The sequence below is a fragment of the Elephas maximus genome, chromosome 1, assembly GCF_024166365.1.
Source record: "Elephas maximus indicus isolate mEleMax1 chromosome 1, mEleMax1 primary haplotype, whole genome shotgun sequence".
Classification (NCBI taxonomy): Eukaryota; Metazoa; Chordata; class Mammalia; order Proboscidea; family Elephantidae; genus Elephas; species Elephas maximus.
In genome coordinates, this window is record NC_064819.1 from 156,607,438 (window position 1) to 156,679,526 (window position 72,089).

At 36.6% G+C, this 72,089-nt stretch overlaps 1 pseudogene; it reads left to right on the forward strand.

Moving 5' to 3' along the window:
• The first annotated feature begins 6,466 nt into the window (after positions 1–6,466).
• On the forward strand, positions 6,467–51,053 carry LOC126070091 (ceramide synthase 6-like; annotated as a pseudogene).
• Positions 51,054–72,089: the final 21,036 nt, after the last annotated feature.

Here is a 72,089-nt window from a genome sequence, read left to right on the forward strand (position 1 = left end):
CAGTTGAATTCCTCTACAACAACAAAGACAACTTTGAAGGGGAAATTACCGAATCAATGCCATTTACAATAGCCTCCAAGAAGGTAAAACACTTAGTAATAAATCTAACCAGAGATGTAAAAGACTTAAGCAAAGAATACTATAAGACACTACTGCAAGAGACCAGAAGAGAGCAACATAAGTGGAAAAACATACCTTGCTCATGGATAGGAAGACTCAACATTGTGAAAATGTCATTTCTACCCAAAGCAATCTACAGATACAATGCAATCCCAATCCAAATTCAAACAATATTTTTTAACAAGATGGAGAAACAAATCACCAACTTGATATGGAAAGGAAGAGGTCCAGGATAAGTAAAGCATTACTGAAGAAGAACAAAGTGGGAGGCCTCACACTATCTGATTTTAGAACATATTATACAGCCATAGTAGTCAAAACAGCCTGGTACTGGTACAACAACAGATACACAGACCAATGGAACAGAATTGAGAATCCAGATGTAAATTCATCCACCTATAAGCAGCTGATATTTGATAAAGGCACTAAGTCCGTTAAATGGGGAAAAGACAGTCTCTTTAACAAATGGTGCCGGCATAGCTGTATATCCACCTGCAAAAAATGAAGAAAGACCCATTCCTCACACCATGGACAAAAACTAAATCAAAATGGCTCAAAGACCTAAATATAAAATCTAAAACGATAAAGATCATGGAAGAAAAAATAGGGACAATGCTAGAACCCTAACGAATGGCATAAATAGAATTCAAATCATAACTAACAATGCACAAACACCAGAAGAGGAACTAGATAACTGAAAAAACTGAGAGCTCCTAAAAAACCGAACACTTATGTTCATCCAAAGACTTCACCAAAAGAGTAAAAAGACAACATACAGGCTGGGAAAAAATTTTGGGTAGGACATGTCTGATCAGAGTCTAATCTCTAATATCTACAAGATACTGTAAAACACCAACCACAAAAAGACCAATGGGTTATTTACTCAATTAAAAAACAGGCAAAGGATATGAACAGGCGCTTCAGCAAAGAAGACATTCAGGCAGCTCACAGATACATGAGGAAATGCTCATGATCATTAGCCATTAGAGAAATGCAAATCAAAACAAAAATGAGATACCATCTCACCGCAACAAAGCTAGCATTAACCCAAAAAACACAAAATAATAAATGCTGGAGAGGTTGTGGAGAGACTGGAACACTTACCCACTGCTGGCGGGAATGTAAAATGGTACAGCCACTTCGGAAATCGATTTGGTGCTTCCCTAAAAAGCTAAAAATAGAAGTAGTATATGAACCAGCAATCCCACTCCTTAGAATACATCTTAGAGACATGAGAGCCATCACATGAATACATATATGCGCACCCATGTTCATTGCAGCACTGTTCACAAAAAGATGAAAACAACCTAGCTGCCCGTCAACAGTCAAATGGATAAATTATGGTATATTTATACAATGAAATACTATGCAACGATAAAGAACAATAATGAATTTGTAAAACATATTACAACACGGATGAATCTGGAAGGCGTTATGCTGAGTGAGATTAGTCAGTCACAAAAGGACAAATATTACATGAGACTTCTATTATAAGAACTCAAGAAAAGGTTTAAACGCAGAAGAAAACATTCTTTAATGGTTATGAGAATGGGGAGGGAGGAGAGGTGTATTCACTAACGAGAGAGCAGATAAGAATTACCGTGGGTGAAGGGAAGAACAACACACAGTACAGGGGAACTCAGCACAACTGGACCAAGCCAAAAGCTAAATAGTTTCCTGAACACAACCCAACATTTTGAGGGACAGAGTAGCAGGGGATGGGGCCTGGGTACCATGGTTTCAGGGGACATCTAGGTCAACTGGTATAACAAAGTTTATTAAGAAAACATTCTGTATCCCACTTTGGTGAGTGGTGTCTGGGATCTTAAAAGCTTATGAATGGCCATCAAAGATGCATCAATTGTCCCCAATTCACCTAGAGCAAAACACCAAAAACAGAAGGCAAATATTAGTCAAAGGAACAAAAGGACAACATAAACCAGAGACTCCATCAGCCTAAGACTAGAAGAACTAGATAGTGCCCAGCTACCACCAATGACCACTCTGACAGGGAACACAACAGAGAGTCCTTGATGGAGCAGGAGAAAAGTGGGGTGCAGAACTCAAGTTCATGTAAAAAGATCAGACTTAATGGTCTGACTGAGACTAGAAGGCATGCCCCAGAAGGCATGGCCCCTAGACCATCTGTTAACCCAGAACTGAAATTGTTCTTGAAGCCAACAATTCAGACAAAGATTAGATTGGACTACAAACATCAACTAATACTCATGAAGAGTGTGCTTCTTAGTTCGAGTAGATAAACAGGAGATTAAATGGGCAGTTCCTGTCCGGAGGCAGGATGAGGAGGCAGAAAGGAATAGGAGCTGGTTGAATGGACACGGGAAACCCAGGGTAGAAAGGGGGAGTATGCTGTCATATTATAGGGATTGCAACTAGGGTCACATAATAACGTGTGTAAATTTTTGCATGAGAAATTAACTTGAGCTGTAAACTTTCACCTAAAGCACAAATAAGTAAATAAATAATTGACAGTATTATTTTCACAGATGAATGTGGCAAACACCTCAGTGAGACAGTATCTGCTTATACCATCCCAAATCTTTATTTAGCCATTAAATCTCTCTTTCTTTCTGAAGAGTATGTTTATGTAATTCAGCCCCATTTTGCAAAGAAGGCAATTGAAACAGAGATGAAGGGATTTGTCAAATGAGCCCCACTGTTTCTCTTGGCTTCCCTGTGAAGTCTGGAATGTGAAGAGTTTGTATGTGCTTGAGGGGGATGCTAGGGCAGTGGAGCAAGATAATCCATTGCCGCATGGAGCAGCCCGGGATTAAAGAGACAGCACCTTTGGAGTAGGCCCCAAACTGACAGTGGCAACACACATTTTGTAAAGCAGATTACAGAACTGCACATCCTATTTACGTTTACTTCCTTTTATATATCTGAAGTTTTAAATACTCCAGTTTTATTTAAACTATGAAATAGGAAATGAAGGGAAAAACCACAAGTGCACGTTTGGGTAAGGACTGTACCCACATGAGGTCAACACTTGTGGAACAGTATTGGTTATCAAAAAGTGTCGACAGAAGTTGAACCTTTATGGGATGAGAGCTGGCACTCAGATACCACTCTTCTTGTGAGGAGAGTGTCTCCTAAGTAGGAAAATATTTGAATCTTGTTATTATTAAGAGAAACAGCTGTAGTGATCCACAGTCAGACTTTTTGTATGCTCAGTGAAACAGCAGAAGATAGGACCCAGAAATCTCCAGTCTCAGGGGAGGAAGAATTTCCTTATGTGGTACTGAGGTAGCCCCTGAGTGCTAGCGTTACCTTCTCCAGCCCAGCGGCAGCAAGTCTCATATCTCTTTGCTCTTCCCAGCTGTAGATTGAGAGCTGAATCTAAGACACTCCTTCATAAGAAAGATGAGGGCATCAAGAAAGGTGACTATTTTTCAATCCTCAATTTGGGGTTTATGCCTTGAACAAGCAAATGGAGAAGTTGAGAGAAATTAACCTAAAAATGAGTTCTTGCTAATAGTTGAACCAGTGGCTAGACTTTGTAGTCTGTTTTACCTTATCAGCAATTTCCCTTTAAATCATATTTAAGCAATCTGGATTACATCCAAGTTCAGTATTTTATTATCTCACCACTATTTTGGCACTAATCTCTTGGCTTCTGATTTGGCGATAAATCAATTTAGTTCACACCTGATTCTCATTCAAAAAAAAATTTTTTTTTCACTTGGGTATTATGAAGAAACATAACTAAACAAACCTTACTCTGGAGGAAGAGAGGCAGTATTTTCTCTATTCATTAAAGCATCGTTAATTCATACTCAGTCTTTCTTACAAAGCTATCGTTTATTATCAGTACTTGAAGCCTCTGTGATCCAATCCATATACACCCCATTAATAACTTCCCTAAGTCCAAGAGTGCCTCATACTTAAGGCTTCTCTGCCACAGCTTTCCATAGTTTCAGACCAGCTGGCATGTTACTTTTCTAATTACATCAGAGGCAGAAGAATTACATATTTAGGAAGATATTTTGTCATTTGCTTTTCTAGCAGAACTAAATTCTCAAGTTATTGAAGGAATAAATAAATTTTATTTTCTGTTACTATAGTCATATCATGAAAAATAAAAAATTGTATCAATTTAACACTTAATGGCAAACACAGAGAAAAAGCAGACTTGCTCTTAGGTGAGGCAACTGTTACTTATATTAGGGCAATCTTTGAGAGCAATTAAGCATTTCATAAATTCCTACCTTAAGTCCCAGTGAAGTTTTAATTCTTTGATTTAATACTAAAATGGGTGTCTTCCTCTCAAACCGAAGTTTACTCAGCATTGGGTTTAGATCAAGAAATGAAAAGTATGTTTTACTGCTGGTATCCAGTTTGGGGATTTATAAAGAATCTGCTAATAATGTAGCTTAAAAACACATTTGGGTAAGATGTTATACTTATTAATTTTCATCTACATTTTCAAGTCTAAACTTTTCCCTGGTTACTTATTTTGTTTGATGTAGTACTGTCATTGTTGTCAGTTGCCATTGAGTCAATTCTGACTCATGTCAACCCCATGTATGCAGAGTAGAATTGCTCCACAGGTTTCCCAAGGTGTGTTTGGGTAGGCTTGGACTGCCATCCTTTTGGCTAGTAGTTCAGTGCTTAACGATTTGTGCTGCCCAGAGACTCCTAAGTCGAAATTTTAATGTGTACTCTAGATAAGGAAACCCTGGTGGCTTAGCGGTTAAGTACTATTGCTGCTAGCCAAAAGGTCAGCAGTTCGAATCCACCAGGCGCTCCTTGGAAACTCTATGGGGCAGTTCTACTCTAACCTATAGGGTCGCTATGAGTCGGAATCAACTCGATGGCAATGGGTTTGGTTTGGTTTTTACTCTAGATAAAGAAACAAAGACCACATAGTTCTTAATTTTCATCCTCAATAGCAGGTAAATCATTTTTAGATTAATTGCAACAGTACATGGTCACATGATGCAAGCTTTTCTTTGCATAAAAAAATAAATAAATAACACTTAAATTCATTCTTCAATCATATTGTAAAACATTTCATTTTGAACTTAAGAGAAAATTTTTAAAATGTTATATCTTGTGGAAAATGAACAAAAACTTATCCACACCAGTTTCTCAGTTGGAAGTCTGCTATCTGGTTAGTGAAAGCCTTCACCCAGACCTTTAATTGCTACTTAAGTGTCTAACATGATTTTTAGCTTTAGTTACCTATCATTGCTCCTTCGTTCCCCTATTGTAACCTTGTTGTTGTTAGTTGCTAAAGAGTTGGCTCTGGCTCATGGAGGCCTTATGTATAAAAGAACGAAATGTCGTCCAGGACTGCCCCATCGTCACTGTGGTTGGTATGCTCAAGTCCATTGTCACTGCTATTGTGCAGTGCCTTCCAACCTAGGAGGCTCACCTTCCAACACTATATGAGGCAATGTTCTATTGTGATCCACAGAGTTTTCATTGGCTAATTTTTGGAAGTGAAACACCTGGCCTTCCGTTTCAATCTGTCATAGTCTGGAAGCTCTGTTGAAACGTGTCCATTACAGGTGACCTTAAATGGCATACTGGTGGCATAGCTTCCAACACCATAGCAATATGCAAGCCATCACAGTATGACAAACTGATAGATGGGTGGTGGTATTGTAACCTAAACTTTGGCAAAGTAGTGGTAAAATAATAAAGAGTTCAGGACTGAATTGTCTGATGTGACGCTGGCTTTCAAGGGGTAGACAGTGAAGAGGAGGTAGAAGTCAGCTTGAAGTTAGGCTCAGCATAGTTATTTATTTTTTTTCTCTTCGAAAATAATAAGAGAAGGAAGTACAGATTTTATTCCAAATCTATCATCCTCGTATGAGTTGGCAGAACAGTATTGATAATTCATTGTGACTTAAGGAATCAGCAGAATCCAACATCTACAGAAGACACTTGGTAACTGTGTTCAAGAACCAAAAACGGAAAAGCAAGCATTTTTCCTCACCTAAATTTTTTTTTTTTTTTTTTTTAATCAGTCCGCAGGGAAAATGAGAAGAGAAAAGATAAGGTGAAAGTGGCATAATCTGCTTGCTTTTCTATCAGAAGGAGCAGGGAGGGAATTAAATGGTTTTTGTCTTTTTTTTTTTCTTGCTATAGAGGCCACAAGAAATGATGAAAAGGTAATTTTACCTCCCACACACATAAAGGGCAATTAGGGCTTTTTTGGTTTTGAATTACCAGATCCCTGATCTTTGGTAGAGTAGGCTTCACCTGAATTTGAAGGATTCGACGTGTGGGAGAGGCCAGAAGTCTACCCAAAAGCCGACTCAAGAGAAGGCAGGAAGTCAGAGGTGATAGTTGTCCCATAAGGCAGGTGGGCAGCAGCATGGATCTTTGCAGCAGTGTGAATCAGCTGCACAGCACTGCAGGGAATGGCTGCACCATTTCAAAGAAAGAACGGGAGCCATGCCAACCATTTTGGATGGCCAAGGTGGGCGGGGGGTGCACAGGGCAGGATGTGGTGGGAAAGAAGGGTCAAACAGGACTGATACCAGACTTCTCACTAACTCTCATAAGCAGAAGCTCAGAGCCAGGTTTAATTAGATTCTAAAAAAGAAAACAAAGGGCATTTCTTAAACCAAGTGTCCTGGAGCAATTCATACAGTTATACTGTTAACACCTCATTAAGCTGAGTCAGCTCTAATAACTAATTCAGAAAGCAGATCTACGTCCACCTTAGTTCCATGTGCTCCCCAAAAGTTACCACGGTTTTTTTTTTTTTTTTTAGAATGTTTTGTTAAGAGCTTCAAATACCTCAGGAATAGTTTCCAGACACCAGGGCTTCTAGTGACATACATGTCTCTAAGTTATGTTTGACGTTATAGAACACAAAGAGCCTGTTGCCATAAGAACCAAAACAACATACATGTTCTGTAACCAGCTCTTTCCTTATTATTTCATCTGTGGATCATTGCTTCATTGTTCCAGGAGTCTTTTAAGATTGTAATTGTTTTATTTTTAACTGTGAAAACTTTTATTTTAAATACATAATGTGTATATTCTCCAGCAATTGAAATGATAGTCCCTTCAAAATTAAAATAAATCGAATAAAAGACTTAAAAGAAGGACTTTTATACTTGTTAAAACGACAGATGAGGACACAGAACAAAATAACCGACCCAGTGAAAACAAAATCCTGCTTCACACTAGACAACAAAAATTTTCCTAATAATATTAATTCTTCTAAAGATCTATAACTACATAATGCTGTCAAGGAAATGCCTAAGCCGTGCACACAGTTTTTTTCTTAGTGTACCCATTTATATGTAGACCTATTAAAATATGTGAATTGACAACAAATCTTCTCTTGATATATTTGTGAGCTACATAAAAAAAAAAAATAGTAGTGGTACAAGGTGGCAAATGAGCAAGATTAAAAGCACACTTTTCACTACACCAATAGAAATAAGGCAATCGTTGCTCCATGAAAGTTTAGAGAAAATAAGCGATTTTTCATTTTATTTATTCCTCTCTGTCCTTTGAAAAACATACTCACAATTTATTATCATAAAATAATTGCAGGTTCCTATGCACTAAACACGGGGTCATCATGACTTGGAATTGACTCGATGGCAATTTTGTTATTTTTTTTTATGCGTCACATACGTGACTATTAAAGTGTGTTAATTTGTTTAAGGAGCACCGGTGGTGCTTGTCTGCCAACTGAAAGTTTGGTGGTTCAAATGCACCAACCGCTCCGCAAAAGATGTGGCAGTCTGCTTCTGTAAAGATTTATAGCCTTAGAAACCCTGTGGGGCAGTTTTACTCTGTCCTATAGGGTCGCTATGAGTCGGAATCAACTCGATGGCACTGGGTGGGTTGGGATAGGATCATTGGAGACCTGGTGGCATAGTGGTTAAGTGCTAAGGCTGTTAACCAAAAGGCTGGCAGTTCAAACCTACCCTGGTGCTCCTTGGAAACTCGCTGGGGCAGTTCTACTCTGTCCTATAGGGTCACTGTAAGTCAGAATCAACTGGAAGGTAGTTTTTGTTTTTGTTTTTGTTTTTTTAATAGGGTCACTATGAGTCAGAATGGGTTCGAAGGCAATTTGTTTGGTTTTGGTTTGGTATATTCTGTATTTGGATATTAAAACAAAAATACATATATATAAGGTATATGAGTAACTTTTTACCAATATCTTTGAATATATTTAAAAATTAATTCTAACATAATCATCTTTTCAACACAAGTCATTAGATAATTAATCAGAGAATTAATAAAATAAAGACAATCAAATAAATGTTTGTTTTTTTCTAAAATTACAATAACAAATATTCCCTCAGTCTCATTTGTCAGAATGAAATAATTTATAAAAGGACATTTCTTTATGTATAACATTTATCTGCATGAAATGCTGAGCTCATGTCTGACTTTTAATAATTATTTATAAATTAATTTACTCTATTCACAGAGAAGTTGTGCACACCTGGTGAATTAGGAAGTAAATTGTTCGCTTTGCCCCCTTATGGAGTGGTACACGGCATTCTGAGCAAGCAATTCAATTATGCTTTGGGGCTTCAGGTGAAAATAAAGATCCATTTGAGATGGTTTTCAAGTTTTGGCCCTGTGACAAAAAATAATCAAGATCTGCTATTCAACCTTTTTTCACTCAAACCGTATTTTTGAATCGAAATTGAATGCACAGAATGTGAAATCGTGTTGCCTTTTAAACTTTAAGAAAAGTATCATATTGCTGCCTATACAAACATGATATTGCCTGCTGGGTGGTGTTATGTTGGGATTCTATATGTGAAGTGACAAGCAAAGAAACATGACTCCATTGCACGTTATTACGTCCTATAAAATGCTACATACCGATTGAAAGAAAAACAGTTACTTTCAATCTTTATTCAGGTAACCACTGAAAGAAATTATTACTCACCTTCTGTTTTTCTGAAATAAGCTTGACGATCTTGGGTAACTTATACACAATTAAGGCATATTTTAACTTTATATAAATCATAGGTTAAAATTTAATATGCCCAAGTAGACAGATTCACATGTTGCCTCTAGTGTGTGTAATCATATACAGATACACATACACATATGATCTTGATTATTGTCAGAGAAAAGGAAAATTAAGGTAAAACTTTCCAGGTAAATAGTTTCAATATTGCCTAAGACAGAAATCACTGGTTTTTATTCTCTTGAGAAATGAATATTTGTAATCTCCCTAAAACTTTCACATCTTTGTTAATTGGTGTGTTCATGAACAAGGGAGGAGCAATAATCCAGTGCTAATTCTAGTAGATAGGTTCCTAAAGTGAAAACAAGTTTCAACTGAGAAAACGCCTACCCTTCCGGCTAGAGACCCTGGAAAAGGCAGCAAAAGCAGTTATGAGAATGGCATTAACGCCCAACAAATGTTCTTCTTCGAGAAACTAAATAACCTCCTAGCTATTCTTTAGGAAGCCCAGGTCTAAGGATATTCATATATACAAGAAGTATAATATAAACATTTTTAATTATTAATTTTTTACCTAAAACTTTTATGCTATAATCTATTTCCCGATATAAAAAAAAAAAAGATAATGATATAAAATAAAAACATGTTTCTTATGACAATACCATATCCAATTTTCCAACTCACAGATTCACTCCTATTATTATTGTTGCTGTTGTTAGGTGACGTCGAGTCATTTCTGACTCATAGCGGCCCTATGCACAACAGAAAGAAACACTGCCCGGTCCTCAGCCATCTTTACAATCATTGTTATGCTTGAGCTCATTGTTGCAGCCACTGTGTCAATCCACCTCGTTGAGGGTCTTCCTCTTTTCCACTGACCCTGTACTCTGCCAAGCATGATGTCCTTCTCCTGGGACTGATCCCTCCTGACAACATGTCCAAAGTATGTAAGATGCAATCTCGCCATCCTTGCCTCTAAGGAGCATTCTGGCCGCACTTCGTCCAAGACAGATTTGTTCGTTCTTTTGGCAGTCCATGGTGTATGCAATATTCTTCGCCAACACCACAATTCAAAGGCGTCAACTCTTCTTTGGTCTTCATATTCACTGTCCAGCATTCAAATGCATATGATGTGACTGAAAATACCATGGCTTGGGTCAGGCACACCTTAGTCTTCAGGGCGACATCTTTGCTCTTCAACACTTTGAAGAGGTCCTTTGCAGCAGATTTACCCAATGCAATGTGTCTTTTGAATTCTTGACTGCTGCTTCCATGGCTGTTGATTGTGGATCCAAGTGAAATGAAATCCTTGACAACTTCAATCTTTTCTCCGTTTATCATGATGTTGCTCATTGGCCCAGTTGTGAGGATTTTTGTTTTCTTTATATGGAGATGCAATCTATACCGAAGGCTGTGGTCTAGCATCTTTGAGAAGTCCAAAATATCCACTAATATTCCAAAAAGCTCCACAGTTTTAGATCTCCTATTAATACAGAACTGCCCATTGGGTCACTTCATGCAGTTGTCCCAAGGTCACCTCAAACTTGCTGGTCCCAAAGTGAATTTGTATTCTTTTATATGATATCTCCTTTTTCTCCTGAGTCCCTCTTTTTATTATTAGAATTCTTAGTCTCCTGGGAGTTCATCCTTATTCTTTCACCCAACTTGCCTCCCTCCCAGGCCCCAGCCTATTAACCATAGTTTTCTACTTTTTTCTTCAATGAGATCTTTCAAATTCATCTTTTTTCTCCATTATCATTATACTTATACTACTTTCCACTCTCTTATGAAAAATAAATTATATTCTTTTTTAAAATGATTAGAAAATTAGTGGATACTCCTCGTGAACACTTGGACCAAACAGAAATTCATAGGAATAAAAATTTTAAGAATTATGACAATCTTACCACTGGTAACAATCATTGTTAAATATACACATTAGTTTTTCAATGTTTTTACCACCTACTGCCCAATAGAGTTTCCAAGGAGCAGCTGGTGGATTCAAACTGCCAACCTTTTGTTTAGCAGCCATAGCCCTTAACCACGGCTCTACCCAGGCTCCTTTGGATAGTTTAGATCATGTGAAATACAGTTCTGAATCCTACATTTTAGCATAATATTTTCCCATATCATTGAAATTATTCATAAACATCACTTAATAGCTGGGTAATACCCTATTTTGGTGATGCACCATTATCTTGTAAACTATTACCTTCTTTTATCTATCAAACTTGTTCTAGTTAATTTTTTAATAATAATTTTATGATAAACAGTTTGTACAAAAACATGTCTCTTAATTTCTGATCAGTTCTTTAAAATAGCATCCTAGAAATGGAAACACCAGGCTGAACACTATGAATATGGCCAAGTTATAAAACCTAAAAATAACAACAATGTAATTAATATAGTAGTATGTTTCTTTAAAATTGCTAATGTTAGTGGGGAGACTGATTATAAGAACAATAGCAAGGAAAAACTTACAACCGTATGAATATGAATATTCACAGTTTTCATAAGATTAAGATAAAGAAAACAATTGCTCAGCAAATACATAATTTTTCAGCTAGTAAGTACTAAGTGGAGTCATCATTCTAATCTTCAAATTGGTAGCACTGGAATCTAGAGCCTGATGTCCCCGAAAAATATTCTTACAGTAAACAAAATTGTGAAGGGTCGTTTCTTAGAACTTTCATCAATGTAGTAAAATTAAGACCTCAGGGCACATGAAAAAAAGCAAAAGAAGTCTTCAGTTCCGTATTGGCTTGTGTAATCCAAAGAGTGATACCAGACTAAAGCATGTCCTCAAACCATTCTCCATCAATGTCAGTTTTATAACCAGGCTTTCTACCGGATCAGCACAGCAGAGAAATATGGTTGTAATAATATGGAATGAAGATTGTTGTTGTTGTTAGGTGCTGGCATGTTGGTTCCCACTCATAGCAAGGTTATGTACAACAGAAGGAACCACTGCCTGGCCCTGCTCCATCTTCACAATATTGGCTATATTTGAGTCCATTGTTGCAGCCACTGTATCAATCCATCTCCTTGAGGTTCTTCCTCTTTTTCACTGACCCTCTACTTTACCAAGCATAATAGCTTTCTCCAGGGACTGGTCACTCTTGATAACATGTCCAGTCTCACGAAGTCTCACCATCCTCCCTTCTAAGGAGCATTCAGGCTGTATATCTTCCAAGACAGACTTGTTCCTTCTGGCAGTCCATAATATATTCAATTTTCTTCACCAATACCATAATTCAAAAGCATCAATTCTTCTTTGGTCTTCCTTATTCATTGTCCAGCTTTCGTATGCATATGAGGTCACTCACTTTGAGGACAAAGGCGCCCCTTTGTCCTCAAAGTGAGTGACATTTTTGATTTTTAACACTTTAAAGAGGTCTTTTGCAGCAGATTTGCCCAACGCAATGTGTCATTTGATTTCCTGACTGCTGCTTCCATGGGCATTGATTGTGCATCCAAGTAAAATGAAATCCTTGATAATGTCAATCTTTTCTGTTTATCATGATGTTGCTTATTGGTCCAATTGTAAGGACTTCTGTTTCCCTTATGTTGAGGTATAATCCATACTGAAGGCTGTTGTCTTTGATTTTCATCAGTAAGTGCTTCAAGTTCTTTTCACTGTCAGAAAGCAAGGTTGTGTCATCTGCATAATGTAGGTTGTTAATGAGTCTTCTTCCAGTCCTGATGCCACATTCTTCTTCATATAGTACAGCTTCTCAGATTATTTGCTCAGCATACAGATTGAATATGTCTAAAGAAAGGTGATCCTACAGAATGCAGAAATTATCAAACAATATTATTAGTATCACTTGTAAGTAACATTTTGCTGAAGGTAATTCAAAGATGGTTGCAGCAATACATTGACAGGGAACTGCTAGAAATTCAGGCTGGATTCAGAAGAGGACCAGAAATGAGGATATCATTGCAGGCATCAAATTAATCTTGGCTGAAAGCAGGAAATACCAAAAAGGTGTTAACCTGTGTTTTATTGACTATACAAAGGCATTCAACTGTGTGGATCATAACAAATTATCGACAACATGCTGAAGAATGGGAATTCCAGAACACTTAATTGTGCATACATGGAACCTGTACATAGACCAAGAGGAAGTTGTTCTAACAGAACAAGGGGATACTGCATGGTTTAAAATCAGGAAAGGTGTCCATCAGGGTTGTATCCTCTCACCGTACTTATTCAATCTGTATGTATGGAATGAAGATAGCCTGTGCCATAGATTAAGAGCTAAATGGAGGTCAAAGTTAAGAGTTTTCCTTTGAAAATCACAGTATTTAACCACACAATGTACCTGAAAGGGCGATCACCCCACTTGTACAGAGAGTCAAACCAAATTGGTACATACATGCAGGAATTAAGTTTCCACAGAATCTGTTAGAGCTACAGTAACCATTAGTATAGGGAAGAACAAAGCTCTAAAGTTGTGTTATTGGAAAATCCATAATAGTTCTAATCTAAAACATTATGCAATTATGTTAACTACAGTCATAGAAAAATCTCAATTTGGCACTTACTCCATTTTTTATTTAATCACTGCAGCTTTTCTTAAACTCTGTAAGATTGTTCTCTAGGAAACTGAATTACTGAATCAGTTGAATAGCTTCCATTAAATATAATTTTGTATTAAGAGTAGTTGGTCTGAAGCCAATATGACAGAGTTCAATTCAGTAAAAGTGATTCAATAAGGGACATCACCCTTGGAAAAAAACTTCTGAGGCTCTTTGATGATTCAGGTTTGACTTTAGTGAGAATGGATTTAAGGATTCTCCTTGTGCCCCACAACAAAGCCATATCCCCTGTACAAAGGAGAATTTTTTTTTTTTTTTTTTTATCTTAAAGTCAGGAAGGAGAGTCCCCATGCTTATCAAGAGTAGTATTGAGGGGATAAACCTTGTCTCTCATGTTCTCCACTGTGTCCCGTATAACTTGACTAGTCCAGAAACATAACTCTTTTTTAAGTAACATTTTAACACAAAACTCAGGTTGAAAAAACTAGGGAATCTAAATATTTCTATGACATTGTTACGTGGCCACTCCTACTAATCTTGACCCACACATTGATATTTAACTTTAATTCACTTAAAACCATCAACAGCCACAGGTTAGAACTGAGGTAATGCTCATCACCAATTCCTGGCCACAGTGTTAAAGTTCCAGAAAGTTCACCAAGTTCATTAAATCTTTAATGATTCCTACACAAGGTTTGGAGAGCTTGGGGATTATAAAATAAGAACATACCATGGTTTAATTTTGCCTGTTCCTCAAGAAAAATATTGACCCAGAATGTGATTAAAAATTTATCAAGAAGCTATAGGCTCAGATATATAAGTAAAATAAATTGATAGGACTTTTATAACCTATAAATAAAATTTTACCCATTAAATAACTCACACAGGCAGGATTATATACTCCCTAATAACGGGTGTAATGACTACCTTGTTCACCATTATATCCTCAGTACATGGGGCAGTTCCTGAAACTTAGTAGGCACTCAAAAAAATATTTGTTGAATAAATGACAAAATAAGTGTTTCTATTATAAAGTTTACAAAGGATGAGTATCAAAAGGAATCTAAGCATTTAGAATTGCCTTGAGCAAATTGGTTTACAACATTTATTCTCTGAGTTTTAGAAGCATTGTGTTATCTTGAGTTTTCTTTGCATGCCTTTGACCACTTGTGGGGATAAATTTTATGTGTCTTAGCCATTTATGTTTCCTTTAGTTGGGAATTACTGTTCATAATCTTTGTCAATTTTCCTTACGAAGTTTTTGGTAGTTTTTTAAATCTATTTGTATGGCATCTTCATACAATTAAATTTTTATATTAATTAACATTTGTTTTTAGTTTATAGCACTTTTTTCTCAGTTTTGGTTTTGATATTAATTTGGTTTAAAAATTTTCACATGAGTACAATCTTTTGTCAGATATAGCTCTCTTCCATTTAAAATTTCTTTAAAAAAAATGACTACCCAAGGCAAAACAAGAGGTCTTATTCTCCCGGAGCAATGGAGGAAGGAGAGTCAGGAATAGAGGAGGATATGGAATATGTGGCTAATTGCCTCCATGAACAACTTCCTCCTTTGCCATGAGACCAGAATAACTGGATGGTGCCTCGGTATCATTACTGAAAATTTTGATCAAAGATTCTCTAGAAGAATCTTGATTAAAAGGAGGAAAATGTAGAACAGAATTTCAAATTGTTATGGATTCCAGACACCTTGGAGCAATGCAGGTTGGGATGGACCCCTGAAACTATTACCCTGAGATAATTTTTAAAACTTAAACCAAAAATATTCCCTAAGTCTTCTTAAAGCTAAACAATAGTTTAGCTTAACTAGTAAAAAATGTCTGTCTTTAGCATTATGCTCTTTTCAGAACTATCTATATGGGATCAAACTGACAACAGCAATTCAAAAGATTAGATACGAACCTTAGGGGGTAGTGAATTTATGTTAATGAAGGTGGAACAGCTCAGAAAAGGAAGATGAGAATGGTTGCACAACTCAAAAAATGTAATCAATGTCACTGAATGGTACATGTAGAAACTGTTGAACTGGTGTGTGTTTTGCTGTGTACACTCTCAACAACAACAAAAATAAATAAATTCTTTAAATGCACACATGTTTAGAAAGTCAATTTCAGATAAAAAAATATTGCAAATATTTAACTTATATTATTTTTAGTTTCATTTATTTGGTTTTAAATATTTAATCCATCCTGAATTGATTTTGGTTTTTATTCATCATCACTTGCCTGGGCTATTAAAATAGCAACTCAACGAGTATTTCTGCTTCTCTTCTCCCTTTAAATTTATCCCCTGCCTTGATAGCAAAGTGAACTTTCTAGAGTATAGTACTGATCATTTCTCCCCATTCTATAACACAATTCTTAAAGGTTGAAGTTCAGGTGTCTTAAGATGTAAGGCAAGCCCTTTCCTGAGCTGTTCCCTCCTAACTGCCAATCACATTTCTCTTAGTCCCCTTCTCAAAAATATCTTTTGATAACATCGAGGGGTATTATTAAACATATCTTGCTGTTCTAAACTCTCATGTTTTCTCTACTTGTAAAAAATGCAATGTTTCAATGTTTTTTGAATTTTTATCTAGCCTTGGCTAAAATTTGGGAAGAAAATACAGAGAGATAAAAATAGATTTGTCATTTTTAAAAATTTTGAACATTTAGGATGCACTTAGAGTAGAATCCACATTACCACATCTTAAAACCACAATCTTATATTTGATCATAGTTTTATTTGCTTTTAACCTGGATAAATCAGCTTTTACTAGAAAAATTAAGTTAACTTGCGAGGCTAAAACACAAAATTTTAGGCCTAAGTAAAGAAACAAAGTCAATGCCACATTTCATTACTGTTGATTTGCAGAATGAATTTAAATTAACCTGGATCTGAGCACGGTCACATGGATAGCGAGCTGGCTAAACAAGTATAAACTGAGATAATGATACATGGCAATATATCAAGATAGAAAGAACTACATATTGGACTACCATAGAGATCAGCTTTAGAGAGCCCTTAAATGAATTTGGATTTGGGCTGCTTAATGATATTCAAAGTGGCTAGATATTTTGATAAACAAATGATACCAAATTTCACAGGTTGGTTGCTATAAATTAGAATAAAGATGTTAAAAGAAAGAGCTCCATGGAGTGGAGATATATATATATACACACATATATACATATATATATGTGTGTGTGTGTGTATATATATATATCCTGGTGGCATAGTGGTTAAGTGCTAAGGCTGCTAACCAAAAGGTCAGCAGTTCAAATCCACCAGGCACTCCTTGGAAACTCTATGGGGCAGTTCTACTCTATCCTATATGGTTGCTATGAGTCGGAATCGACTCTGCGGCACTGGAACTGGGATATAGCCAGTTGTTGGATATAATAAAGGTGATTTGTTCCTAATTAAAAAAAAAAAAAAAGTGACAAAATTCTTAAAAGGATGGCACCTAAATAAGACTGATATAATAATTCACCTTGACAGTGCTTTACATAGCCCACTGAAAGCACATTGTTGTAATTGCTAGGTGTTGTTGAGTTGGTTCCCATTCATACCAACGCTACGTACAACTGAACAAAACACTGCCCAGTCCTGTGCCATCCGCACAATCATTATGCTTGAACCCATTGTTGCAGCCACTGTGTCAATCCATCTAATTGAGGGTCTTCCTCTTTTTCACTGACCCTCTACTTTACCAAACATGATGTCCTTCTCCAAGTACTGACCCCTCCTGATAACATGTTCAAAGTGTATGAGATGAAATTTCACTATTCTTGGTTCCAAGGAGAATTCTGGCTGTATTTCTTTCAAGACAGGTTTGTTTGTTTTTCTGGCAGTCCGTGGTATATTCAATATATTTTGCCAGCGCCATAAATCAAAAACATCAACTCTTCTTTGGTCTTCTTTATTCACTGTCCAGCTTTCACACGCATGTTAGATGATTGAAAATACCATGGCTTCAGTCAGGTACACCTTAGTCCTCAAAGGGACATCTCTACTTTTTAACATTTGTCTTTTGCAGCAGATCTGTCCAATGCAATACATCGTCTGATATCTTGGCATCATGGGCATTGATTGTGGATCCAACTTAAAGCACAAGTAGAGAATAAATTCATGAGTTGCCGGGTCCAGAAAAGTGGCAGAAGACTTTAATCTGAGACTTCTGACCACAGAAGCTCTCAAGTTAAAAAGAAAGTCAGATCTTTATAGGTATCACGTAGATGAATTTACCACATTTCCTCTTCCTTAATGATCATTTCTCCCCAATCTATAATGCGTTTTCTAAAGGTTGAAGTACAGATTCCTTAAGATAAGGCAAGCCCATTCTTGAATCTGTCTCTCCTAAATACCCAATCATATTGTCTTCACTTATTTTCTTAGTTAACCTATTTGTTTTACGGCTGAATCTTTATTTTTTATGGATTACATATGGACTGAATAAAACAGAAAAAGGTAACCGATATAAACCAGATGCATTCCTTTTAATCTTGTCTAGAGTTTATCCTTATAAACCAGAAGTCATCATTTCTGAGTTGCCGAAGTTCTGAAACTAAATTTCACAAGTTTATTTTTGTTTTTACTAAGAAAAAGACTATGCTAATGTGCATTAAAAATGGGCACTAAAATGTACGTAATTACTACCTTTGTACTCATTACATTTCATCTCACCAATATATCTAAACTTCTAAACTTTCATATTTTGAAATCAACAATCTTATTTATAATGTGTAATATGAGTCAGAATCGACTCGACGGCACTGGGTTAATATTTCTGTTAGGTCAGTTTTTCTAACAAATAAACATTCTAAGTTTGTCTTTTTTTTTTTTTTTTTTTTTTACCCAGGATGCTTTTTCAGTGTAAATCTCTCAGATTTCAACCATCCACTTCACCTTTTCTACACAGTCACAGTCAGTTGAATATAACTTGGTTCTTACAAATTAGTGCATATGAAGATAAAGTAACAGTATTTTAAAACTTTTACAAAATAATGAACAAATCACTAGATGTGTCTCATTTTCACTATCAAACTCAATGAGTAGCACAATGAGAGAATGTGTTAAATGATAAAAAAAAAAATGGAACATATTTGTAATAATAACAGCTAGAATTTGTTTGGTCTTACCATCCTTAAAACCAAAACCAAACCCACTGTCTTCAAGTCAATTCTGACTCATAGCAACCCCTATAGGACAGAGTAGAACTGCCCCATAGGGTTTCCAAGGAGTGCCTGGTGGATTCGAACTGCCAACATTTTAGTTAGCAGCCATAGTACATAACCACTACACCACCAGTGTTTCCTTACTATCCATAAAAAAATATATATAGAATCTCTTTATTTGCTATGCATATATATTATAACATTTGACACTTCCAGGAGACCCAGTGGATTGTTGACATCTTTTTTTTGTATCATCTCAGGATCACACAGCTCCCAGATAGGGCACCCTACATTTGCACGCATATCTACTTCATTTTAAAACTTATGCTGTGTCTAATACATGCCATTCATTAATTCTGTTAAGTTGTCTATCCAGGTGAAACATTGCTGAAAAAAAACGAGACCAGACTCTCAGGTATATAATAAGCGAACAGCACATATTCCATCGGAAATTCTGGCTCAGAGAGGAGTGTGTGGACCAGTGCTAGTTATGGCAAAGTATTATTTATATTCCTCCTTCACGTAAGGATGCATCCTGACTTCAGACAGAGCTCTCTCAGAGATGGTGAGTAAAGTTGCCAAGTGGAGAAGGCACTATCCTGATTATTCTTCTAAAAGGTAACCTTTTCAGATTAGCTCACTGTAAGTACAAAGACGCAGGTAAAAATCTAAAGCCGCGGCCTAATGTGACTTCGCCAGAGACTGTTGGTCAAGGGCAGCCCACAATCGCTTTGCCTGCATTGAGTAGAACCCGAGCATGTGCTGTTTTTACTGTCAAAGAGTGACCGCATTTTCAACATTTCCATTGTATTCTCCTTTCTTCAACAGTGAGAGGCTATCAATTTGATAGTGTTCATTGAGATTTCAGTGGATTTAATCTCACAGTAAGGTTCAAAGAAAAACAAGCTGTTAAATATAATGAATGACATTCCTCAAGCTAGTATTCTAATTACTAATCAAAATATCCAGCCATACTATCTGAAATGCAGAAATGATACATGAGTCATTGATATATGAACATTAAGATTAAAAAAAAAAAAAACTGTATCCAGAGCAGCAAAAGATGTTGTTTCTTAAAAATACAGAACAGCAGAAAACCAGCAGTCAAATATCTAAATAAAATTTAAAACTTAACAGTCAATACTAAATAAAGTCATTCTAGCTCTGCAATGTTATTAACACCTTTACACCGAACCACAATTTAAAATTTATAGGAATTGATTTTAACAAAGTGTTTTAACTGAATAACTAGAGATAACTTTTCCTTTTTTTTTTTTTTTTTTAAGTATGGATGTTACGGAAAATACTAAGTACCCTTCAGTGAAAGGCAGTTAAAGGAAAGCAAATAAAAAATTCAAATATAGATTATGTTGTGTATATTTACATAACCAGAGAGGATGATAAAGTCATTTGATCTAAGCATGTTTGTAAAGTTAAGAGAAAATCTAGTTACACATTGTATTATGAGTAGTGCTGCCAATTATAAATACCCAAACTATTATTAAGTTTGGGAAACTATTAGGATCCCAATGCTGTTTTACAAAATCAAATAATCTAGAAAAGAAAAATTACTACTGCCTAGTATCCTTAAAGGCTATTTGTTTATGAAATAGAATCTTTAATAAACCACTAAGTCACTGACAACAACAAATCTTATTTATGAGTAATACTTTTAGGACACACTTGATTCATTTTGTAAATACAGGCTCTTCAAAACAGAATCCAATAATGATTAACTGTATAAGAACATGGAGCCCTGGTGGTTCAGTGATTAAGAGCTACAGCTGCTAACTAAAAGGTCAGAAGTTCGAATCCACCAGCCACTCCCTGGAAACTCTGTGGGGCAGTTCTACTCTGTCCTATAGGTTTGCTATGAGTCAGAAGCGGCTTGAAAGCAACAGGTTTATATAAGAACACAAATAGTAGATCAATCCAATTCTAAAGCATTGATATTTTTCTATGTTTTCAATGAGCATTTTTTTCCAATTGAGAAATGTGAATTTAATATCACCTCTCACTTGTTCTCAGTAAAAATTGTAAATGATTTACAGCTATTACAATCTGAGTTTTCTTTCTAACAGGTGAAATTCTTGCCCTTCATGGGAAATATACACATTTTTGTTATTTATACATTTAGGAGTCCTGGTGGCACAGTGGTTAAGTGTTTGGTTGCTAACAGAAAGGTTGGTGGTTCAAATCTACCAGCCTCTTTGTGGGAGAAAGATGTGGCAATCTACTTCTGTAAAGATTCTCATTGGTGTCAAGTCAATTCTGACCCATAGAGACCCTATAGGACGAGTAGAACTGCCCAGTAGGGTTTCCAAGGAGTGGCTGGTGAATTGAGCTGCCAACCTTTTGGTTAGCAGCTGTATTGCTTGACCACTGCACAACCAGGGCCTTGGAAACCCTATGGTGCAGTTCTACTCTGTCTTACAAAGTCACTATATATGAATCAGCATCGATTCAATGGCAATGGGTGAAGGGGATACATTTTAGCATTGTTCTAGTAAATATATATATTACGCACACACACATATTAGCACATATACACTTTTTGTTATAATAAAATAATTCATTTCAGTTTTACAGAAATCAAGGGGTTCAGAAAGACATCTAAAGACCATAGCTACAATGTTCAAGAAAAGTAGTTGGTTTTAGTGTGCAGCTTTTTATTTTTCTCCATCAATAATAAATAATCAATTCCTGAACTGATTTTCTTATTTTCCAATGCATTTATTTTGCAGTGATTTATGTGTTCATTCCAAACAATTCGACCAAAGCAACTTTCACCCCGTGCATTAAACATTTGATCGATATAAGAATTTCATTGTAGAAAGTAGTGTTAAAAGTTTATTCATTCAGTGCACTCTTTAGAGATGATTAACTGTCTTTATTATATTAAAGCAAACCCAAAGCCATCTGCCAAAGGCGATTGTGTCCAAGCACTGAAACCATTTCATGTGAAAACTCATTTTCAGGCTCCTAATTATTTTTCATTATAGTGGCAGTGTGGAATAGATTGGAATTGGACAGTAATTGCCAGGTCTGAGCAGTGTGGACCATTGCAATGTATCAGTTTAGATGAAGTGTGACAAGGATACATCTAGCTACTATATAACTTCCATTAACCAACTTCCATGTCCCTGATCATGTAACACTTCATAGAATGTGGTCAGCACAAGGTCATAATAATGGCTCTTTGACTAACTTCAAGTATTTTGTACAAGTGAAGGTGTTAACCCCCTGTTTTAGCATTGTTCTAGTAATGCCCAGTTATTACAGTTGTCAAAAACATCTATCTCTTCAAGAGGGACAAATAAACTTTTTTTTAAAAAGTACAAGTTTCAAATTCAAGTTTGATTTCTTTCATATGTGACATTCCAAAAACAAAAACATGCCTACAATTAAAACAATGATTTTATATAAGATGTATTTTAAATGATAATTACTCAATATTATCCAATCAACCTAATATACTGATCCTAAAAGTTCTATCCAAGCAGAAAGCAGTCTCAACTTACTTCTACATGTGCAACCAGATAGATCATTTTTAAGCAAGCTTACCAGGAAAATAATACAGCCATACCTACAGATCAATCCTCTCCACGAAAAAGCCTTCTCTACAGTGGTAACAACAGTGGAATATATGAGTGGTTTTCAAGGTGATCTTGCCCTCCAGGAAACATTTGACAGTGTCTGGAGATATTTTTGGCTGACGCAGCTGGAGGATGCTACTGGCATCTAATGAGTAGAGTCTTACATTGCACAGGATAGTCCCCCACAACAAAGACAAAGAATTATCTGGCCCAATATGTCAACAGTGTCAAGACTGAGAAACTCTGGAGTATACTTACTAACTTACTGTCAATTTGTTTCCCTAATCCTTAAAATGTAAAAAAAAAAAAAAGTGTTATTTTTTTGACTGAAATATCTTGAAAATTTGCCCTCTGTGGAACATTAAACTTTCAACATCATTTATTGGTTAATTTTCCCATATATTATATTCTACTTTAATGCATTTAGAAAACTTTGACGTAACTTCATAAACATCACAGATTGTGAATTTTGACTCTTCTCATAGTCCAATTGCCTTTCTAAAGTAATCATTTCATATGATCCTACACTATATGTGCACTGGCAAAAGCCCCCTAATAAAATGCTTTCTTTTCAAGGAAAAGCTAAATCAAACCTACCTGAAAGAGACAGGCATTCTAATTTGACCTGGATCTTTAAGAAGCTTTAGAAGTGATGGGGTGGAATAATCTCCATTCAAAATCTGGATGTGGTCATGGAAAGAGTCACCTAACTCGGATTTTATTTTTAAAATTTTCCATTTTATGTATTCCTGTAATAGTCATATAGCCAAGATCACAATTAGCCAGCATTATAAGAGTTTCTTCAATATGTAAATGCTTGATATCCTAGTATACTTATTTACTTTTTAAGTGGACAAAAAATTTATCTATTTTTCTTTTGAATGATTAAGCAGTCTCCACTATACTTCAAATAATTATAAAACATTAAAGGCATCTATATGTTGTTCTCTGAAAATTCATGGAAAAAAGCTAGCATGCTCCATATAGTTTTATGACTTAAACATGCTAAAAACTGAGAAATATTTGTTCAAAATTATAAAGGTAACATTTCTTTTCTCTTTTGCCAACAAGCTTAACAGTGTGGTTGAATTTATGTAATTGCAACTATTTAGATAATTTTGTGAGCAATGAACTATTTGAACCACTAATTGAAGGAAACTTGAGTTTTGATCAACGGGATTGTCTAAGTTGCACAGTCATAAATCCCCACTTTCATTTAGTATTGCCAACTCTCTCCCCGACCTTGGCTCTCTTCTGGGCAGTCTATTATGAGTTTAATCACAGTTTATAAATATATGTCACAACTGAGCTGATTAACACGTGGATCTACCTATGTATAGCAGAAAGGAGCACGACCAAATGACCCAGCCAGAGTGCTGTAGTCCACAAAATGCACACAGTAGACCCTGAACACAATTCAGTCGTATTTAGTTCTGCTTTATTCACATAAATCTAGTCTAGTGTCTTATTCCATTTAAATTATCCTCATCCTATTAATGTATAGCTTAGGGATTCATCACCATTTTTACACACACACACACACACACACACACACATTTATCAAGTGTCTATTTGTGTTTCGTACTATATTAAGAAGTTTTAAAAAACTGTTTCTGACCCCTAGAATTTTCCAATCCATAAGACACCAGTAATGTTGCTAAAAAGGATATGACAAATAAATACCAATAAGTAGAGAGAAAGTAATGATATAAGGTAAAAAGGATTAATATCAGCATATTTATATAAAATATATAACTCCTATATGTAAACAGAAAATACAAACATGAAATAGAAAAATTAGTGTACAATATGAACAGTCATTTCTCTGTAAAATAGATATATATGACCAATAAAAAATGCAAATATATCCTTTAGTATATATAGTAGATATATAGTAATATATCACTAGTAACTAGTGGTTTATAAATTCTGATGAAGAAATAATCATTTTTATTCATAAGACTGATAATATTTAAAAGATGGATACTAGTTAGTGCTGAAAAAACAGTAGGGGCCTTGAATTGGTTAAATAGTAGAGGGAAGGCAATTTGGCAATATATCAACTTTTTAAAACATATAATATTTGATCTAGAGAGTCTAGTTCAAATATTATATTTAAATGATTCCTTACCCATTTCCACAGAGAATTATATTAAAGTATGTTCAGTAAAGCATTATCTTAGTAGCAAAGAAAAAAAAAAGAAAGAAGCTAAAATGTCTCATAGATAATAGATAAATTACAGTTCACCTTTCTGATGGGATGCTGTATATAAATCTTTTTCCAAAAGTATATATTTCAGCCAACTGTTAACAGCATTTTGTATGGTGAGGAGAAGAATATGGAATAAGAGGAAAAGAATAAAGAGGAATGTTTACTTTATAGTCCATTAACTGTCACTTTTAGATTCTTTCTTTTTTCACAATGAGATTGTCTTCTGTGCTTCATTTTGCAATCTGATGTAATAGATGGAAAGGGAAGAATGATGAAATTCTTTTATTTTACAAAAGGGGTATTATTGATCAGATCTACGTACAAGGGACAGCTTGTTTCCTCGTAGGTTTGTGGTTTTCCTGTACCCTTTAAAAGCAGGGTCTTTATGGAAGAGTCAAACCCCGTGTTCTCTACATTTCTGTGTCCTGAAATAGGCATAAGGAGCCCTGGTGGAGCAATGGTTAAGTTCTCGGCTCCTAATAAAAAAAAAAAAAGAGGTTGGCAGTTGAAGCCCACTAGCCGCTCTGTGGGACAAAGATGTGGCAGTCTGCTACCTAAAGATTAAAAAAAAAGATTACAGCCTTGAAAATCTTGACCTAGGGGCAGGTCTACTGAGTCCGATAGGGTTGCTATGAGTAGGAAGCAACTCGACAGCAACAGGTTTAGATTTTTAAAGCAGGCATCTTTCACTGGCAAGGAGGTCAGCCTGCATTTCTTGCCTGATGTCTTTTGTTTTTGTTTTCTTTTTTTGCTTAAAAGCTCAATATAACCCTTCATATACAAAAATACAAAGTAAAACTGGAAGACTATCTACCTAGATATGGACCTCTTTTGTCCATTTTAACTGTTATTAACCAAAGCTAGAATTCATCTTGGCTTTACATAGGCTTGACTAGAACGCTTCATTGTAGATTACCCTAAATCTTAATTTAAGATTAAAAGTTGTCTCTGTATCTACAGCCCTATCCTAGATAAAACTGCCATTGATGAAGATATTAAATTAGAACACAATGCTCCCTTAGCAACAGGATTTTGACAGCAAGGTTGTCTTACATTTAAGTTTTTTCAAAGGTTATTATACATACACATATAGGCTGAAAACACTAAACCAAACCAAACTCATTGCCAGAATGTCAATTGAGTGGAACTGTACCATAGGACCTGCAAGGCTGTAATCTTTATGGAAGCAGACTGCCACATCTTTCTCCTGCAGAGCGGCTGGTAGGTTCAAACTGCTGAACTTTTGGTTAGCTGCTGAGTGCTTAGCCACTGCTCCACCAGGGCTCCTTGAAAACACTAAAAGGATCAAATAAATAACTAAAAAAAAAAAAAAAACTCAAAATATTATCATAAGAGGAATATCTCTCAACTTTCAGAGATTAGTAGGCTGCTGAGGTCATCATAAGCATGTTGCATATAAAGCATTTTTTACAAAGCCTGAAATACTCAGTAATTAGGAAAATGACTTCCTGGATAGAACACCATTGATTCATATCCTTTCCCAGTCCTGGGCTAATTGAGTCACCCTGAACACAGGGAAGTCTTTAAGACTTGATTCGTCATTTGTCACGTTTAGGCATTGCTGGTGCATACCACATGGAGTATTAGGTCTAAAGTATTGTGGGTAATGTTTATTAATCATTATTCTTATTAACATGATTACTCTAAAACAGCTTAAATCTAGAATTAAATACATTTTCTAATGCAAATTTTCCTTAAAGCAATGAGAAAAAACTTACTTGGGAAGCAGTATTCTATTCCAAGAGTGCTATCCTCAAAATGGATGGGTCTGCACCAGAGGATAAGTCATATGAGAGAACCACAAACATTTTGCCAAAGTAATTTTCAAGGTTCATGTTTCATAATTATTTCAGCTTCATGGCAAAATAAGACGGTTTTTTTGAATAAATAAAAGTTTTAAATTAAATGTCTGGTTATTTATGTTTCCAAACTTTCCTAAAAGCACTTGAATCAGTGGATCAAAATAATCTCAAATTTGAGCAATACATTTTTTGAGAGATTAAACAGCAACAACAAAACCAACATCAAGAACAACAGCAGCAGCAGCAGACCGGGAGCGCCAATATGGAAGCTGTTTTCACAGAGATAAAGAAATATCCTATAAAACTACTATTACCTTACTTTGCTGGGTAGCAAGGCTCTCCAGACACTTGATACCACTAAAGACAACTGGCCTTGCAGAAGTTCTGTCATAGTGTTGGGAGTTAAAAAGAACTATGTAGCTCAGATATCTGGGCCCAATTTGTCAGTTATTGAAACTTTAGCTCCCTGTTCATAAACCAAGGTGATAAAATTTACAGGAATGCTACGAAGAAGGGCAAAGGGTATATGTGCATGCATGTACACATATATACGTGTGTGCATATACAATCTTTTGAGATACAACATGGTCCTGAGCAGACTGGCAGAGATAAGAACCTCAATAAATTTTAAACTCTTTTCTCACACTGCCTCTCTTAAAACAGCATACAATTTGCCCTTCAAAGCCTGGCATAGTAAGTATTCTCCTTTGGAAGTGGCCTTTATCAGCATTAAAATGTGCAAACTTATCACATTCTTATTTAAAGAAAGTTTTTTTATATATAATTTTTCTACAATAATAACTAAAAATATATAGATTTTAAAGTCAATTACCAATATATTCAATGTTCTTATGCTACTGCAATGACTGACCAAAAAAAAGAAAATGCAGTTAATGAAATAATGTCACCAATGATCCTGAAAATTGCAAATACTCACAAACGTGCAAGACAGATTGTGAATTCATTAAGGTAGTCTAAATCTAGGAGTCTACCATTTTCTCTGTAGTTTAAGTACTGCAGTACTTTCAAAAAGCCTTTTTTAATAGGCAATTTCATCAACAAATATTGTTAAAAATTGTTATTTAAATGCAACTATAATTATAGTGTAGTTACTAATGAATCATTTATGAAAAATAGTATATGTCTAATTTAACCAAGATAAGAATAGAGGAGGCAGAGCCAAGATGGCAGAATAGACAGATGCTTCCATCAAGCCCTCTTTACAACAAAGACCCAAAAAAACAAGTGAAACGAATATATTTGTGACAAACTGGGAGCCCTGAGCATTAAAGGCAAGCTTAGACAATGAATTGAGGGGCAGGGGAAGGAAGAGGCCGTTCAGAAGTGGAGATGAGTTACCAGACCTGGATCACAGGGAGCCCTCAGGCACCATTCTTGGAGTGGTGGCGGCAGCTGCGGCAGCAGGCTGGTAATAGCATTCGGCCACAGTTTCCTCAGGAAGAAGCAGCCAGCCACACAGCCCACTCACACCTCTGGAACCTGAGGAGAACGGAGTTCTTGGCAAAAGCTAAGTACTTGCATATGTTTTACCGGGCCCTCCCCCCGACCCCAAACTGGCTTCAGCAGCTGAATCCCTGGGCGTAAGATAGACCCTGGTGAGCACCTACAGCCATCCTCCTGGCCCTGGGGAAGGAAAATATTTGCAACTGGGGGGAAAAGACAATTTGCTAGCTCCACTAACCAGGGGAGCTCAGGACAGAAGTGACTCCTGTCCAGCCATAAACCATCTGTGGACCTTGAGCACCTTTCCCTTCTGCATAGACCTGTGTGGGCCTATTTCAGGAGAATAGGCCCTTGTTGGCAGACTCCAACTATTTCAGCTGTGCAGTGGAGAGGTGGGTGTTTGACATTTGACATTGCTTTGCCTATTAAACAAGGTCCTCACCTACCCACATCAGAGACCTAAGGACTGGTAGCTCCACTCAGGTCACCCAGCCACCCGCAACAGGGGTCCAAAGATAAATGGTACCTCCCAGTCCTTACAACCAAAAACTTTAGGTGTCCATGGTCCCTCTGCAGAGCCCACCCACCAGCACACTCTAGGGAACAGAGACATGTATTCCTCAGAGACACTTTGGGGTCGGTTCTCAGCCCCCTGCCCTGTTCAGAGCGTGACCCCCTGCTGCAATCAGTTACTGGTATATACACCAATCACCCCTGCCCCTCTAAGACCGTAGGACAGAGCCTGTACCACACACTTGATATCAGCTACCTGGGCACCTAAGCTGAATTCATACAAGAAAACTGAATGGACACCTAGACCGATATACTTGATAACAGCTTTAGCCAGCTGGGGACAGGACACCAGAGCTCCAAAGGTGAAAATAATCAAGCTAGCTCACTCAAGCAATCCATAGGGGTATACCAAAACAAAACAAAGCAAGCAGCTACAACACAGTAAGCAAGCATAAACTAATACAATAACTTATAGATGGCTCAGAGACAACAGTCAATATCATGTCACATAAAGAAACAGACCATGATCACCTCAACAGGCTCTGAAAACAAAGAATCCAGGGATTTTCTAGGTGAAAGTGCATTCCTGGAATTACCAGAGGCAGAATACAAAAGTGTAATATACAGAACCCTTCAAGGCATCAGGAAGGAAATGAGTCAATACGCAGAACAAGCCAAGGAACACACAGATAAAGCAACTGAAGAAATTAGAAAGATTATTCAGGAACATAATGAAAAGTTTAATAAGCTGGGAAAATCCATAGGCAGACAGCAATCAGAAATTCAGAAGATTAACAATAAAATTACAGAAGAAGACAACTCAATATAAAGTCAGAGGAGCAGAGCTGAGCAAGTAGAAGCTAGAATTTCTGAACTTGAAGATAAATCACTTGGCACTAATATATCTGAAGAAAAATCAGATAAAAGAATTTTAAAAAATGAAGAAACCTTAAGAATCATGTGGGACCCTATCAAGAGAAATAACCTACAAGTGATTGGAGTACCAGAACAAGGAAGGGATAACAGAAAATACAGAGAAAATTGTTGAAGATTTGTTGGCGGAAAACTTCCCTGATATTGTGAAAGATGACAATATATCTACCCAAGATGCTCATCAAACTCCACATAAGATAGATCTTAAAAGAAAGTCATCAAGACATATTATAATCAAGCTTGCCAAAACCAAAGATAAAGAGAGAATTAGGGAGCACAATAGAGAACCCCCGAGGGAGCAGGAGATAAGTGGGATGCAGACCCCAAATTCTCATAAAAAGACCATACTTAATGGTCTGGATGTGACTAGAGGAATCCCGGCGGTCATGCTCCCCAAACCTTCCGTTGGCACAGGATGGGAACCATCCCCGAAGACAATTCATCAGACATGAAGGGGACTGGACAGTGGGTGGGAGAGGGATGCTGATGAAGAGTGAGCTAATAATATCAGGTGGACACTTGAGACTGTGTTGGCATCTCCTGTCTGGAGAGAGGATGGGAGGATAGAGAGAGTTGGAGGCTGCCAAAGTTTTCACGAAAGGAGAGACTGGAAGGGCTGACTCATTAGGGGGAGAGCAAATGCGAGTAAGGAGAAAGATGTATATTAACTTATATGTGACAGACTGACTTGATTTGTAAACGTTCACTTGAAGTTCAATAAAAGTTAATAAAAAAAAACAAAAAGAGAGAATTATAAGAGCAGTCAGGGATAAACGAAAAGTCATCTACAAAGGCTAGCCAATAAGAATAAGCTTGGACTACTTGGCAAAAACCATGCAGGCAAGAAGGCAATGGGATGACATATTTAAAAAATTGAAGAAAAAAAAATTGCCTGCCAAGAATCATATATCCATCAAAACTCTCTTAAATATGAAAGTGAAACTAAGATATTTCCAGATAAACAAAAGTTGAGGGAATTTGTGAAAACCAAACCAAAGCTATAAGAAATACTAAAGGGGGTTCTTTGGTTAAAAAATCAATAAAATCAGGTATCAACCCAAGACTAGAACACTGGGCAGAGCAACCAGAAGTCAACCCCGACGGGGAAATCCAAAAAAACAAAGCAAGATTTAAAAAAAAAAAAAGCCCAACACAGGGTAACGGCGATGTTATATAAAGAAGACAACGTTAAAATAATAAAGAGGGACTAAGAAATGTAATCATACACCTTCCATATGGAGAGGAAGATAAGGCTATACAAAGAAAGAAAATTAGGTTTAAATTTGGGAAAATAATAAAGTAACCACAAAGGAGACAAACTATCCTGCTCATCAAAATAAAATACAAGGGAAAAATATAGACTCAGCAGAAACAACAACAACAAATGTAAGGAAAGGACAATATATAAAGAAAATCTACTCAGCACATAAAATCAAGTGGGAAAAAGAAACTGTCAACACACAAAAAAAGACATCAAAATGACAGCACTAAATTCATACCTATCCAGAATTACCCTGAATGTAAATGGACTAAATGCATCAATAAAGAGACAGAGAGTGGCAGAATGGATTAAAAAACAAGATCCGTCTATATGTTGCTTACAAGAGACACACCCTAGACATAGAGACACAATCAAACTAAAACTCAAAGGATGAAAAAAAATACATATCAAGCAAACAACAATCAAAAAAGAGCAGGAGTAGCAATATTAATTTCTGACAAAATAGACTTCAAAGTTAAATCCATCGTAAAGGATAAGGAAGGACACTATATAATGATTAAAGGGACAATACAGCAAGAAGATATAACCATATTAAATATTTATGCACCCAATGACAGGGCTGCAAGATACATAAAACAAACTCTATCAGCACTGAAAAGTGAGATAGACAGCTCCACAATAATAGTAGGAGACTTCAACACACCATTTTCAGTGAAGGATAGGACATCTAGAAAGCTCAATAAAGACACAGAAGATCTAAATGCCACAATCAACCAACTTGACCTTGTAGACATATACAGAACACTCCACCCAACGGCAACCAAGTATACTTTCTTTTCTAGTGCACATGGAACATTCTCTAGAATAGACCACATATTAGGTCATAAAGCAAGCCTTAGCGGAATCCAAAATACTGAAATATTACAAAGCATCTTCTCTGACCATAAGGCCAGAAAAGTAGAAATCAATAACAGGAAAAGCAGAGAAAAGAAACCAAACTCTTGGAAACTGAACAATACCCTGCTCAGAAATGATTCGGTTATAGAAGACATCAAGGATGGAATAAAGAAATTCATAGAATCCAATGAGAATGAAAACACTTCCTATCAGAACCTTTGAGACACAGCACAAGTGGTGCTCAGAGGCAAATTTATATCAATAAATGCACACATCTAAAAAGAAGAAAGGGCCAAAATCAAAGAATTATCCCTACAACTTGAACAAATAGAAAGAGAGCAACAAAAGAAACTCACAGGCACCAGAAGAAAGCAAAAAATAAAAATTAGAGCTGAACTAAATGAAATAGAAAACAGAAAAACAATTGAAAGAATTAACAAGGCCAAAAGCTGGTTTTTTGAAAAACTCAATGAAATTGATAAGCCACTGGCCAAACTGACAGAAGAAAAACAGGAGAGGAAGCAAATAACCCAAATAAGAAATGAGATGGGCGATATTACAACAGACTTAACTGAAATTAAAAGAACCATATCAGATTACTATGAAAAACTATACTCAAACAAATTTGAAAATCTAGAAGAAATGGTAGAAACACACTACCTATCTAAACTAACACAAACAGAGGTAGAAAAACTAAATAGACCTATAACAAAAGAAGAGATTGAAAAGGTAATCAAAAAACTCCCAACAAAAAAAAGCCCTGGTCTGCATGGCTTCACTGCAGAGTCCTACCAAACTTTCAGAGAAGAGTTAACACCACTACTACTAAAGGTATTTCAGAGCATAGAAAAGGACGGAATACTATCAAACTCATTCTATGAAGCCACCATATCCCTGATGCCAAAACCAGATAAAGACACCACAAGAAAAGAAAATTATAGACCTATATCCCTCATGAATGTAGATGCAAAAATCCTCAACAAAATTCTAGCCAATAGAATTCAACAACATATCAAAAAAATAATTCACCATGACCAAGTGGGATCCATACCCGGCACGCAAGGATGGTTCAACATTAGAAAAACAACTAATGTGATCCACCACATAAATAAAACAAAAGACAAGAATCACATGATTTTATCAATTGATGCAGAAAAGGCATTTGACTATGTTCAACACACATTCATGATAAAAACTCTCAGCAAAATAGGAATAGGAGGAAAATCCCTCAACATAATAAAGGGCATTTATACAAAGCCAACGGCCAACTTCACTCTAAATGGAGAGAGTCTAAAAACATTCCCATTGAGGTCAGGAACCAGATAAGGATGCCCTTTATCACCACTCGTATTCAACATTGTGGTGGAAGTCCTAGCCAGAGCAATTAGGCTAGATAAAGAAATAAAGGGCATCCAGACTAGCAAGGAAGAAGTCAAAGTATCTCTATTTGCAGATGACATGATCTTATACACAGAAAACCCTGAGGAATCCTCCAGAGAACTACTGAAACTAATAGAAGAGTTCAGCAGAGTACTGGGATACAAGATAAACATACAAAAATCAGCTGGATTCCTCTACACCAACAAAAAGAACATCAAAGAGGAAATCACCAAATCAACGCCATTTACATTAGCCCCCAAGAAGATAAAATACTTAGGAATAAATCTTACCAGAGATCTAAAAGACTTATATAAAGAAAACTACAGTACACTTTTGCAAGAAACCAAAAGAGACTTACATAAGTGGAAGAACATACCTTGCTCATGTGTATTCTACCGAAAGCGATCTATACATTTAATGCAATTCTGATCCAAATCCTGACGACATTTTTTAATGAGATGGAGAAACAAATCATCAATTTCATATGGAAGGGAAACAGGCCCTGCATAAATAAGACATTATTGAAAAAGAAGAATAAAGTGGGAGGCCTTATTTTACCTGATTTTAGAACCTTTTATACCGCCACAGTAGTCAAAACAGCCTGGCAATGGTACAACAGAGATACATGGACCAATGGAACAGAATTAAGAATCCAGACAGCTGATATTTGACAAAGGCCCCAAAACAGTTAAATGGGGAAAAGACAGTCTTTTTAACAAATGGTGCTGGCATAACTGGATATCCATCTGCAAAAAAATGAAACAAGACCCATACCTCACTACATGCACAAAAACTAACTCAAAATGGGTCAAAGACCTAAATATAAAATCTAAAACGATAAAGATCATGGAAGAAAAAATAGAGACAATGTTAGGAGCCCTAATATATGGAATGAACAGTGTACAAAACATTATTAAGAATGCAGAAGAAAAACTAGATAACTGGGAGCTGCTAAAAATCAAACTCTTATACTCATCCAAAGACTTCACCAAAAGAGTAAAAAGACTACCTACAGACGGGGAAAAAGTTTTTAGCTATGACATTTCTGATCAGTGCCTGATCTCTAAAATCTACGTGACACTGCAAAAACTCAACTGCAAAAAGACAAATAACCCAATTAAAAAATGGGCAAAAGATATGAATAGACACTTCGCTAAAGAAAAGAAGACATTCAGGTAGCTAACAGATATATGAGGAAATGTTCACGATCATTAGCCATTAGCGAAATGTGAGTCAAAACTACAATGAGGTTTCATCTTACTCCAACAAGGCTGGCATTAATCCAAAAGACACAAAACAATAAATGTTGGAGAGGCTGTGGAGAGATTGGAATACTTCTACACTGCTGGTGGGAATGTCAAATTGTACGACCACTTTGGAAATCGATTTGGCGCTTTCTTAAAAAGCTAGAAATAGAACTACCATACGATCCAGCAATCCCACTCCTTGGAATATATCCTAGAGAAATAAGAGCCCTTACACGAACAGATACACGCACACCCATGTTTATTGCAGCTCTGTTTACAATAGCAAAAAGATGGAAGCAACCGCGGTGCCCATCAATGGATGAATGGATAAATAAATTATGGTATATTCACACAATGGAATACGACGCATCGATAAAGAACAGTGAGGAATCTGTGAAACATTTCAAAACATGGAGGACCCTGGAAGGCATTTTGCTGAGTGAAATTAGTCAGTTGCAAAAGGACAAATATTGTATAAGACCACTATTACAGGAACTTGAGAAATAGTTTAAACTGAGAAGAAAATATTCTTTTGTGGTTACGAGAGGGGGGAGGGAGAGAGGGTGGGGGAGGGGCATTCATTAATTAGATAGTAGGTAAGAACTACTTTAGGTGAAGGGAAAGACAGCACACGATACAGGGTAGGTCAGCACAATCGGACTAAACCAAAAACAAAGAAGTTTTCTGAATAAACTGAATGCTTTGAAGGCCAGCGTAGTAGCGGCAGGGGTCTGGGGACCATGGTTTCAGGGGACATCTAAGTCAATTGGCGTAATAAAATCTATTAAGAAAACATTCTGCATCCCACTCTGAAGAGTGCCGTCTGGGGTCTTAAAGGCTAGCAAGCAGCCATCTAAGATGCGTCAATTGGTCTCAACCCACCTGGATCAAAGGAGAATGAAGAACACCAAGGACACAAGGCGATTACAAGCCCAAGAGACAGAAAGGGCCACATGAACCAGAGACTACATCATCCTGAGACCGGAAGAACTAGATGGTGCCCGGCTACAACCGATGACTGCCCTGACAGGGAACACAAAAGAGAACCCCTGAGGGAGCATGAGAGCAGTGGGATGCAGACCCCAAATTCTCATAAGACCAGACTTAATAGTCCGAGACTGGAAGGACCCCAGTGGTCATGGCCCCCAGACCTTCTGCTGGCCCAGGACAGGAACCATTCCCAAAGCCAACTCTTCAGACAGGGATTGGACTGGACAATGGGTTGGAGAGGGCTGCTGGTGAGGAATGAGCTTCTTGGATCAGGTGGACACTTGAGACTATGTTGGCATCTCCTGCCTGGAGGGGAGATGAGAGGGTGGAGGGGATTAGAAGCTGGTGAAATGGACACAAAAAGAGAAAGTGGATGGAGATTGAGGACTGTCTCATTAGGGGGGAGAGTAATGGGGAGTGTGTAGCAAGGTGTATATGGGTTTTTGTGTAAGAGACTGACTTGATTTGTAAACTTTCACTTAAAGCACAATAAAAATTATTAAAAAAAAGAATATTAGAGAAATAATCATTTTAGCTACTTGAGCTCAATTACTATATTATTTATTAGAAAGCATACAGTTTAGTTGCTACATCCTAAATATGATAATTAACATGACATCACTCTTTTTTTTAGTTTTTATTGTGCTTTACCTGTGAAGTTTACAAAAATTAAAAGTTAGACAACAATTAATTTATGGAAAAGTAGTATTTGCCTGTTCCTATCAATAAACAGAATTTTATAAAACTAACAAACATGTTTCCAGTGGTTCTAACAAATTACAGATTCAGCTACTAATATTCTCCAAAAAATTCCAAAGCCATTATATAATCTTAGGGTTTAGACTAATTCAAATTTAAAACAGGGGAAGAAAACTACGTTCTGTGGTGACTTTAATGCTCAAGGAGCTTGTTCAGCCCTAAAATAACCTAGCCTTAGAATAGTGTTGTTCTTTAATACATTCACACCTAACAACTGCTATAAAATGAAATGCAGAAATAATCACAGTTCTAAAGTGCTGAATAATGCTAATAGTCATCAGCACTACCACCTTCGCCTAAGAAAGTGAACCACTGAGGATACTCCACCTCTGTTTTTAATCTTGGAAGTAAAAATATTATTTGGAGTCAGCATTAAGTCTTTTTACCCCTGAATAGCTTCTCTTGGAACTTATTCTGTATTTTTTCACCAAAGCTATTGGTATAGCAAAGGTCAGTCAAAAAGTTTGTATATAGAAACAGTACTTTTTATCACTTTATTTTCTCCAAAATATTACCAGTATGATTCTTTCATTTTTATGTGACCTAATTGTTCTATAGTCCTGAAAATCTCCATATGTTCCTGGTTATATTAAAATTGATTGTATGTGCCCATCAGCAAGGTATCATGGTTTACACGCAAAGTAAAATGCAATTTCTTATTTTTTTTAAATTAGCTTTGAGGAAGATATATATATATATATATATACACAAAAAAATATATATATAATAGTATATAATGACAACTATTCCTACATATACATACACACACATACATCTCAGTTACCAAAGTCAATAAATTAGACCCTATAGGAATTTACTGTAGTCATAATCCAGGCAGCTGTACATACAACGTGTATGTTGAAATTTCTTATAATTGTTATTCTCAGAGTGTATTGAGAGTTAAATGTTTTTCCTGGAGTAGTTTTTCAAAGTCCTGTGGATTTTCCAGATGAAAAATAAAGACTATATATATGAGTTGATTAAATTATATATCTATACAGATAGGGCAAGCCAAAGCAAATATTGATTTTCCTAAAACCAAAAAGTTAGCTGATAATATAAACAATTGTTCCAAAAAAAATACACACTTCGTGAAATGTGGGGGTGGGGGGGTGGAAAAAAAGCAAAAGACAGGCTTTAAATAGGAATATAATACCAAAAGCACCAAAAGTCACAATAAAACCTTAAGAAAAAGTTTATGGGTGTGGGAAGAAAAGTGTAATTAAATTTAAAAATAATTTTCTTTGAAGGGAAAATAGTGTTAAAACATTGTATACAACTCTATCTTTTCCATAAAAACTATTTCTAAAGCAAAAATGTGCTGCTTCTTTGCACTTTAGATAAAATTTTCAATTTTTTTTCCATAGATACATGCATGCTAAATTCATTAGAATATCTCAAATGCATAAAATTGTTGAGTTTTTAAGTGTTAAGATTTGAGACAAAATATAGTATATTTTAATAACCATTTGTATAAACTTTCAATAAAAAAAAATGCTGGATATGCTTGTTTTAAACTGGGCCCTGAGCTTCATTATTTTACTGTGTTGTAATATATTTTCATCTTACATATTCTCATCAAGCTCCATGGATATAATGATCACCACCTGTTTGCTTATTTAAAACTATCATTCAATTGACACCTCACTCTTAAGCTCTGCATTCATACATATTCTGTACGGTATAAAACTGCTTCAATTGGATATCCTGCCATCACCTCAAAGTCATTATCAATCTCATCAAATTTCTCTTAAAACTAGTTCGTAGATTATCTATTTATTTTTGTCCTGTCTTCCTAAAAAACAAAGACCAAACAAACAAATAAATAAATGATTTATAAGTCCTTTTAATAAGATCTCATCAAAACACCCCTCTGGAAATTGGGGAATGAGCTGTTGTTTGTATTCATTTTTATTTAAGTTACATTTATTTAATATAATATAAACAAAAACAAAGCCCTGGTGGCATAGTGGTTAAGTGCTATGACTGCTAACCAAGAGGTCGGTAGTTCAAATCCACCAGGCACTCCTTGGAAACTCTATGGGGCAGTTCTACTTTGTCCTATAGCATAGCTATGAGTCGGAATCGACTCGATGGCAGCAGGCTTGGTTTTGGTTTTTGGAGACAAAAATGCACTCAATATATATAACATCTGCTATTTGCTTTGGATTGTGTCAATTTAACTAAACTGGAACTAAGTTTCCACAATTTCCTTCTCTGCAGGGTTCTGAATTACGGTGGCCTCAGGAGACATCTGCAGGAGATTTGGAAGTTAGGAGTAGCCACCGTACTTACACTCAGAAGATCACTGTCAGATCAGGCTCTGTAGCAGTTCACCCACATTGTGGTGGCTCTTGACTTCCATGCTAGCAGGCAGCAGTCAGGCCTACAGATCCTGAAGCTTAGGCCACATTTCTTCCTTCAGCCTCTCTGAGCCCTGGGTCAGATCCAGGTGCACCTCTGTTGTGAATAAGCCTGGTCTTCTGCAGGTTATCTACGTCATACAAGATGGAGGTTTGGAAGCTAGGAGAGATTGATGAGAATTTCAATTCGTTCTCGTTTGGACTTTTGGGTTCCAGTTTGTGCTGTTCCCCACTTCACATCTAAATGGGGGAGGAGGCAACAGACTTACATAGACTGCCCAACCAGCTCCCAGAATTGTGGGAAGTTCAGTTCCTATAATAAATCCCTTATATCACTCGCAGTGCTTTTGTTTATCTCAACCCTGACTGACACATCTGCTCAAAAATTTTTGTAATGAGTATAGATAATCTGGAGCCTGGTGGTGCAGTGGTTAAGAGCTTGGCTGCTAACCAAAAGGCGGGCAGTTCAAAGTTCAAATCCACCAGCCAGCAGCTCCTTGGAAACCCTATGGGGCAGTTCTACTCTGTACTATAGGGTCGCTATAAATTGGAATTGACTCGAGGGCAATGAGTTTGGTTTGGTTTCACAGATAATCTGGATTTGGAAATTACTGTTCTGTATAATTTTCCAAGTATCTCTTCACAGTCATTCCATAAACATCTCTTTGATTTGAGTCTGATCATCTTCACATGTGATGACTATGACAGCGTCTTTACCGATCTCTGTCTTCACTCAGCCTCTAATCCACTACACTTATCCATCAGATTTTTTTCCCCAAAATTCAAATCAGTCCATATCATATGCTAAAATGCCCACAACAGTTCTCAAAAATAAGTTCAAATTGCTAAACTTCACACAAAGGACATTTCATAATCTGAACCCTCTTTTGCCTCTTCTCACAATGTATATTTCTTTACATTTAAATACCCAGTTCAGTTCTATTCATTTTTTAAAGCACTATCTTCTTCTCTGTTCCTCCAAATCTGATTTACCTCTCCATCCCCTCACTTTCCCTTTCCACCAATACAGTTTTCACACCATCATAGTGTCTAGATGCCTAAAATTTTATAGTTTCTCAGTGAATATTTACTGAAGGTCTGAACGAATCACTAACAATTTCTTTTTGTGTTTTACCATGAAAGTGACTTCCGATGAGAGAAAGCATACCTTATTCATTTTCACATTCCCAGTATTTAGTAGAGTCCTAGAAACTTAGTAAGAGTCCAAACATTTGTTGAGCAATAAGTGCATTTCACATTAATTGAGCAATTATTAATATTCTGTAGAGCGTGCTATGTATTCTGTATGCATTATCTAATTTAACCCCAAATTTAAAATGAGAATACATGTTGTTTTAGGTGTTGTCCAGTCAGTTCTGACTCATAGTGGCCCTATGAACAACAGAACGAAACCATGCCTGGTACTGGGCCATTCTCACAATAGTTCCTATGTTTGAGTCCACTGTTGCATCCACTGTGTCAATTCATCTCATTGAAGACCTTCCTCTTTTTCCACTGACCCTCTGCTTTACCAAGCATGATATCCTTCTCCAGAACTGGTTCCTCTTAATAACATGTCTAAAGTATATAAGATGAAGTCTTGCCATCCTCCATTCTAAGGAACATTCTGGCTGTACTTCTTCCAGGACAAATTTTTTGTTCTTCTGATAGACCACGGTGTGTTCAATATTCTTCTCCAACACTGTAATTCAAATGCATCAATTCTTTGGTCTTTCTTATTCATTGTCTAGCTTTTGCATGCATGTGAGGCTTGGGTCAGGCGTACCTTAGTCCTTAAGGTGATATATTTGCTTTTTAACACTTACAAGAGTTCTTTTGCAGCAGATTTGCCCAATGTAATAAGTCATTTGATTTCTTGACTGCTGCTTCCATGAGTGTTGATTGTGGGTCCAAGTAAAATGAAATCCTTGACAACTTCAATATTTTCTCTTTTAGGCTTGGTAAAATTATGTAATTTGCCCAAAGCTGCACAGCTATTTAATGGCAATAGTGAGGATTTGGATTTAGGGCTGTGTAAAGCCAATATCCATGGTCTTTATCACTATGCTAAATTGTGATTACGAAGGCACATGCATTTATAAAAGAAAAGCAGCGTTAAACATATACTCTTTACTCTGAATATTCAACAAATAGCTTCAAATATTGGGAAATACTTTATGATGTTATGAAGGAACCAACTGTTGACTAAAATTTGTCAACGTTATTACTTGTTTCCTTTTAAATAATTTTAGTGAGAAAGAAAATTCATTATTTATTTAAAATGTTTAATTTAATAAAGGTTGGTCTTTTCTTTAGCTGAAATTTTACTGTTACCTGCACTTTACTGGGAACTGAAAAAACTTTCTAAATTATAAATGTATGGCCACGCTTCCAAATGTCCATACGGTATCTCATCATACCTGGAGATTTACGTTGGTCATGAAACAAACTTTACCATTTTTTTTTTTTATTGCTTAGTTATTATAGTGAGTTACTAATAAAAACTAATATTTTTGCCAGTAATTTCCTGAATTTTTTCCAGTCATAGAGCAACACACTTGATGTCTTTACAATAACACATTACCGTCGAGTCAATTCTGACTCATAGCTACCCTACAGGACAGAGCAGAACTGCCTCATAGGGTTTCCAAGGCTGCAATCTTTATGGAAAGGATTGCTACATCTTTCTCCCAGTCTTTACAATAGAGCTATAAGTTCATAAAATATAGACTCTTCTAATAATGAAGAAAAAGTCTTAAGGGAGTCATGTAAAATAAAAAGATTATGATTTTTGCACATTGATTACACACAGGACATTGACACTGACAACAAACTTAACGAATTCTGTTTAGTAAGCATAATTTTATTTATGTCTACATAAGAATATGTGTATAAAACCAGAAACCAGATCCACTGCTATTGAGTTGATTCCAACTGAAATCAATCCTATAGAACAGAGTAGAACTGCCCTATAAGGTTTCTAAGGCTGCAAACCTTTATGGAAGCAGACTGCCACACCTTTCCACCACGCAGTGGCTGGTGAGTTCAAATTTACCCAATTTTAACCAATGTACCATTTATTTATAGTAAATATATAAATTAAATATATGTATATGTACAAAAAAGTAAATATATATGTATAATTATCTATTTTTAGTATCTTGAAGAAATTAGATATATTCTTCATATTCATATCTTGTCTTAACATATATGTAATTTTATGCTTGGTTAATCTATTTTTTTTTTTTTTTACAAAATTAAAGTTGAGGGTTTTTAACAGATATGCTTGTTTTATTATAAGAATTTCTATTGGCGTGAAAAACAATAATGCAGAAAATATGTTTCATTATCTAAGTTTTAAAAATTATTTCATTCAGTATGTCCCTGGAAAATAATGATCAATTCTTATGTTTTTTGTGGGAAAAGGCTAGTTATTTATATGCTTCTGTGTTCTCGTAATATCTGTTTATAGAATGTCACATACATCATGGTGTTTCATAATGCTATTCCCTGGCTCGTGTTGTTTACTCTGACAGAATGTCCTTCCTTCTTACAGCTCCCTTCTTAGGAAAAATCGTTTGGCTGATTTCAAAATATTCTTGGTTGAGAATGAAAAGCCCTGCCCAGTTTAGTATACTCTAAAATGTCGATCATTTACTTCAGCAAATATTTTCTCCATTTTTGTATGCACTTTTTAGAAACTAACCCACCCACAATGCATAACAGGACTCCGATTCAAAGTAGACCAATAACATTCTTTTTCAGATAATTAGAAATGGATACACAAAGTCTCCTTGTACATGCTTAGAAGCTTGAAGGTCATAGAGGGGCTTAAGGCCACATTGTAGGAATAGCCATGATGGACCAAACATGAACAAGTAGTGAGACTTATCAGATAAAATATCAAGTATCTTTGTATTCTCTGTCATGTTTTAGCTAAAGGAAAAGGCTAACTGTTTATTGGAAAGACTAACTTCCTGCTTGGGGTCCAAGAACAAATTAGATGATATCCTCTGATAAGACGTGATGGAGATCCTTGTGTATTTTCTAACCATTTCACATTGATATTGCATAGGGAGCATCATATACTATTTATGTTTCAACACTCAGTAACCTCATTTTCATGCCCACTTATCCATAAATATTGGAGTTCTTTTCCTAGCTTCTATCTTCAAACTGATCAAATAATTTTTTGTATACCTATTTAAAAACTTAAACACTGGCTGAAACTCTTTGTCCTGAGGGATTATTTTGTTTGCTTTCCTTTCATTCACTTGCACACGCTATTTCTTAGACAGGAAATGCCCTTTGCTCTTTTCCTACCCAAATCTGGCTAATAGCTTTCATCATAAATTTTTGATGATTGACCTAAATTTGATTAATATTGAAAAATCAATAAGCATGTAAGTGTACGTTAGGAAATGTGAAGTCTGATAAGAAAAGAGAAATTAGGCATGTTATATCCTAATTCATTAATCTTTATTTCAGTGTAAGTCTACAATCTTTCTGATATGCACTCAAGTGAATAAATTACACATTTTAAATTAAATTAACTACCAGCACTAGAAACTAAAATTGGTATTGAGAACAATAACCTTAAACATGCATAGAGGAAAATCATAGAAAGGTTGAGCACTGAAGAAGTAATTCCTTAATGTTCAAATGTGCATTTACTTTTTTCTGTATAGTTCTGTCACCTAGAACAGATAAATGTTCAACAAGCACTGGTTGACTGAATAACTGGTTGAATCCACTAAAATATAAATTAAACTTATAACTGAAATTAAGAAAATGACAATTCGCCTTAGTTTGGACTGCAAATATGAACATAAATTTCTCCTACAGTGATTTTGTACTGCATATAAAATAAATTCAATTTAGCTTGGCATCCAAAGCATCCCATATTATGGCCCTAATTTCATATGAATCTCCCATTACACCCTTTTCTGGTACTTAAGCCAACTTCCTCTCACTTGCACATGCCTTGTGCTATCCTGCCTCTGAAGCTCCACTCATTCTGATTACTCTGCTCTCCTCCCATTCTTATTTGCCTCCTACCCATTATTAAAAAAAGGTAAAAACTTTATGTATATACTTATGTAAGTATGCATATTTATATAAATAGATATTTTCTTATATATACTTTTCATACACATGTAAAACAACACTTGAGCATTTATATGGTATATTATTTGGGGAGGTAGCAAGAGATAGGAAGTCTTTATGTGTGTATATATGTGTACATATATATACATAAATGCACACACACATACATATACATATAATAAAGATGGGAGCAACTTATGGAGGAAAATTTTTTAAGGATTTGAGAGAGAAAATAAAATGCATAGGAGGGATAATTAGCTTTACAAGGTAGTGTTATGGATTGAATTGTGTCCCCCTCCCCCCCCCAAAAAAAAAAAAACTGTGACAACTTGGCTAGTCCATTATTCCCAGTATTGCGACTGTCCACCATTTTATCATCTGATGTGATTTTCTTTAGTGTTGTAAATCCTGCCTCTATGATATTAATGAGGTGGCTTTATTGGCAGTTATGTTAAAGAGTCAGGACTCAATCTACAAGATTAGGTTGTGTCTTAAGTCAGTCTCTTTTGAGATATAAAAGACAGAAGAAAGCTGAGAGACATGGGGACCTCATACCAACAAGAAACCAGAGCTGGAAGCAGAACGCATCCTTTGGACCAGAGGTTTCTATGCTGAGAAGCTCCTAGACCAAGGGAATATTGAGGACAAGAACCTTCCCCTAGAAGCAACAGAGAGAGATCCTTCTTCTAGAGCTGGCACCCTAAATTTGGACTTTTAGCCTCCTAAACTGTGAGAGAATAAATTTTTCCTCATTAAAGCCATCCACTTGTGGTATTTCTGTTACAGCAGCACTAGATAACCAAGACAGGTGGATATATTCCATTCAACTGAGGCTAATGGATGATAGCAGAGATTGGGGCAGATCAGTAGCTGGGGAGTGGGATTTTTACAGTTTTAAACTCTGGCAAACTGATTTTTTTGTTTTTCCCATGAAGTATGAGGAACAACAAGGCCTTAGAATGAGAAAAACAGAGTTGGGCTCAGATAGTATGTTGCCTGTAAGAAATATATGGAAAATGATAGATTTTGTCCCAAAGGTACTTCAGGCTAAATAAATTAGAAATGTATTAATAACTTCTCCTAAAAATCTTTTTCATGATTAACCACCCCAGTTTCCAGTCAGTCAGTGAAGTCAGAAACTTACCATAAGCCATTTCTTTTCTCATAACCTCCACATCTAGTTCATTTTGCAATCATCTTAAGTCTCCCTCAGTTAGACCAAATTATGTTTTCAACGTTCACTGCTATCTAGACTCCCAATAATGTTTGTTTGGAAATATATCTGCCTTAATTATTGCTGTCAACCCCCCATTCATTATCTACATTTATTTTCTTAGTATTGTTTTATTAATGGAAATCTTATCACATCACTTAGCTGCATAAATATCTTCAATTTTCTGCCTTCTTTTCAATATAAATTTTCCATGTCCTAATGCCTAATGCCTGCCTGAAGCCTTGGTAGCATAGTGGTTAAGAGCCCAGCTGCTAGCCAAAAGGTTGACAGTTCGAATCTACCAGCTGCTCCTTGGAAACCCTATTGGGCAGTTCTACTCTATCCTGTAGGGTCGCTATGAGTTGGAATTGACTCAGTGGCAAAGGATTTGGTTTTTGGTTTGGTTAATGCCGGCTTCTCATTCCAGTCTCTTCTCTTGAGCTTTCTACTTTTCCACCTATGTTTTAGGGAAGCTAAACTTTTTCTATGAGTTGGAATATCTGCCAAATTTTTTTGATTAACCAATGGGGAGTTGAATTCTCATTTGCTCTTTTATGCCACACCCAATATATATGCCATTTTTTATACTCTGAATTACTAGATGAGATCTGCTTAAACTCCCCACGTTTCAGGACTGGTGCAAATCCAAAACACTTCCTAAAATGTTATCTCATTGTCAACTCTGGCTTTAATATAATCATCCCCCTTCCAATTCTTCATATTCTTGCTTCTTTATGTCCAAACTGAAATGTAGAAAATGTGGAAGACAGTCTTGATTCACGTTTTCCTCCAGAACAACCATTAATAAAAGTCCATCATGTGAGCAGAACTCTTGCTCAACGTTCGAGTGAAACAAAAGGAATGGGTCACATATATCTAAAAGACACATTACATAGTTCTGTTATTAAAAGTTTTTTTTTTTTTTATTACTTTGTCATCAGGCATTTCTCATTGTCCATTTCACTCTCTGGGGATCCGCTTTCTATCATACCATGAACTCCTTCTTCTTCTCTTTCTCTTATTTGCCTCTTTTTCTTTAAAAACTATGTTTATAAAAACTCTTCAACATCTCTTGTGGAGCAGTTAAGCTATACACTCTTTGTTGCTTTAACTCTTATCAAAATTCATGCCTTCATTGTCTTAACATCTATTCTAAGTTCTTTATCCAGCTACTGTTCCACTCTTTCCTCTCAAGAAGAATTTTAGCTCCAACTATTAAGATAATATAAGTTTGACCTCTGATACATTCATTTACATGCTATTCAACTCCATTTTATTGTGCGTTCGTTACGAAGCAAGGAACTATTTGGTTTTCAACTTGTGTGCTTAGCGTCGAGCCCATAATATAGAATCAACAACAATTTTTAAATAAATAAAATGAAATATATTTTGCAGGTCTCAAGTAGCAGAGTTCCTGTCTAGTCACCAAAAAAACCAAACTCACTACCATCAAGTCAATTCCAATCCATAGCAACCCTATGTGACAGAGTAAATCTGCCCTATAGGTTTTCCAAGGTGGAAATCTTTATGGGAACAGACTGCCACATCTTTCTCCCACAGAGCAACTGGTGGGCTCACCATCAGCTTTTCAGTTAACAGCCTTTAAGTAAATATCTAGACACATATTATACTAAAACACAGTGCATAGTATATAATGTGTTCAACAAACATTTGTTCAATTAATGAATATGCTACCCTAAATATGTTACAGAAAGACTTTATAAGACTAAAAGAATAATCTTTATTATAGTTAAAGCAGAGTTAAGAAGAAGGATCAGTAACTGGAAAATATGGCCTTGGTGATAGAAAAGACTCTGGATCGCATGATAGAATTTTGCAAATACCTTTTTTCGGTGATATTAAACAAGGACTGAACACATAGACCTAACTGGATGGAAAATACAGGAATCAAATAGACTACATCTGTGGACAGAGACAATGGAAAAGTTGTCAGATCAAGGCCAGGGCCAGCTGCAGAACAGATCATCAATTGCTCATATGCAAGTTCAAGGTGAAGCTGAAGAAAATTAAAATAAGTCCAGGAGAGCCAAAACACGACTTTAAGTATATTCCAACTGAATTTGGAGACCAACTCAAAAAGAAATTTAACACATTGAACACTAATGACTGAAGACCAGATGATTTGTGGAATGACATCGAGGACATCATACATGAAGAAAGCAAAGAGTCATTAAATAGACAGAAAAGAAAGAAAAGACCAGAACAGATGTCAGAAGAGACTCTGAAACTTGCTCTTGAACATAGAGTAACTAAAGTAAAAGAAAGAAATGACAAAGTAAAAAAGCTGAACAGAAAATTTCAAAGGTCAGCTCAAGAAGATAAAGTAAACTATTATATTGAAATATACAAAGATCTGGAGCTAGAAAACCAAAAGAGAAAAACATGCTCAGCATTTCTTAAGCTAAAAGAACTGAAGAAAAAATTCAAGCCTCGAGTTGCAATTTTGAAGGCTTCTGTTGGCAAAATATTGAATAATGCAGGAAGTATCAGAAACAGATGGAAGGACTACACAGAGTCACTGTACAAAAAGAATTGGTCAACATTCAAACATTTCAGGAGGTAGTATATGACCAAGAACTGATGGTATTGACGGAAGAAGTGCAAGCTGCACTGAAGGCATTGGTGAGAAACAAGGCTCCAGGAATTGACAGAATCCCAACTGAGATGTTTCAACAAAGGAATGCAGCACTGGAAGTGCTCACTGGTCTATGCCAAGAAATTTGGAAGACAGCTACCTGGCCAACCAACTGGAAGAGATCCATATTTGTACCTATTCCAAAGGAAGGTGATTCAATAGAATGTGGATATTATTAAACAATACCATTATTTTCACCAACATGTAAAATTTTGTTGAAGTGTATTCAAAAGCAGTTGCAGCACGACATGGAACTGCCAGAAATTCAAGGTGCATTTAGAAGAAGACATGGAATGGGGGATATTATTTCTGATGTCAGATGGATCCTGGCTAAAAGCACAGAATACCAGAAAGATGTTTACCTGTTATCCATTCAGCTGTATGGATCATAACAAATTATGGATAACATTGGGAAGAATGGGAATTCCAGAACACTTAATTGTACTCATGAAGAACCTGTACATAGACCAAGAGGCAGTCATTCAGACAGAACAAGGGGATACTGTGTAGTCTAAAGGCAGGAAAAGTGTGCATCAGGACTGTATCCTTTCACCATACTTATTCAATCTGTATGCTGAGCAAGTAATTCCAGGAGCTTGACTATACAAAGAAGAACGTGAATCAGGATTGGAGGAAGACTCATTACCAAACTACGATATGCAGGTGACACAACCTTGCTTGCTGAAAGTGAAGAGGATTGAAGCACTTACTGATGAAGATCAAAGACCACAGCCTTCAGTATGGGTTACACCTCAACATAAAGAAAGCAAAAATCCTCACAAGGGGACCAATAAACAACATCATGAAAAATGGCGAAAAGTTTGACATTGTCAAGGATTTCATTTTACTTGGATCCACAATCAATGCCCATGGAAGCAGCAGTCAGGGAATCAAACGACATATTGAATTGGGCAAATCTGCTGGAAAAGATCTCTCTAAAGTGTTCAAAAGCAAAGGTATCACTTTGAGAACTAAGGTGCTGCTGACCGAAGCCATGATCTTTTCAATAGCCTTATATGCATGTGAAAGCTGGACAATGCTCATAAAGAAGGCTGAAGAAGAATTGGTACCTTTGAATTATGGTGTTGGTGAAGAATATTGAATATATCATGTACCACCAGAAGAAGGAACAAGTCTGTTTTTGAACAAATAAGCCAGAGTACTCTTTGGGAGCGTAGATGTCCAGACTTCATCTCATGTACTTTGGACATGTTTTCAGGTGGGTACAGTCCCTAAGAAGGACATCATGCTTGGTAAAGTAGAGCATCAGCAAAGAAGAGGAAAACCCTCAATGCAATGGATTGACACAGTGGCTACAACAATGGGCTCAAGCTTAACAATGATTATGAGTATGGTGCAAGACCAGGAAGTGTTTCGTTCTGTCATACATTGTGTTGCTATGAATCAGGAATAACCTGAAGGCACCCAACAACAATAACAAAGGCTGTGGCTGGTATCACACTGTTGAAGTGTAAGCAGGGGCCCATTTTATTTTCATTAACTCTTCTGGGTTTAAATCCCTTATTTTTCTAATGATAAAGTTCGATAACTTTTGATTCATCTTTAGCCCATTTTAAAACTCATTTTCTACTTTCAGCATGGCCTAGATTTGCAAAAGGGTTAGTAGGAAGCAGACTGTCATTTGCCAAACATCAAGTCTTCCCTTTTTCCTTGTGTCCCTCCAAAGACGTTTCCTTTTGTTACTGCTGTTGGCAAGTAGGATTTTTTTTCTTTTTAATTGGTTCTGTATTTTTACTGCCTTATATAAACAATCCAACACGGGTGGTTGTGAAGCCTCTGGACTGTTTTGGCTGTCGTCACAATTTACCTAGGTTGGTGAGCATCACATTCAAGAGATTCATTTTTAAGCAGCTTCCACAGGCATTGGTGGTCTCCACCAAGATTTGTCATGATTTTAAGCTACCTCACAGTTGGCAGCATGAAACTCCTTCTGGTGGCCAAATATCTTTCCTTCAAGCTTTGGCGAACCTCAGCAAACAAGTGCTTAATTTCATTGCCCTTTTGGGAACAAAAAATCCTGAGAGGGTAATCTTTGCCCCCTTTCCCTGTCCAAAACCAAACCCATTGCTGTCAAGTCAATTTTAACTCCTAGCAACCCTATAGGACAGAGAACTGCTTCTCTCGATTCTTGAAATCACACACGCAAAAAAAAAAAAAAAAAAAAAAAAAAAATTACATTTTCTAACAAATAAGCAGGGAAGTTGTAACTACTTTGAGACATGTTTTCCACATAAAATCTTCTTATGGTCAGTATAATGAACAATAATATATCAGTTGCATATTAAATAAGACAGCATGTCACATATTTGGTATTGCTAAGATTTATTCTTTTAGGGTTCAAGGCTGTGTAGACAGATGTCAAACAAAAAAAACTTGACTTAGTGAACCTCTCCTTTTTAATGTTTTTAATGTTTAATTCCATTCCTATTTAAAAGGAAATTTAATTTAAGGGAATTATACCCATATGATTCTAGTTCATTTGTATTTAACTGATCAATATGTTGTTTTACAAGCCCTGTTTGATGTCAAGAAAGCAAGTGTGTCCCCTTTTCCCTTAGGCATTTGAAATGCATTTATTTTCCCCTCAGAAGTATTTGGCAGTTTATAAATCCCAACAACCAAAGATAACTTCAGTTTAAATTCAGGGCATTAAAACAAGGAACAACATCCAAAAAGGCACTAAATTTGAATTCAGAAAAGAGCCTTTAAAATAATGATTTTTTTGTCTTTCTGCTTATTTTAATTGTTAATTGCAAAGCCAATTTCTTAAGCAAAAACAAACATCATAGCAAAAGAAAGAGAGGTCTATGATATTAAAAAAAAAGAGTAATAAATAATTCATTAGATAACTTTAAAATGTTGGTGTCTTTGCCGTTTTTAAAATTATTTTCTTCTATGAACAGGAAACATGTTATGTTGAGAAAAACACTGGCTTTGAAGTCAGAGAGTTTATGCTACTCTAACTTAATGGATATATGAATTCAGAAAATTGGCAAACTATCTGATGAAAAGAGATTGGAAGTCTTCTCCAAGCAGCTGGACTGGAATGTTCGCAGTATTCAGCACTAGTTTCCACAAAGATGCAACCAGGAGAAGCCAAACACACAAGATTCTGTGAAAGCACGTGGAGATTTTCATTTTTCCTTTATATATTTACATATGGAGTCTGCTTCCTGAAAAAGACCCCCTGGTTGTGGGATACAAGGCACTGCTGGTACAACTACCCTATCAGCTGCTCACAACTGACCTTCACTACTACTGCATCCTGGAGCTGTTGTTCCATTGGTCTTTAATGTTTTCTCAGTTCACTGATATCAAAAGAAAGGACTTTGGCATTGTGTTCCTGTACCTTTTTGTAGCTATTTCCTTGATTACCTTGTCATGTGTTAACAATATGGCCCGAGTAGAGACCCTGATCCTTTGTCTTCATAATTCATCCAGATGCTCTTTAAAAAAAAAAAAAAAATCTTTTAGAGGCTGCCAAAATGGCAAATTATGCCAAGTTTCAGAAATGTGTGATTTTCTGTTTGTTACGTTTGCCATGGTTTTTATAATCATGCAACTTGGTATATTGCCTCTCTGGGTATTAAATACCACATTATTTGAAAGTTGGGAGATGGTTGGACCTTACCCTTCTTGGTGGGTTTTTAACCTAGTGCTGTTGGTAATACAAGGATTGAACTGCTTCTGGTCTTACTTTATCATAAAAATAATTTGCAAAGCTATTTCAAAACGCAAGGTGTCTAAGGATGATCAAAGTGATACTGACTCTAGCTGAGAGGAAGAGGACTCAGAACCTCCCAGGGAAGAACCCCCACTTTGTGACAACCACCAATGGGACCAATAGAACCAATGGGTACCTCCTGACTGTCCCTCACACCATGGATGGTTAATTACAGGCAGTTCCTGGGTTATAAATATCTGACTTATGGACAACTCGTAGTAAAGAACGGACTGCCATAAAGCCTATTATATTTAAAAAAAAAAAAAAAGTAGCAAAATCACTTAAAAAATGTAGAAAATATAATTAATCTTTAAATGTGCTCAATATGAGTTCATGACTTTCCCACTACCCATCTTCTCCTCTGTAATTGAGGTGGATCTACTCTTGTCCTTTAAGTGTGGAAGACTAGAGTCCTTCATAATATTCCAAAATGTCTTAGGTTGGGTTCTCTAGAGAAGCAAAACCAGTAAGCATATAAATATACATATATATAGAGAGAGGGAGAGATTTATATCAAGGAAATTGCTCACATGGTTGTAGAGGCTGAAATGTCCTAAGTCCACGGGTCAGGCTGGAGGCTTCTCCAGATTTATGTAGCCACAGTGGCTGGTGAACCCATGATCAGAAGGTCAGACAGCAGGGCTCTTGCTCACAGGCTTAAAGACTAATGAATCCCAAGATCAGCAGACAAGATGGCAAGCAAGCTGCTACCTCAAGTCCCAAAAACTTGAGGTCAGACTAACAGGGACTAGCTGCAGGGTCCAGAGTGAGCAAAAGCCCACAAGCCTTGCTAAAAGTTCACCTGTACTGGTTGCGGGCTATAGCCCCAAGGAAACTTCCCTTCAACTGATTGGCTACTCACAGCAGATCCCATCATGGAGGTGCTCACATTATATCAAATCTCATCATGGAGGTGATCACATTATTACACAACTCCCAAACTACATCATAAATGCCAAACCACTGAGAATCATGGCCCAGTCAAGGTGACATACAATGGAATAGCACAAGTAGGTGGCTTTAAAGGACAGAAATTAATTTTCTTACAGTTCTGGAGGCTAAAAGTTCAAATCACGGTCTTGGCCATGTTGATTTCTTCTATGATCTTCTCTTTTTGTTTGGGGTATTTGCTGGCAATCCTTAGCATTCCTTTGCTTGTAGATGGTTACTCCCCTGGCATCTGTCTCCCCTTGTGTATGTGTCTCTGTGTCTATTCTCCTCTTTTATAGCTCAGAAGTGATTAGGTTTAGGACCCATCCTACGCTGGTATGACCTCATTAACATAAAAAAAGAAAACCCCCCTATTTCCAAACAGGATCACAGCTGCTGGCACAGATGGCTAGGACTTCAATATATATTTTGGTAGAAATAATTAAATTCATAACATCTGGCTTTAAGAAGCATTTCTTAGAGTGTTTTTCTCACATTTCTTTTTGGAGGAATGAGAGTGGGCTTTGACAAAATCATGTATATATTTCTGTTTTGTATTATAAAGATTAAATATTTCTGGTGGTGCAACAGGTAAGTGTTTTAGTCAAAGTGTTTTTTTTTTTTATTTGTACCTTAAAAGATGGCAATTTATGCCAACCAAGAATAATATGTCCTGCAAAACTTTCATTTAAATAGATAGTGAAATTAGGACATTTCCAGATAAACAGAAATTAAGGGAATATGTAAAAACCACACCAAACTTACAAGAATTATTAAAGGGAGTCCTTTAGTCTGAGAACAAACATCAGACCACAGCCTGAATCTAGGATGCAAGATTGTACCAGCTGGATACCAATGTAGGAAATGAGCTCTCAAGGACTAACCAAAACCAAAACAACTGCAACAGGGAATCAGAGAGGTTAATCTGTAAATGACAACAACATCAGAACAATAAAAGAGGGAATAAATGGTATAGGTATAGAACTCTCCAATGGAGAGGAATGTAAGGTGATACCAAGTAATAATAGACCAGTTCAAACCTAGGAAGATAAGGGTAGATTTCAAGGTAACCACAAAAAAAGTTAATAAATCTACTCATCAAGACAAAGAAGAAAACCATAGGGTGCCAATAAAAACAAAATTTACAAAAACAAAAGATTGAAAAAGAAATCCACAAACAAAAGGAACTCAGCATAGGAGAGTAAGAGGAACAAAGAAAACATTAGCACCACAAAAAAACAAACAAACAGAAAAAACCAAGGATAAGGAACCACAATGGATCTGTGAAACATCTCGTTAACATGGATGCATTCTCTGGAGGGCATTATGCTGAGTGAAATAAGAAATCACAAAAGGACAAACACTGTATGAGACCATTATTGTAAAAACTCATGAAAAGGTTTACATACAAAAAGAAACAATATTTGATGGTTGGGGGGGCAGGGGTGGTGATGGAAAAACACTTACTAGACAAAAGATAAGCCGTAACTTTGGTGAAGGGTAAGACAGCACACAATACTGGTGAAGCCAGTATAACCTGTACAAGGCAAGGCCATGGATGCTCCATAGATACATCCAAACTCCCTGAGGGGATGGAATTGCTGGGCTGAGGGTTGTGGGGACCATGGTCTTGGGGAACATCTAGCTCAGTTGGCATAACAGAGTTTATAAACAAAATATTCTACATTCTACTTTGGCAAGTAACATCTGCAGTCTTAAAAGCCTGTGAGCACCCATCTCAGTTACTCCACTGGTATCACCCTTTGGGGTGCAAAGAAGAATGAAGAAATCTAAAGACGCAAGGGAAAGATTAGCCCAAAGGACTAATGGACCATATCCACCATGGTCTTCATCAGACCGAGTGCAGTACAACAACATGGTGCCCAGCTGTTCTGACAGTGATCACAATAGAGGGTCCCAGACAGAGATGGAAAAAAATGTAGAACAAAATTCTAAATCAAAAAGAAAGGCCAGACTTGCTGGCCTGACAGAGACTGGAGACACCTTGAGAGTATGGCCCCTGGACACCCTTTCAGCTTAGTAATGAATCCCCTTCAGCCAAAGATTGAATAGACCCATGGAACAAAACAAGACTAAAGGGGCGCACCAGCCTTGGGGCAGGGACTGGAAGGCAGGAGAGAACAGGAAAGCTGGTAATAGGGAATGCAGGTTTGAGAAGGGAGAGTGTTGACATGTCGTGGGGATGTTAACTATGTCATACAACAATATGTGTACTAATTGTTTGATGAGAAACTAGCTTGTTCTGTAAACCTTCATCTAAAGTTCAGTTAAAAAAAAAAGAAATATGGCAATTTAAAAATATTCATTTTGGCATATTTTTACAGTCATCTACCAAATTCCAAATCCAGTACAAGTATATAGAAAATTAGTCAACATTACACTTGGGGTATGGGGAGGTTCATCAGGATAACAAATATTTGAGCTATCTGGCTGTGACAATTTTTCTAGCCATCAAAGGATAAGCAGATTTCTCTCTTCAAGAGTCCAGTTCTCTAATATTAATCTTCTTGGCCCCGTTCTGTTGCAGTTATCACATTGTCTAATATATAAGATATAAAGAACAAATGTTCATTAAGTGAAAATAGTTACCAGAAATGAGAATATTCCTATAATTAGTATGGCTATACTTCTTTGAATATAGGTCCCCAGAAAATAAACAAAAATATTTGAATGATCAGTCAATGTTCTAGCTCTGAGAACAGTTCAGTACTAGGAAGAGAAACAACATTTAAGGACAAAGATTGTGGAGGAGGATACAGCAGGTAACTAGCCACTTTTTCTACTTTTTGAGTGCATTTTGCTATTTGTGTTCCTTTCCCAAAACACCTTTTGAACGCTATCATATTTTTCAGTCTCCTCAACCACCTCCTTGTTCTTACTTCCGCTGGGTATTCCCTAGTTCTCTTTGCCTGGCGGTGACTGTGGTGTTGGTGTTGATGTGTATTTTGAATAAGGTAAAGGGACTTTTAAGTGCTGCAATTATGTTATGCACTCCTTTCCTATGTCCCAAAACATATCCTACCCACTGTTATTGAGTAGATTCCAACTCATAATGACCCTATAGCACTGAATAGAACTGTCCCATAGGGTTTCCAAGGCTGCAAAACTTTACAGAAGCAGGCCTCTTTCTCCCAGAGAGCAGTTGGTGGGCCTGAACCACCAACCTTTCAGTTAGCAGCCAAGTACTATAACCACTGTGCTGCCAGGGCTCCTTTTAGAACATATCCTAAAAACAAAACAAAACCAAATCTGTTGCCGTTGAGTCGATTTCAACTCACAGCGACCCTATAGGACAGAGTAGAACTGCCCCATAGGGTTACCAAGGAGCAGCTAGTGGGTTTGAACTGCCAATCTTTTGGTTAGCAGCAGAGCTTTTAACCACTCTATTGGTTAAGATTACGTGTCAACTTGGCTGGGCCATGATTCTCAATGTTTGTATATGATTGCCTCCATGATGAGACCTGCCGTAAGTAGCCAATCAGTTGAAATGTTTACTTGAGCATGTGGCTCACATCTGAACATAAGTGGACATTCTGGTTTTTGCCTACTCTGGGAACTGCAGCTGCCTCCTATTCGTCTGACCTCTGTTTCTTGGGACTTGAGCTGTCAGCTTATTTACTGATTTTGAGATTCATCAATCTTCACAGCTCATGAGCTGGAGCCCTGCTCTCCAACCTGCTGATCTTAAGTTCACCAGCTCCTGCAGCTACCTGAATCAGGAGAAGCCTTGCGTTCTTCCCTGCCTATTTTGGGAGTCATCAGTCTTCACAGCCTGTGAGCAAGAGCCCTACTCTCAAACATGTTGATCTTGGGTTCACCAGCCTCTGGGGCTACATGAATCAGGAGAAGCCTCTATCCTGATCCACGGACTTGAGATGTTTCAGCCTCTACAATCGCATGAGCCATTTCCTTGATAGAAATCTCTCTCTATATATATATTTATATGCATTACTGCATTTGCTTCTCTAGAGAACCCAGCCTAAGACAACCACTATGCAATCAGGACTCCGGAACACATCCTGTTGTTGTCGTTAGGTGCCATCAAGTCATTTCCAACTCATAGCAATAGTGTGTACAACAGAACAAAACATTGCCCAGTCCTGTGCCATTCTCATAATCCTTGCTATGATTGACCCCATTGTTGCAGCTACTATATCAGTCCATCTTGTTGAGGGTCTTCCTTTTTTTTGCTGACTCTCTACTTTACTAATCATGATATCATTCTCCAGGAACTGATCCCTCCTGATAAGGTATCTAAAGTATGTGAGACATAGTCTTACCATGACTGCTTCCTAGGAGCATTCTAGTTGTACTTCTTCCAAGACAGATTTGTTCATTCTTTTGGTGTCCCACTCTTCTGTTCAAATGACTGCCTCTTGATCTACGTGCAGGGTCCTCATGAGCACAATTAAGTGTTCTGGAATTCCCACTCTTCACAATGTTATCCATAATTTTTTTATGATCCACACAGTTGAATGCCTTTGCATAGTCAATAAAATACAGGTAAACATCTTTTTGGTATTCTCTGCTTTCAGCCAGGATCCATCTGACATCAGCAATGATATCCGTCATTCCACATTGTCTTAGGAATCTAGCTTGAATTTCTGGTAGTTCTCTGCCAATGTACTGTTGTATCTGCTTTTGAACGATCCTCAGCAAAATTTTACTTGCATGTCATGTTAATGATATTGTTTGATAATTTCTGATTCGGTTGGATCACCTTTCTTCGGAATAGGCATAAATATGGATCTCTTCCAGTTGGTTGGCCAGGTAGCTGTCTTTCAAATTTCCTGGTATAGACAGATGAGCACTTCCAGTGCTGCATCCATTTGTTGAAACATCTCAGTTGGTATTCTGTCAATTCCTGGAGCCTTGTTTTTTACCAATGCCTTCAGTGCAGCTTGGGCTACTTCCTTTAGTACCATTGGTTCCTGCTCGTATGCTACCTCCTGAAATGGTTGAATGTCGACCAATTCTTTTTGGTAGAGTGACTCCGAGTATTCCTTCCATCTTCTTTTGATGCTTTTTGCATTGTTTAATACGTTCCTGTAAAATCCTTCAGTACTGCAACTCGAGGCTTGAATTTTTTCTTCAGTTCTTTCAGGTTGAGAAACGCTGAGCATGCTCTTCCCTTTTGGTTTTCTATCTCCAAATGTCATTATAATACTTGTCATGATAATATGTCATTATACTTTATTTTTTTCTTCTCCAGCCACCCTTTGAAATCTTCTGTTCAGCTCTTCATCATTTCTTCCTCTTGCTTTAGCTACTTGATGTTCAAGAGCAAGTTTCAGAGCCTCTTCTGATATCATTTCAGTCTTTTCTTTCTTTCCTCTTTTTCTTAATAAACTCTTTCTTTCTTCATGTATCCTGTCCTTGATGTCATCTGATCTTCAGTCATTAGTGTTCAGTCCATCAAATCTATTCTTGACATGGTCTCTAAATTCAGGTGGGATACACTCAAGGTCATACTTTGGCTCTTATGGATTTGTTTTAATTTTCTTCAGCTTCTACTTGAACTTGTATATGAGCAATTGATGGTCTGTTCTGCAGTCAGCCCTTGGCCTTGTTCTGACTGATGATATTGAGCTTTTTCATTGTCTCTTTCCACAGATGTAGTCTATTTGATTCCTGTGTATTACACCTGGCAAGATCCATGTGTATAGTCCCAAAAAAAAAGTGTAAATACTGTTGAATCTCTCTTAACAAAATTCAATTTAACTAACTTGCCAGATTAATCGATGTTCTCCTTACCTAATTTAAAACGTACTAACCAAAGCCAGAAATGCAGTTAGCAGGCAACTCATTAGTATATCTACAATTTTCTCTTAGCCTTTGAGTTGTAGGCTAACAAAAACACTGCTGATTGCTATTGTAATTAGGTGATATGCACTTGCTATTGTAATTAGGTGATGTGATTAAATTACCTAATGAATATAAGTATGAAACGAGAGGTTATTTCAATTAATTTGAGTGATTCAGAGAAACTGAAAACCAAGTCCCTTAAAAAACAAACAAAACAAAACAAAATCTGCTGTTGAGTTAAATATGGATGAGAGAATTAGAAAATGTTTTAAGACTTCATCATCTTTTTTTTTTTTTTTTTTAAGATGTGATGTTTTAGTCAAAATATTTGTTTAACTGACCAGCCACTGCTCGCAAACGTGTTGGTTAAGGTGTGTACTCCAAGCATTTGGTGATGGAATGAAAATAATTGATTCAGTTCATTCATCCAAAACAATATAACAGATGCTCAACAAGCAGTAGATTGTATCAGGGCACACTTGCTCTCTTTCCAGCCTTAAGACAGTATCTGATTAGGCACAGCTTAACCATACCCAGTCATGCATTTCCAAAGTCATAAAAAATGAGACTGCTCTGCATAAATATTACTCTTCTCAGAGACTTTTTTTAAAGAAGAGTTTTTAAATATTTGTCAGATTTTTGGAGTGTTTTCTTTTTGAACCCAAAGCAACTAACAATCTCATTGTCCTTCTTCACCCCAAAATAGTGACTCCTTTTGATTTTCTTCTAGCTGTCAGTGGCATCCCAGTGGTACAGTCTTGAAACCTAGATGTCCTTGGAATCCTCCTTCCATCTCATACATTTGTGTATTGTTGTATTCCCGGGGCTCAAGCTCCGCAAAACCTACTCAAAAGCAAAGATGAGAGGGTAGGAAGGAACAGGAAAACTGGACTAATGGACATGAGAAATCTGGAGTGGAAAGGGGGAGAGTGCTGACACATTGTGAAGATTGTAACCAATGTCACAAAACAATTCGTGTATACATTTTTGAAGGAGAAAATACCTTTGGCTGAAAGGTAAACTTTGGGAGTAGCTTCAGTTCTGAGTTAGAGGGGCATCTGGGGGCCAAAGTCTCGGGAGTTCCTCCAGTCTCTGTCAGACCAATAAGTCTGGTCTTTTTTGTATGTGTGAATTTAAATTTTGTTCTACATATTTCTCTGGCTCTGTCCGAGTCCCTCTATTCTATTGCCTGTCAGAGAAGTCAGAGGTGGTAGCTGGGCACCATCATATTCTTCTGCACTCCGGCTTCTGGAACCTGGGTTCATGTGAGCCATTAGTCCTTTAGACTAATATTTTCCTTGTGTCTTTGGTTTTCTTCATTCTCCTCTCTTCTGGACAGGATGGACCAATAGATGTAATTTAGATGGCCATTTTTGAGCTATTAAGATCCAAACTCATCAAAGTAGGATGTAAAACATTTTCTTCGTGAACTAGGTGTCCCCTGAGAGCATGGTGCTCAGCCTGCAGCCCCAGTAACTCAGTCCTCAAGGTGTTTGGATGTGTCTAGGAAGCTTCTATGACGGCCTCAGTCAAGTTGTGCTGACTTCTTCAATATTGCGTATTGTCTTTCCCCTCACCAAAGTTAACCCTTGTCTACTATCTAGTGATTTCCCCTTCCCTCCCTAGTAACCATCAAAAAATGTTTCTTCCTGTGTTTAAACCTTTTCTTGAATTTTTATAATAATGGTCTCATACAATGTTTGTCCTTTTATGATTGACTTATTGCACTTAGCATAATGCCTTCCAGAATCACCCATGCTGTGACATGTTTCACAGATTCATCATTGTTCTTTGTTGTTGAGTAGTTTTCCATTGTATGTATGTACCATAATTTGTTCATCCATTTATCTGTTGATAGGCACCTAGATTGTTTCCATCTTTTTGTTATTGTGAATAATGCTGCAACGAACATTTGTGTCCATATGTCTATTTGTGTGATGGCTCTCATTTCTCTAGGATATGTTCCTAGTAGTGGGATTGCTGAATCATATGGTATTTCTATTTTTTGTTTTTCAAGGAAGCATCATATTGGTTTCATAATAGTTGTTCCATTTTACATTCCCACCAGCAGTGCATAAGAGTTCCAATATCCCTGCAACTTCAACATTTGTTATTTTCTGTTTTTTTTCTTAGTGCCAGTAATGTCAGGATGAGATGGTATCTCATTGTAGTTTTGATTTTCATTTCTCTAAAAACTGATGATCGTGACCATTTCCTCACGTGTCTGTTAGTGGCCCAAATGTCTTCTTGGTGAATTACCTGTTTATATCCTTTGCACATTTTTAAATTGGATTGTTTGTCTTTTTGTTGTTGAGGTGTTGAAGTATTGTTAAAAAAATTTTAAGATGTAGACATCCATAAATATATGCTTGCCTCATAAGGACCCATGAAATGAGAGATGCCCTTGGATGAAGAAAAGTTACAACAAACATCCTGTTAAGATTATTTTTGTCCCCCAACCAAATTTTTCTGATGCATAGTGGTTAAGTGCTACGGCTGCTAACCAAAGGGTCGGCAGTTTGAATCCACCAGGCGCTCCTTGGAAACTCTATGGGGCAGTTCTACTCTGGCCTATAGGGTCGCTATGAGTTGGAATCGACTCGACAGCACTGGGTTTTTTTTTTTTTTTTTTTTTGGTATGTTTAACCAATGACGTTTTGCTAACATTCAGTAAACTGGACTCATTCTTAGAGTCCTTGTTTATCAAAGTTTTGAATTTCAGACCAATCCAAACTGATACCTTGGATAGCTGGTTTTGGTCGGGAGGTAACCACCACTCAGGGTGAGTGTCTACAGAAGTAGCTTGATATTGGGGGCCTCCAGCAGGGATCCAGGTGTTGCACAGCAGGTTTCTGGTCAGTATTTATGTTTGAGGAACTCCTGGATCTTTGAAGAATTCCATGACTAATTATAGCTGGCCATGTTTTATATTTGAGAAATTCCATGAAGAATTTCATGGCTGGGATTATATTGTTACTGAGAACTGACCAAAGTCCTTAAAAGACTAGGATGATTGAGTAATTACATTCAGAAATGTTTTGGCTGCAGGAAATTATTTTGCATTTTTCCCGTAGAGTTCTGTTTGTATATGTATTTGTGTCTGTTTTTGCAATTACCTTTTAGCTAACTGTATAATTGGTTCAGCAGTTTTCTGTATGTATATGAGTCTGTAAGCAGTTATTTGCAGTCCTTTATTTTTATAACTAGTGAGATTCTTCAAGCAGCCTTATGTTTAAAAGTTAGCTCCCCAACAGAATAATTGCATAGTGAACCAGAATCAGGGGTCCTAAGGATATTTAGAATTTCTTTTTTCATAGTCACTCTAATAATGATTAGCTAACCATTTCCTTTTTGGTGGGGGTAAAATACCCCTACCAAATAAAACATTTGATTTGGTCTGCTTAACCTTCTTTTCTTATGACAATATTGAAAAAAATGCCTACATGTGCCAGTGGCTTGCTTATTTGTCTAGAAAGTGTTGTTTTGTTGTTGTTTGGTGTTTGTCCTTCTTCTGTTACATTTTTATTTGTATGTTTTGTTGTTTTTGTATTGAAATGATATGTTTATAAGTCTTTCCAAAAGGAGTATAAGCACCTTATGGTCAGACGCAATATTTTATTTATCATTAATATGTGTCTCTGGCACATATTAAGTACCCAGTAAATGTTTATTGAATAATTAGGTTTGCCTTTTTCACAATTATATTCAGTGCTTAGAACAGAACTTATAATAAAGCAATTAGTTTTCGAATGAAAGAACTAACTCTGATTCTTGAAAACTCTTCCCACAGAAATGTCCTTACCAACATATTAACAAAAGTTGGAGACAATTTCCTTCATTACCCTCCTCCATTTCCTTTTCTGATCACAGTCAATCACCTAATGTGATTTCAAGAAACTGTATCTTAGAGTCCTAATATTCATTTGAGTTGTGATATTGGCTTCCAGTTCCTTTAGCTTGAGTTATCCCTTTTCCTTTTTGGACTTGGCCTCCAGAACAGCTCTTGGTTCTGTTCACCAGTCAGGCTTTGCGGTCTCATGTGACCTTTGGTATTTTCCATCATATCCCACCAACTTAAACCTTGAGGCTGTGGAACTCCACTAGCTAAGTAGTACATACCATTCCTAGAGGTTAGGCATTAGGATATAAAACAGCACACTACGTGACCAGCAGATGTCTTGGAACCCATGAAAAGTTCCTTTATGTAACAAAGGGACTCTGGGAAAAATTCTGAATTTTTTTTATGAGAAAAGAATCCATAATTTAAAAATTTAAAATTTAAAAAATTCAAGCAGTTTTCAGTACTCTACAAAGCAGACATCTGAATTTGCCTTTAAGATAAATTATACTTCTTATACCATAATCACTCAAACAAACATATTAGGTTTTTATTGATGTAAAGGTGATGCAATGATATTCTTTTGGAAAGGAAGGAAGTTTAGGGCTGTGGCTTCAAGGAGATAAACTGCTCTATCTAATAATGAGAAGAAAAGCAAAATTTTTTAATTACAGGCAGACTTGAATCTTTGAAGAGCATGTTTTCCTTAGGAAAATGTTTATTTTTAAAACATGTTTATAGACCACATAGTCTCTAAAAATTATGTTTGTTCTTAAGATGTTTATGTATGTATGATCATTTCTATGCCTCATATTGCAGTACGATTCCTCAAAAATAGTATTTATTTTTTTGTATTCAATTCATCTGCTCTTATTTTCTTTTATAATATTTTCATCACACTACTAAAGCTGTTCTTGTCAAAGTCAACAAGGGACCTCCAGGTAGCTAAATCCAATGGTAATTTGTCAGTACTCAAATTAATTGATCTCTCAGCATCATTGGCACAGTTTATCAGTCACTACTTCTTGATAATTTTTTTTTCCTTTGACTTACATGTTATTATTCACTCTTCTGTTATTGTTTTTATGTTTTTTCTCTACATCCCTGGTCTCTTCTCTTTTTTCATTTCTGTTTCCCTATTTCTCTCAAACTTCTAAATGTTGTAAGACTACAGAACTCTCTTTGGTTTTCTTTTTCATCTATTTTCACCCCCACAAAGTCTCCTTCAATCTCATCAAATTAAATGCCTATATATATAATTCTAGCCCAGATTGCTCTACCAAATTTCAGATTAATATATCCAGTTGTCTGGATATCTTACCTTTGTGTCTAATAGCTATTTTAAACTTAATATGTCCAAAACTGAACTCTTGATCTTTCCCCTTAAAATATACGAAATAAAAAAAATGCAGCCTGAAAGAAACCAAATTCAAGACACTGGAGATATCGACTGCAGAAGACAAAGGCAAAACAGAAGTTTATAACCAGATAGCATGCTAAGAGGGCAAACATGAGCCAGGAAACTTGTGGAAACACTTCCTAAAGATTTCTATAAACATTATTGGAGGAGGCTATACTAAGACATTCAACTTTTTATAGAACATTAGTAAGGAGTTTTAGGCTCTTATAATTGGCCATTAAAAAAAAAATGCAGTCAATGAGGTAGTGATTTTGCAGACATTTGTGTCATATTTAGAACGAAAAATCTTGAGGATATATTCGGGCAGAGTGTAAAGGACAAGTATAAGGGAAAAATGGATAATATGAGAAGAAATCTGATTGTGTGAAGAACACAATGATTTAATCAAAGAAAATAATAGAGATAAATTTACTGTTAAGGCTGTTCAAACAAAGGAAAAAGGTATTGAGAATATGGATGCTAGAATGTAGATGGGTGAAAAGTAAGGTGAAAACTGGTGGTACAGTGGTTACGTGCTCGGTTGCTATTCAAAAGATTGGCAGTTTGAACTCACCAGCTGCTCACAGGAGAAAGTTGTGGCAGTCTGCTTCTGTAAAGATTCACAGTCGAGGCGGGGGCCAAGATGGCGGACTAGGTGGACGCTACCACGGATCCCTCTTGCAACAAAGACTCGGAAAAACAAGGGAATCGATCACATACATAACAATCTACAAACTCTGAACAACAAGCACAGACTTAGAGACGGAAAACGAACAAATACGGGCAGACAGCGACTGTTTTCAGAACTAGGAGCCAGTGCACCAGCTGACTACTTGGAAAATCTAGTTTCCCAGTGATGGCTCGGAGACAGCAGTCCATATCAAACCACATAAAGAAACAGACCATGACAGCTTCTCCAACCCCCCAAACAAAAGAATCAAAATCTTTCCCAAATGAAGATACAATCCTGGAATTATCAGATACAGAATATAAAAAACTAATTTACAGAATGCTTAAAGATATCACAAATGAAATTAGGATAAATGCAGAAAAAGCCAAGGAACACACTGATAAAACTGTTGAAGAACTCAAAAAGATTATTCAAGAACATAGTGGAAAAATTAACAAGTTGCAAGAATCCATAGAGAGACAGCATGTAGAAATCCAAAAGATTAACAATAAAATTACAGAATTTGACAACGCAATAGAAAGTCAGAGGAGCAGACTCGAGCAATTAGAATGTAGACTGGGACTTCTGGAGGACCAGGGAAACAACACCAACATAGCTGAAAAAAAATCAGATAAAAGAATTAAAAAAAATGAAGAAACCCTAAGAATCATGTGGGACTCTATCAAGAAGGATAACTTGCGAGTAATTGGAGTCCCAGAACAGGGAGGGGGGACAGAAAACACAGAGAAAATAGTTGAAGAACTCCTGACACAAAACTTCCCTGACATCATGAAAGAAGAAAGGATATCTATCCAAGATGCTCATCGAACCCCATTTAAGATTGATCCAAAAAGAAAAACACCAAGACATATCATCATCAAACTTGCCAAAACCAAAGACAAACAGAAAATTTTAAAAGCAGTCAGGGAGAAAAGAAAGGTTTCCTTCAAGGGAGAATCAATAAGAATAAGTTCAGACTACTCAGCAGAAACCATGCAGGCAAGAAGGGAATGGGACGACATATACAGAGCACTAAACGAGAAAAACTGCCAACCAAGGATCATATATCCAGCAAAACTCTCTCTGAAATATGAAGGAGAAATTAAGATATTTACAGATAAACACAAGTTTAGAGAATTTGCAAAAACTAAACCAAGACTGCAAGAAATGCTAAAGGAGATTGTTTGGCCGGATGACCAATAATATCAGCTACCAGCACAATACAAGGTCACAAAACAGAACGTCCTGATATCAACGCAACTCAAACAGGGAAAGCACAAAAACAAACAAATTAAGACTAATTCTAAAAAATAAATAAATAAACAAAATAATACACACAACAGGAAATCATGGAAATCAATAGATAAACGATCAAAATAATCAAAAAGAGGGACTAAATATAGGAGACATTGAACTGCCAGATGGAGAGTGATACAAGGCGAAATAGGATACAAGTTAGGTTTTTACTTAGAAAAATAGGGGTAAATAAAAAGGTAACCACAAAAAGGAATATCAATTCCATAACTCAAGAAAAAAGCCAAGAAAAACGTAACGACTCAATAAACACAAAGTTAAACATTATGAAAATGAGGATCTCACAAGCTACTAAGAAAAACGTCTCAGCACAAAAAAGCATGTGGAAAAATGAAATGGCCAACAACACACATGAAAAGGCATCAAAATGACAGCACTAAAAACTTACTTATCTATAATTACGCTGAATGTAAATGGACTAAATGCACCAATAAAGAGACAGAGAGTCACGGACTGGATAAAAAAACACGATCCATCTATATGCTGCCTACAAGAGACACACCTTAGACTTAGAGACACAAACAAACTAAAACTCAAAGGATGGAAAAAAATATATCAAGCAAACAATAAGCAAAAAAGAAGAGGAGTAGCAATATTAATTTCTGACAAAATAGACTTTAGACTTAAATCCACCACAAAGGATAAAGAAGGACACTATATAATGATAAAAGGGACAATTGATCAGGAAGACATAACCATATTAAATATTTACGCACCTAATGACAGGGCTGCAAGATACATAAATCAAATTTTAACAGAATTGAAAAGTGAGATAGACACCTCCACATATATAGTAGGAGACTTCAACACACCACTTTCGGAGAAGGACAGGACATCCAGTAAGAAGCTCAATAGAGACACGGAAGACCTACTTACAACAATCAACCAACTTGACCTCATTGACTTATACAGAACTCTCCACCCAACTGCTGCAAAATATACTTTTTTTTCTAGCGCACATGGAACATTCTCTAGAATAGACCACATATTAGGGCATAAAACAAATCTTTCCAGAATCCAAAACATCGAAATATTACAAAGCATCTTCTCAGACCACAAGGCAATGAAGCTAGAAATCAATAACAGAAAAACTAGGGAAAAGAAATCAAATACTTGGAAAATGAACAATACCCTCCTGAAAAAAGACTGGGTTATAGAAGACATCAAGGAGGGAATAAGGAAATTCTTAGAAAGCAACGAGAATGAAAATACTTCCTATCAAAACCTCCGGGACACAGCAAAAGCAGTGCTCAGAGGCCAATTTATATCGATAAATGCACACATACAAAAAGAAGAAAGAGACAAAATCAGAGAACTGTCCCGACAACTTGAGCAAATAGAAAGTGAGCAACAAAAGAATCCATCAGGCACCCGAAGAAAACAAATAATAAAAATTAGAGCTGAACTAAATGAATTAGAGAACAGAAAAACAATTGAAAGAATTAACAAAGCCAAAAGCTGGTTCTTTGAAAAAATTAACAAAATTCATAAACCATTGGCTAGACTGACTAAAGAAAAACAGGAAAGGAAACAAATAACCCGAATAAGAAACGAGAAGGACCACATCACAACAGAACCAAATGAAATCAAAAGAATCATATCAGATTACTACATAAAATTGTACTCTAACAAATTTGAAAACCTAGAAGAAATGGATAAATTCTTGGAACAATACTACTTACCTAAACTAACACATTCAGAAGTAGAACAACTAAATAGACCCATAACAAAAAAAGAGATTGAAACGGTAATCAAAAAACTCCCAACAAAAAAAAGTCCTGGCCCAGATGGCTTCACTGCAGAGTTCTACCAAACCTTCAGGGAAGACTTAACACCATTACTATTGAAGGTATTTCAAAGTATAGAAAAAGACGGAATACTACCCTACCATCTCCCTGATACCAAAACCAGGTAAAGACATTACAAAAAAAGAAAATTTTAGACCTATATCCCTCATGAACATAGATGCAAAAATCCTTAATAAAATTCTAGCCAATAGAATCCAACAACACATCAAAAAAATAATTCACCCTGATCAAGTGGGATTTATACCAGGTATGCAAGGCTGGTTTAATATCAGAAAAACCATTAATGTAATCCATCACATAAATAAAACAAAAGACAAAAACCACATGATCTTATCAATTGATGCAGAAAAGGCATTTGACAAAGTCCAACACCCATTTATGATAAAAACTCTCACCAAAATAGGAATTGAAGGAAAATTCCTCAACATAATAAAGGGCATATATGCAAAGCCAACGGCCAATATCACTCTAAATGGAGAGAATCTGAAAGCATTTCCCTTGAGAACGGGAACCAGACAAGGATGCCCTTTATCACCACTCTTATTCAACATCGTACTTGAAGTCCTAGCCAGAGCAATTAGGCTAGACAAAGAAATAAAGGGTATCCAGATTGGTAAGGAGGAAGTAAAGCTATCACTATTTGCAGATGACATGATCATATACATGGAAAACCCTAAGAAATCCTCCAGAAAACTACTGAAACTAATAGAAGAGTTTGGAAGAGTCTCAGGATATAAAATAAACATACAAAAATCACTTGGATTCCTCTACATCAACAAAAAGAACACCGAAGAGGAAATAACCAAATCAATACCATTCACAGTAGCCCCCAAGAAGATAAAATACTTAGGAATAAATCTTACCAAGGATGTAAAAGACCTATACAAAGAAAACTATAAAACTCTGCTACAAGAAATTCAAAAGGACACACTTAAATGCAAAAACATACCCTGCTCATGGATAGGAAGACTTAACATAGTAAAAATGTCTATTCTACCAAAAGCCATTTATACATACAACGCACTTCCAATCCAAATACCAATGTCATACTTTAAGGGAATAGAGAAACAAATCACTAATTTCATATGGAAAGGAAAGAATCCCCGGATAAGCAAAACATTACTGAAAAAGAAGAAGAAAGTGGGAGGCCTCACTCTACCTGATTTCAGAACCTATTATATAGCTACAGTAGTCAAAACAGCCTGGTACTGGTACAACAACAGGCACATAGACCAATGGAACAGAATTGAGAATCCAGATATAAATCCATCCATTTATGAGCAGCTGATATTTGACAAAGGACCAGTGTCAGTCAATTGGGGAAATAATAGTCTTTTTAACAAATGGTCCTGGCATACCTGGATATCCATTTGCAAAAGAATGAAACAGGACCCATACCTCACACCATGCACAAAAACTAACTCCAAGTGGATCAAAGACCTAAACATAAAGACTAAAACGATAAAAATCATGGAAGAAAAAATAGGATCTACCCTAGGAGCCCTAATACAGGGCATAAACAGAATACAAAACATTGCCAAAAATGATGAAGAGAAACCAGATAACTGGGAGCTCCTAAAAATCAAACACCTATGCACATCTAAAGACTTCACCAAAAGAGTAAAAAGACCACCTACAGACTGGGAAAGAATATTCAGCTATGACATCTCAGACCAGTGCCTGATCTCTAAAATCTACATGATTCTGTCAAAACTCAACCACAAAAAGACAAACAACCCAATCAAGAAGTGGGCAAAGGATATGAACACACATTTCACTAAGGAAGATATTCAGGCAGCCAACAGATACATGAGAAAATGCTCTCGATCATTAGTCATTAGAGAAATGCAAATTAAAACTATGATGAGATTCCATCTGACACCAACTAGACTGGCATTAATTCAAAAAACACAAAATAATAAATGTTGGAGAGGCTGTGGAGAGACTGGAACTCTCATACACTGCTGGTGGGGTTGTAAAATGGTACAACCACTTTGGAAATCCATCTGGCGTTATCTTAAACAGTTAGAAATAGAACTACCATACAACCCAGAAATCCCACTCCTCGGAATATACCCTAAAAATACAAGACCCTTCACACAAACAGATATATGCACACCCATGTTTATTGCAGCTCTGTTTACAATAGCAAAAAGCTGGAAGCAAACAAGATGTCCATCAACGGACGAATGGGTAAATAAATTGTGGTATATTCACACAATGGAATACTACGCATCGATAAAGAACAGTGACGAATCTCTGAAACACTTCATAACATGGAGGAATCTGGAAGGCATTATGCTGAGCGAAATGAGTCAGTTGCAAAAGGACAAATATTGTATAAGACCACTATTATAAGATCTTGAGAAATAGAAAAAACGGAAAAGAACACATACTTTTGTGGTTACAAAGGGGGGAGGGAGGGAGGGAGGGAGGGAGAGGGCTTTTTATTGATCAATCTGTAGATGGGAACTGCTTTGGGTGAAGGGAAAGACAACACTCAAAACATGGAAGGTCAGCCTAATTGGACAGGATTAAAAGTAAAGAGGTTTCCGAGATAAAATGAAAGCTTCAAAGGATAGCGAAGCAGGGGCTGGGGTCTGGGGAACTTGGTTTGAGAGGACTTCTAAATCAATGGGCAAAACAATTCTATTATGAAAACACTCTGCATCCCACTTTGAATTGTGGCACCTGGGGTCCTAAATGCCAACAAGCAGCCATCTAAAATACATTAATTGGTCTCAACCCACCGGGAGCAAAGGCAAAGGAAGAACACCAAGGTCACACGACAACTAAGAACCCAAGAGACAGAAAGGGCCACTTGAACCAGAGACCTACAATATCCTGAGACCAGAAGAACTAGTTGGTGCCCAGCCACAATCGATGTCTGCCCTGTCAGGGAACACAACAGACAACTCCTGAGGGAGCAGGAGACCAATGGGATGCAGACCCCAAATTCTCATTAAAAGACCACACCTAATGGTATGATTGCGACTAGAGGAATCCCAGAGACAATGCTCCCCAGAACTTCTGATGGCACAGGACAGGAACCATCCCCGAAGACAAATCATCAGGCATGAAAAGGACTGGTCAGTGGGGGGGAGAGAGATACTGATGAAGAGTGAGCTAATTAAATCAGGTGGACACAGGAGAGTGTGTTGGCAACTCTTGACTGGAGGGGGGATGGGAAAATAGAGAGAGAGGGAAGAAGGTAAAATTGGCACGAAACAAGAGACTGTAAGGGCTGACTCAATGGGGGAGAGCAAGTGGGAGAAGGGAGTAAGATGTATGTAAACCTACATGTGACAGACTGATTGGAATGGTAAATGTTCACTTGAAGCTTAATAAAAATTTAAAAAAAAAAAAAAAAAAGATTCACAGTCTTGGAAGTCTATGGGGGCAGTTCTACTCTGTCCTATAGGTCGCTATGAGTCGGAGTCCACTTGAGGTCAATGGATAGTTAATTAGTTAATGTGAATTAAAGCCTGGTAACATCTATTCTCTGAAAGAGGGAGGTAATATCCTCAGAATAAGGAAAGGAAGTGGACGACCCATGAAAAATAAGGAGAACTGTTAAAATTTCAAGAAACACCTGAAGATTATATACTAAAATTAATGATAATCAGTAAGAGTCTTCAAAACTTAAAAAAGACCTTCTCTTAAAATGCTTAAGTCAGGAATTATCACTTAGGAAGTAATATAGGATATCAAAGATCATAAAATATTTATATATACTGGCTAATACTTAAAGATATCTATATATATGTACATACATACATATACGAAGAGCAAAGATGTCACCTGGAAGACTAAGGTGTACGTGACTCAAGCCATGGCATTTTTAATCACATCATATGCATGTGAAAGCTGGACAATGAATAAGGAAGACCGAAGAAGAACTGACCCCTTTGAACTGTGGTGTTGGTGAAGAATATTGAATAGACCATGGACTGCCAAAAGAATGAACAAATTTGTCTTGGGAAAAGTAGAGCCAGGATGCTCCTTGGAAGCAAGGATGGCAAGACTTCATCTTACATACTTTGGACAGGTTGTCAGGAAGGATCAGTCCCTGGAAAAGGACATGCTGCTTGGCAAAGTACAGGTTCAGCAGAAAAGAGGAAGATCCCCAATGAGGTGGGTTGACACAGTGGCTGCAACAATGAGCTCAAGCATAACAACAATTGTAAGGATGGGGTAGGGCTGGGCAGTGTTTTGTTCTATTGTACATAGGGTTGCTATGAGTCAGAACCAACTTGATGACAACTAACAACAACACAACATATACATATATATATGTACATCAGTTTATCATACTGTGGGGGCTTGCATGTTGCTGTGATGCTTGAAGTTATGTCACCAGTATTCAAATACCAGCAGGGTCACCCATGGTGGACAGGTTCCAGCTGAGCTTCCGGACTAAGACAGACTAGGAAGAAGGACCCAGCAATCTAGTTCTGAAAAGAATTAGTGAATAAAAACTTTATGGATAGCAGCGGAACATTGAAATAGTGCTGGAAGATGAGGCTTTCAGGTTGGGAGGCACTCAAAATACAACTGGGAAAGAGTTGCCTCCTCAAAGTAGAGTTGACCTTAATGACATGGATGAAGTCAAGCTTGTGGGACCTTCATTTGCTGATGTGGCATGAGTCAAAATGAAAAGAAACAACTGCAAACATCTGTTAATAATTGGAACATGAAATGTATGAAGTATGAATTTAGGAAAATCGGAAGTTTTTAAAATTTATATAGAACAGTTAAACTTCAATATCCTAGTCATTAGTGATCTGAAATGGAGTGGTATTGGCCATTTGGAATCAAACAATCATATAGTCTACTATGCTGAAAATGACAAATTGAAGAGAAATGGCATCACATTCATCAACAAAAAGAATATGTCAAGATCTATACTGGAGTACACTGTCAGTGATAGAATAATATCCATAGGCCTACGAGGAAAACCGGTTAATACAACTGTTACTCAAATTTACACACCAACCACTAAGGTCAAAGATAAAGAAATTGAAGATTTTTACTAATTTGTGAAGTCTGATATTGATCAAACATGCAATCAAGAAGCTTCAATAATTACTGGTGATTGGAATGCAGAAGTTGGAAACAAAGAAGAAGGACTGGTAGTTGGAAAATATTGTCTTGGTGATAGAAGTGATGCTGGAGATCGCAGGATAGAATTTTCCAAGACCAACAACTTCTTCATTTCAAATACGTTTTTGCATCAACATAAATGGTGACTATATACTTGGACCTCACCAGATGGAATACACAGGAATCAAATCTACTATATCTGAGGAAAAAGATGATGGAAAAGCTCAATATTATCAGTCAGAATGAGGCCAGGAGCCAGCTGTGCAACAGACTATCAATCGTTCATGCAAGCTCAAGTTGAAGTTGAAGAAAATTAG